Source organism: Xenopus tropicalis, chromosome 4, assembly GCF_000004195.4.
Source record: "Xenopus tropicalis strain Nigerian chromosome 4, UCB_Xtro_10.0, whole genome shotgun sequence".
Taxonomy (NCBI): Eukaryota; Metazoa; Chordata; class Amphibia; order Anura; family Pipidae; genus Xenopus; species Xenopus tropicalis.
The window spans coordinates 42239359-42311447 of NC_030680.2; the positions used below are offsets into that span (position 1 = coordinate 42239359).

The window sequence follows — 72089 nt, forward strand, 5'->3', positions numbered from 1 at the left end:
CTTTGTCAGTCTGCCCTCCAGGACCTTGGCTAATTTGCGTGGAGTAGAACGTTTGTGAAAATGAAGTGCTGTGTTCATCCGTTAAAGTACAGCCTGTGTATGATCTCTTTGGTTTGCAGTTGCAGTACCACTGGTTTAATGATTATACAGGTTGGAAACATAAAATATCAGAACTGGACCAATTATATAAATGGAAAAGATTGCTTTATTTAAATTTTCCTTGATGGACTACTGCTGGTCATTCTAAATGCCAGACGGAGATGGTAATTAGAGTGTACTGATTCCAAATATTTACAGTAACAGTACTCAAAATAATAAACTAGAAGACCTTTGGCTATACCCTGCATTTCATAATATATAACCTGGGTATAAATGAAAACTTTTGCTCTTGCATGTTCCCCAGGTTGTACTGTATCTCCAACTGTGAGTCCTGGCAACTGGAAAAAATGGAAATAAAAATAGACATTTTTACTGCTATAAAAGAGTCATAGCAAATGTTGTGGCATAGTGAGTAGTGCACTATATGCTAATTGTAAGAGTATATACAATGTGTACTATGAGTAATGGAGTACAATGTGGCATAAATCCACATTTTGCCATGCCTAAAATATTGTTGATTACCTTCAAAACCTGCCATTCCTATGCACCTCACTACATCTCTTCTTTTGCATATCCATACATTCCTGGCTGCCTCCTCCATCCTCTTAGTGCAACTGATAGTTACATCTCCCACTACTACTGCTGTTTCTACCCTTAGACCCTTCTGTCTTGCTGCTTTACATTTGGAACACCATCCCTGATTTCCTCTGGAGAGTCTTTCCTCAATTTCTTCATACATAAACTTACTTCTTCCTCCAGTTGGGAACCACATATGGGGTTAACCCTGACATGGTGGTATGGTGACTTGTCAAATTTGTGATCCTAACTTTGTGACTAGAAAACCCCTTCAGTTGAAAATACAGGCACCGACAAATTCCATAAAAGGTAATTAGTGTATATCAGTTAGTATTTACTGCCAGTGCTTTTATGTTTAAACAAAACCTCTCCTGCTACCTGAGGTCTTTTGTAAGTATTCTCTTGCAGTCCCGCACAGCTACAGTCCTACATCTGTGATACTATATTGGTTGCATTTTTACAAGCCACTACTCGATGTAACATATTCGAATTGCTAGTTTTCCTCCGGTGTGGAATGTGACAATCACAGGGTATTTAATGGGGGTTTGGATACCAAAAGGCATCTTGAAAAAAGTCCTAATTTGTGACTCAAACGTCGATTTTTGCACATAAAAGAATATTTTGTTTTTTTCACCTAGACTTGCGAGTGCTGAGTCCTTTGTTCTCTCTCTCTCTCTCTCTATTTATATATATATATATATATATACTGTATACCAGTAAAGAAGATTATCTACAAGCTATTCTCCAAGCTCAGTATGAGTGACCTATACCTGAGTGGCAAGGGAGTATATTAGCTATTTCACTCCTCTGGTTAGCTGGGACTTTGTCAAACTTAGTACTAGACTCTCTAATATGGTATGATGGTATATTGTTAAGTAGCTATTTTGAGGTTTTAACAGTGGCAGGTGTTGTGCCCATCCAATGCATTGCTATAATTTTCTGGGATATTTCTGTGGGATGATTTTGTCTAATAACCCTAAGAGGCAGGTTGCTGGTACAGCCATTTTGGGGAAGGTCAGGCTATTTACCAAAAATTCCACTACTGTGGACAAAAAAATTGATGCGATTGTGAACATGGCCAGTTTATATGAAAGAAGTCGGCCCCAGTGATGCCACAGCTGAGACAGGAGTCATCAGGGGTTCGCGCCATCAAGTATAGTTTCATGGGTGTTACATAGAGATGACGGAAAGTTTTGTACTGAATCAGCCAGTCCTTAATTGAAATAAGGGTGTTGTAGATGTTTTAAGTAGCATTCTTCCATTCATCGAAGGTAAGTTCAGGGATATGTGAAGACCACCATTCCTCTGCTAATCTGAATGGTTTTGGGTCCATTGGCATCAAATTCTGGAAAAGTCTGGTAAATATTTGATGTGAATTTAGTGGAGCGGAGCAAAGGGTCTCTTCTAGGGCCAGGAAGGATAATTAAGGTGAGGGAGAGGTTAACTGGAATGCATGGGTGCAGACACTCTCAGCCGATATCCACCAACAAAAGTGACTGTTGCCGGATATTGGCTGTGCCCAGGTGCCTTCACCCAGGCAGGTTCAATGCTTCTGGGTGCTGATAGACCATTCAGTCCTGGAGTTTTGTTCATGGGGAGAGCCGCAATTGCTGCAGCAATTTCCTGTTCAGTGATAGGGGCATCATGGACATTGGAAGAAAGAGAAGGGATGGGGATAAAGTTCATAAAATGGGTTACTTGTGTGTTGGTATAATGCACCTGAGAGAAGTATAGCTTCTTATATAGTACAGTGCGAATTGCTGCATAATAAAGTGAGTATCTGTTGTTACGGCACCATTGTCTAGTTATTATTTGGGGCACAACTGTGTTGACTGTTTGGGGTCTGAATAAATAGTTTAGGAGTTTACAGTCCTAATCCCCATGCTCGAATATTTTTTGTGTTTGCCATAGTAGAGATTTCCAAATAATTATTCCTAAATAATCTCAACTATGCTAAGGGAGGTGCAAGCATTTTTAAGTCATAGAAGATTTATAGGGTTATCGTATCTGTAAGTTGCTTTCTGCCTCCTGTATATGTTCTTTCATCTCATCTCTAGAACGGGTAATGGCTTGGCAGAGGGCTCCCCTCATAGCTATCTTGGAAGCATCCCACAGTGTGGTTGCTTAAGTGGAATCAACATTTACTTTCCATTATTATATACTGTGTAGTCATTTTTTGGAGGCAACAGTTTTGTTCCTCCGAGAGGGCTTAGTTGCCACAGTCTGGTCAAGCAGGAAGGGTTCCAGAGGAGCATAAACTAGAGAGGTATGTGGACAGAGAGAGACTGAGGAAGGTATTGTACCTGGGTTACCAGAGGGAGGAGTTCTGGAGAGGCCAGGACTAGCTCTATTCTTGATTTGTGGGGAAGGGAGTGGCATGAATACAACCTGCCTTGCAGATGTTTCCACCTTCACACATCAGTCAGTTGTAGGGCTTCAGCCTATTGTGTGAGTTTGGTGGAGGTAGCTGGGCCTGGTTTATTTTTCCACCTTTAGTTTAGTAGAAAATAGCAACTGCCAATGAATTAATGTTATTATACTTTATTTATAAAGCACTTTATTTAGTTATGATTATCATCATTTACATCTGTCCTGCCCCAGTAAAGTTTACAATCTATTAGGGTAATTTAATAAGAGAGGTACCAAACACTACATACACTAAACACAATGGGAACCCGTCATGTTATTCCACTATTCCCTATTATTTGACGTGTCAACCATTACAAATGAGCTGGCCAATGTTATACCCCATGCATGCTAAGGCTCTCAAATGTTTGCAGCCCTGCAGCATTTTGGTTGGTACGGGATAAACAATATTTTTCAATTGGCACAGGCTAGAGGAAATGCTCTTTAACATTAACACTAAAGGACATTTTATACATCAGTATATTTATCTAGGTCATGATAAAGTCTTAAGTAAGTGGAGCAGCCTTTTTTAGCAACATCGAGTGGTAGGGAATTCCCTGGTATTTTAAACCTTTAAGGCATGATGTTATGCCAGACTGAAACAACTATCCCTTAGCAGAGAGTATTAAAATACCAGCACTTTAAACTGTAAAAGGACAACAAAGGTAGATGTAAGGGTATATATTATGTAGTATTTTTATATTATTTACACATCATATGTGTCTGAAGTTAGAAAAACCATAAGATACAATTCCAGCTCTCCCTAGTAGTCAAAAGGGGAAGTCCAATACCAAACAGGAAACAAGAGTAGACTCTGATAAGTAGTTTAGATGGTACTTACAACCCCCCCCCCCCCACTTGGGTATAAGCATATAACATTTCTGTTTAAACCTAGGAGTATTGTTGACTTCTTCTATAGACAGCCTGTTATAATGTATAGAAATGGGGAGAGCGCCCAATAGTGCAAAAAAGTCTTTATTCGTAATAAGTAACTTATATTGCACTTACAGGAAATCCATGTTAGTGTAAAATGAAAGCCGGCGAGATTCGTTATACTGTTGTGACTGGATCACAATTTTACACCTCAGAGTTTTTAGCCAACACTAACTTGAATAAGTTCAGTGGAACCATTGTGATTGATTGTTGGTGACTGTATTAAATGTAACTGTTTAAAATGCCTGGGAATTACCACTGAAATTAACTGAAGAGGCCACTGGGATGAGTGGCAAAATGTTTTCAAGAATACTCAGAAATTCCAGTTGCTTTACTAAAAGCCTCCTTATGGCAGATATTAAGTACTGGTTTCCCTTGGGCCTTACAGTGCACTTTGCATGGAGGATGAGAATGGGTACAAGTGATAAGTGCATGAGCTCTAAGGGATAATTCCAGTGGACACCTTGTGCCATTAAAACATCTACTTGTGAATAAGGCAACACAGTTCATTATATGATTCCCTCATATATTTATAAAAGTCTAGATAAAAAACTAAATGCCATATAGTATCATAAATGTAATTGTTGCAGTAATCCTCTCTCTAAATGTTCCCCCATATTTTAACCCCAACATTATTCTACATTAGTGAGTACACTATAATAACATGGGGGTGTGTGGTTCAATATAGGTCAAGTTGTGATCTGTGAAAGTCAGTTTAAGATCTGTGATTGGGCTAATCTACTTAGCCAGGGGTGGGCTAAGCTGGGCTGTGTTTGCTGTGAAAATGAGTCCATAATGCCCAGTTGTGTTCTTTGTTTAATGGTCAATTCATGGCACGCAAGGCTGTTCTTTCATATTGGAAATTGGTGTGGATTTCTGCTATTAGCTGGGGAAAGGTCCAATCTCCAGGCAACTATGAAGATATGGGAGAAAATTATTTTGGTCATTTTGTTTCCCAGGTCTTGCAATATGCCAGTCTGGGTAAGGAAATGTTTAGAGTGTTTTCTATAATGTAGAACACAGATTTCCAGAAACTGTATAATTTATTGCAGCTCTACTATATATGTAGTAATGTTCCTTTTTTCTACATATTCTCCAACACTCTGCTGGTGGGAGAGTTTCTCTGGGGTTAGGTACCATCTGTGTAGAATCTGTGTATTAGTTTTCTAGGTGGTTTGCACAGCTTAGAATGTTTTATTTTTTACAACTAAGCAGCGAAGGGGCATGTTGAGGGGCCACAGCTCCAGGGAACATTTCCATTTGCAGGAAAAAGTAGTTACAGGTTGTGACAGAGGCAAAAACTGTAATGTGAATGTGTCCATGTTCCTTCCACATTCACAGAATGAGGAATACAAGTAAATATGATCTATGGGGCAGGGACCTTCATCCTTTTAATAAATATGGGTGCCCTTTACTAAATACTTCACTAGAGCCAATGTGCCTCTAGGTGTTCATTGAATTTTAAAAGTGCATCTAGGACAGATGCTGAAGCCATAAGCTTTGCATATGCTAACAAACAGGAGATAAATCAACCTGTAGTTATTTTAAGCAGCACATATGCATATTTGTACAGCTTAGACTCTAGAGTATAGGACAACTAATTAAAGTAGCAATGTAGTATTTTAGAACAAATTGTTTATTAATTAATTTTAGGTGTTTGTAAGCAGTCTCATATATATTAAGCTGTAAGTATAATACAGTATGGGACCTGTTACCCAGAATGCTCGGGACCTGGGGTTTTCTGGATAAGGGATCTTTCTGTAATTTGGATCTCCATAACTTAAGTCTGCTAAAAATCATTTAAATACTGAATAAATCCAATAGGCTTGTTTTGCCTCTAATAAGGATTAATTATATCTTAGTTGGGGTCAAGTACAAGGTACTGTTTTATAATTACAGAGAAAAAGGGAATCATTTTTAAAAATTAGAATTATTTGCTTATAATGGAGTCTATAGGAGATGTCCTTTCCGTAATTCGGAACTTTCTGGATAATGGGTTTCTGGATAAGGGATCCCATACCTGTATTTTGAAAAAACCCTCTGACCTTTCCCCTCAGGTAAATGCTCTTTTAGTGGCAAATTTATCAAACAAGATTGAACTCGCCATTTCACCCATTTTCTATTCATTTCTATGGGATTTTTAGAAGTGTATTTAGCAATGGGTAAAAGTTAGAGTTCACCATTTGATAAATACGCTTCTAACAATGCCATAGGAAAGAATAGTAAGTGGGTGAATTTTTCTGTAGTGAGCTCTAATCTCACATTTTTTTATAAATTTGCTCCTTTTTCCATTTTCTTAATTTAAGATGATTTTTATCACGGCATTGGTAAAATGCTAAGGATTAGTGATCATAATCACCCTTGAAAAGCTCCATAGTTGCAATTTTATTATCTGTTTCTTTTGAACTAATGTTTCAAGCACATTTAGGTAAATAACTGAGCATATTCCCATTTCAGGACAGTTTGAATCAATTAAAATGACAATTTTCCCTTAGGCCTTATAACGATTTACATTCTCATTGATTTTGCACACATGATATATATTAGTCAGTGATATTATCTAATTGCATGCAGTCCTAAGAGCAGTTTTGTCTTTTTCCAGAAATGCATACTTTTACATGTTCAAATGTATAAGCAAACTATACTATAAACTATACTGTATTACGGTTTATTCTCCGATGCTCAAAGAACATTTTATTTCACAATGACACTTATCTATTCACCTGTATACCTGTCATACTGTATATGTATGTTGTTAGCAACAAAAATAGCTATCATTAGTGATGAGCGTATCTGTCCCGTTTCGTATCGCCATAAAATTCGCGAAACGGCAAAAAATTTGCCAAGCACATTTGTCACAAGACTTTTTTGTTGCCCGCGTCTTTTTTGTTGCCCGTGTCTATTTTTTGTCAGCCTCGTCTATAGTTTTTGTCGCCTGAGCTTTTTTGCCGCGACTGCACCGAAATTTTGATGCGACTGTGTCCAATTTGACGCGTGACAAAAAAAAAAATCCATTGACAAATTTTTGCGAAGTTTTGTAAAACAATTCTCCAATGGTGAAATGCGGAAATTCGCTGCAAATCCATGCCTGGCGAAAAAATTCGCTCATCACTAGCTATCATTTATTAAATTGAGAACTGAGTTTATCCTCTCTGATCATAATATAATATCATTGAATGCATTTGTACATATAACTTATTTGAAATTGCTTTGGCCCTTTATGCTGTATTCTCAGTAAAATGTTGTGAATATTACAAAATTGTTGTGCTGGAATTTATTAGCAGGAAACCACTTCAAAATGTAATACATATATGGAATCCAGAATACCTTTTATCCAGCATGCTTGGGAACTTCGATTTTACAAATAAGGGTTTTTCCTTTATTCGGATTACCTCTTTTGTCTACTAAAAAACATTTTAACATTAAGGAGACCGTTTGCTAACGTTAAGAATCTTTATTTTTTTTTTATTTACATTTTTAGAGCTAAAAGTTGCACAATTTTTCGAGATTTTCTGTGCGACAAAACAGCTAAAAAACAAAATCTGACAATTCGCCAGCTAAAACTTGACATCATCGAGAAGTCAATGGCAGATGTCTCTTCCCTTCCCATGAGGATACATCTTTGGTACAAACATAGGCGGAGTGTGACTTTTTTGTTTGGGGAGGCTAAAGATGGGCCATACATAGACTGACTTAAAGATGTGAGACTTAGTGGATTCCCTGCTGGTGTAAAAAATGAACATCCCAACCATCTCTTGTGGTTCCCACTGACTTCCAGGGATTCTGTGCAAAAGTGCAGGTGGGGGTGCTTTTTTTACCCTAAAATGCTTAGGATGTAAAAGTATTTATACATGCACTTCGGTGAGAGGTTCTCCATCCATTTGTGTGTGTGATCAGGTAGCTTAAATGTGTTTTAGTTAGTTTTATAGAGAGAAAGGCAGTGGGTACTAACATCCCAGGCACATTATATGCAGTCTCTGTTTACAAAACCAGCACATTATATGCAGTGAGATGTAGTGGGTACTGAAGCCAGATATTCATTGGCACAGCAACACAACATTATTTTGTTTCCCAGCTATGCAGCCTCGTGAGGGCCCCACTGTAACTAGCTAGAAATGAACAAAACAAAGACAAAAGTAAGAAAAAAGTAAGTACAAAAATTAACAAAAATATATAAAAACACAATTAGCATTTTCGGGGGAATGAATTCATCTAGAACTGGAGAAAGGGTGATATGGATATTATAGATGCCAGGTGACACAAAATTATTTTATTTCAGCTAGTGATTCAGCCTTTAGAACATAAGTATAGTACCTGTAGGAGTGGGATGAAATCTGCAGCAAAAGTTCAGAGTTGGTGAGGTCGTTATGCCACTGGATAAGTGCAAAATCTTTGGCTTTGCATCCAAACCAATGTATTAGTACATTCATTATTACAAGTAATTATTTAGGATTTGTAATTATTTAGGTGTAAATGAGCACAGAGACTAATGTCTTCTCTTGTACTATTGCAACTGCAGTAATAAATAAGCCATATTATTTTGCAACTGTGACCAATATCAGATATCTAATTGTTAAACAAAAAATATATCTCAGTTTCAATATTCTAAATTCAAGAAGACTACTTAAAAAAACCTAAACATGAAAATTCTCATAAGAAGCACTGACGCATATGTTTTAATATCCCTACACCATCAAATAAGGAAGTTTAGAATCACTGGGGGGTGCCAAATGTTAGGCACCTCCATTCTGTTTATCTTCATACTTTCATTCTGTACTTCTGAATCCCAGGGCCAGTGCATGCGCAGTAGGGTGAAAATGCAGACTTTCTAAAGTTTCTCATGTGTAAGCGGCATCAAGACAGAAGACGGAAGAGGATAACTCTGTCCCAGATACCCTGGGCTGGTGCATTTTTCTTCTAACAGGAGCGATGGCCAAGGGTATCAGGAAAGTGATTACAATCACTGGGGGGTGCCTTACATTTGGCACCCCCAGTGATTCTAACCTTTATTTTCCTTTAAATGAAAACAAAGAAAAACTTTATCAGGTTTTGGAACTGAATATGCCACATCTTTTCAGCACAGTACATACACTAATGATAAAGCCTAGGTAAAGTTTGCTTTCTAGTATAATGTATTAGTTTCCCTGGATAGCCTTTGGAGTCAATAAGCATTCTGAAAAACAGTTCTCAGTGATATTTTACCTTAAACTGCATTAAGTAGCACACACTAGTGCCTGAATTGGCCTTTTGTGAATAACTACAGTGAAATGGTATACCTGCAGCTATACAGCTTTGAGAATTCCCTGCTAGAAATAAACTGCTATAAAGCAATAGAATCTTAAACAGAATCCAGGCAGTCACTAGCTATTATAGTCTAATAAAAAATAATACACAAATCAATGATAATGTCATAACTTTGGGTTAGTGTCTCAAGACAAAAGCCTTGAGGGCTAAAGAGCAATTGGAAAATCAAATCCATATTTCCATGATATTTTAAGTTTATTCACTTCAGCCAGAGAGTAAGCATTTGAATGCCTGGTATATTTTATGGGTTATTCACTCAGATAAATGATTTGCTGGCTTCTCTTAAGGAATGAAGATTGAATTTGAGATGGATCTGCCAATCAAGGGGCAAGGTGCACACGAGGTCCTAGCACCAAATAAGAACCTTTGCCATTTCCAATATGCCATTGCTCAAACAGGAAGATATTAGAAATGTGGACCTCAGATACATGTACTGTATAAAGTGTGCAGAATTTTGTTACATGTGCAATTTGCTAGAATGGACAACGAACAAATAAAACATTTGGTAATACAACTCTATATACAGTATTAATGTCAAACACACCACAGACTTCTAACCAATAAAACAACAAGACTGTAAGGAAAAACTCTGGAACAAATAACATCAAAGGAAACTTGTAGTCTTTTAGGTGATTAGCTAAAAAAGAAATCAGTTTATTAGCCTGTAAATGTTATTCTGATTTAAGATATTTTGAGATGTTGAGATGTTTGAGATTTCATGAATGCTGATTTAGAAAACAAATTGAAATATTATTCAGTTGTTTTTTCAAGCTGTAAATTTACTGTAAATTTAAGGCCATTTTCATCAAGTGCATTAGGTAAAGCACAATTTCGAGTGCAATCACCATGGGTGAGAGTTACAAGTGCAGCCAAGGCTGTGATGTCAAGTGAGGTCACTTCTGTCTGCGATGCGCTACAATGTGCATAATACCCTCATTCCCCAGATCTGGTGCTGGATTAACACAAAAAGTCTCCGGCAGCAGAGATTTTTTATCTATTATATAGGCACACAAAAGTGACTTCTTAAAGCTGCTGCCCTAGGCGCAGGCCCTCTGGTATCTATATATATATATATATATATATAAATACGTGCTGCGTGCAACTGATTCTTTTGACACATGTCAAGTGTCGAAGTGTGCTGTGCCTGGTACTGAGGGAGCCCTGGAACTACTTCCTGCAACTGTGTTTGATTCGAAATGGAAGGTAGATAGGACTGAGCGGTGCCAAGCACAACTGTATGGAAGTGCACAGAGTGCATTTTGACACAAATACCTGTAATGAATGTGATTTTAAACGCAACCGACTGCATATGAGTCCTATATGTTTTTCTGAGAGCAGGCACAAATGCAAAAGTTATACACAAAATTTGCTTTAGAAACTATGCTGTTATAAGTACTGTATCACAGTGTATCTGAGCTGTAATTGCCAGATCAAACACCCATATGTAGTGATGGGCAAAATGTTTCGGCAGGCATGGATTCGCGGCGAATTTCCGCGTTTCCGCATTGGCGGATTGTTTTGCGAAACAGCAAATAGCCGTGGGCGACAAAAGAATAGGCGCGCAACAATTTTGTTGTTTCACAAATTTTTCGCCGTTTCGCAAATCTTTTGAAAGATTCGCAAATTTTTCAGCTAAACGAAACGGGACAGATTCGCTCATCACTAGTGCCTTATAAATCTGTGCTTATAACCCAATTTAACTATTAAAACTATACCAATTAAGCATGCTATCTGTGCCAATCAGTGAGCAAATTACATTTTTTAACCAAAGTACTGTGTAAATACAATACAACAAGCTCAAAAATCGTATCCTATTTATGGTAATGTCCGGTTATTTGTTTTATTTTATTACAAGGTGAACTGCAATTATCCATAAGAGTTCCACAAGAGATTTATTAAGATCAATATAAGATACCTAGTGAGCATGCACTGCCATCTTTAGCATCTGTTTTAGCATGGCAGTAAGGGTGTATGTTTATTTCTGTTTTAGGAAGCATGTGAAAATTCCCAGTATTACTTTTCTCAAAGGGATTAGTTAGAGCAGGGGTCCCCAACCTTTCTTATTCGTGGGCCAACATCAAATGTGATAAAAATACACACAAATACAAGAGTATTGTAAAATTAATACCTAACACTAAAAATACATTGCAAGCTTTCGGAGCTCTAAGGCCCCTTCATCAGGCGAATAGCCAATATAGGTATCATTTCTACAATACTTTTGTGGGGATTTTTTCATTAATTTTGACACTGGCTAACACTGTACTACAGTTTTTGTTTTGTGATTAACATCAAATGTAAAAAGACTTGCAGAGCAACACAATCATCATACAAGTTCATGGAGGAGCCAAGGGCTAAGATTGACTATTAGGTACCTCTATGCACACTATCAGCTTAAAAGAGGCTTTATTTGGTAGTAAATCTTGTTTTTATTTAACCAAAACTTGCCACCAAGTCAGGAATTCAAAAATAACTACCTGCTTTGGGGGCACTGAGAGCAATATCCAAGGGGTTGGGGAGCAACATGTTGCTCATGAGTTACTGGTTGGGGATCAAAAAATTGCAAAATATTTTCCATACATTTAGTATTCTTCTACTGAGTGAATAGAAAAAGTGAGGTCTCCACACTCCAAAGTTTAAATTAAAAAATGTGTGTCTTTATTAAAGTTTAATAGGAACAAGCAACAGAGTCCATTGCCTGATCAAACATTCACATATTTTTGCCAGGTGAAATTTCTCCAGCGCAAAACTTTAAATATTCACCAATTTACCAAGAGAACAAGACTGAATGTTTGCCAAAAAAAATTTCTCCGGGTTCAGGTTGGTGAACTACATTTATACCTTTATTATAAAGCCGACACTTTTGTATCTCATTATCTACTTCCATATTAATATGCCATATACACCTGATTCAGCATCTAGACACACTCATCTTCTGACACATGCTGTGTGTTCGGATTGACAGAGGCATGCAATGACGTAATTTGCCACAAAGATTTTTAAAATTTGTAAGTAAAAGGCTCTTTTTCTTCCCAACCTTTGCTGAAGCTGGCTAAAACAGTCCTGCCTAAGCCTTTGTTGCTGTTTACTTCCTATTTTGACCTTGTGCTTGTTTCTATGTTTCCATGTTGCCGGCTCTGACCCATTGCTTGATGTCTTTGTCTGATCCTTGTCTGTACTATGCTATTGAAATCCTTTGGGGTTCCCAATTGATCCTTCACCAAAAACTTCCTGGGCCCCAAAAGGACACTTCACTAAAGCACACCGATATAATCTATGTTTCATATGATTTTTGTACCAGTGTGGGCTCAAAATTATCATCACAATAATTTTTGCACCATTGTGATTGGTCATTTGGTCAACTGGACAGGTTAGGAAATTTTATTTGGATAAAGATAAAATCTGCGCATGTCCATGGGGAACCTACAATGCATTTCCAGGAAGTCAATTTCATACAATTGGTGTCTGCCAACTATTTCATGTTCAGAACATCCTCCAATTTATTATTTTTAGGGCTCTATCCTACAATCCTATGCTTCACTGAAAAATTTGCAATTTTTTTTTTGTCACTATCGGCAGTTTTGTGAAACAATTTGCCAATTGTGAAATGTAAAAAAATTTGCTCATCACTATTGGTAGTAATACACTCGTAAATTTTCGCAGAGAATCTACACAAAGAGAAAACATTATTACTTTCACAACAAGCTACTTATGCATTTTTGGTCTGATGAAATATTCCTGACATATTAAGATGGCAGAGATAGATAAGAAGAAAATTCAGACTTATGTAAATTTTCCAAAGTGTTAACCTTTTTTACCTAAGGGTGAGGACACAAGGAGCTACGCTACTTAGTAGCAGCGATTTGTCATGGCTACTAAACCCCAGAAAATACCCACAGACAATACTGAGAATTGCCTCTGCTAAGACACACATAGGGGCTGATTTACTAAGACACGATTTCGAATCCGAATTGGAAAAATTCCGATTGGAGACGAACATTTTGCGACTTTTTCGTATTTTTTGCGAGTTTTTCGGCGTCTTTACGATTTTTGCGTAAAAACGCGAGTTTTTCGTAGCCATTACGAAAGTTGCGCAAAGTCGCGATTTTTTCATAGCGTTAACACTTGTGCGCAAAGTTGCGCCTTTTTCGTAGCGTTAAAACTTAAAAGGTGCGACGTTTCGCGCAAGTTTTAACGCTACGAAAAAATTGCGACTTTGCGCAACTTTCGTAATGGCTCCGAAAAACTCGCGTTTTTACGCAAAAATCGTAAAAACGCCGAAAAAAATCGTGGTTTTACGCAAAAATCGTAAAGACACCGAAAAAATCGCGTTTTTACGCAAAAAATCGTAAAGACGCCAAAAAAACAATCGCAAAATTACCGATCATTACGAAAAAAACGCAATCGGACGCATTCGGCCCGTTCGTGGGTTAGTAAATGTGCCCCATAGAGACAATTATCAGTAAATGATCATTGTCTATTTCTGTAGCCGTGACAAGTAGCTGCTACTAGCTTTGTGTCTTCACCCTTAGTGGTGTCCATGGGGAGCCTACAATGCATTTCCAGGAAGTCAGTATCTGGAGTTTGCTTGGTGTTTCCCAGTACTTTCTGTTGTTTATACACACACCCTGTATTGCCAAGTTTACTATTCCAATATCAGTATAGAATCTAAAAATGAGGCATTTGGCATGCATACATTCATGTAGGGTTGTGTAGGGTTTGTATGCTCTGTTTGTGCTATGACATTTAATAAGGATCCCAATGAATAGTGATGGGTGAAAAAATTCGCCAGTAATGGATTTGTGGTGATTTTCCATGTTTCACCATTGGCGGATTTTTTTTCACGAAAATTTGCAGCGCGTCCAAAAATTGTCATCCATATCAAAAGAATTGTCGCACATCAAAAAGGATTGTCTCGCTCATCAAAAGAATTGTCGCATGTCAAAAGAATTGTCTCTATCATCAAAAGAATTGTCTCACACATCAAAATAATTTTCTTGCACGTCAAAAGAATTGTCTTGCACCAAAAATAATTGTCTCTCATCAAAAGAATTGTCTCACTCGTGAAAGAAATTGTCGTGCATCAAAAGAACTGGTCTTGCAATAATTTTTTTTTTTTGACGCACAACATTTTCGCAGTTTAGTGAATTATCCGGCGATGCACTATTAATGAGCTACACTGTTCCATTTTGCTTCGCCAACAAATTTGTGAAACATTGGAAAATTTAGCAAAAATTGGCAAAACGCATTTAAGTCAATGAGCGTTTTTCAAATATTTTTCTGCGTAGAAGTCAATTGGAATCTTTTCCCTTTGTTATTTCCACACAAAATACATCAAAGTCAATGGGTGTTTTTTTGCACAATCCTTTTTGTGCCAAGTATTTCTTGCACTGAGAATTTTCAAAGCTATTTCACAAAAATAATTTGCCATTGGCGTAACCATGGCGAATCCATGCCTGGCAATAAAATTCACTCCTCACTAATAAGGGCTGTTTATAAAAATTATCTAATGCATGGTTGCAAAAATTTTAGTTCAGCCCTATCTATCCTTTAATAGAGGTTGTGGTGCAAATATGCAGAAGTATTAACATTTATCACTATTTCAGAACAAAGGCTGGGAAAAATATTTTCATGCTCGCAGAAGATCCTCAGCAGCACTAGGCACATCCTCACACATGCTTCCAGCTTCATTATGCTGAATCGATATACGTTTAGTCAGTATGGTTATTGACAAATTATAAAATAAAAGTCTACCCTTCAGCAACAGCTCTCATTACAGGTAATTTGTCTTGTCAGTGAGCAGTGAATATTATGCCAGCTCTGTCACGGGCTGTCAGCTTCTAAAGATCCCCTCCCATGGTAACAAGTGTAAATAATTTTAGGAGAAAATATTGAAAAATCAATGGCTGCTTCCTGTGGACTGTCACAAACAAATCAAGCAGAATGTCCTGAGATGCAGGGTGAGGAGGCTGTGGGAACAAATGTATTTCTTCCCTGGGTTTTCCTTTCTTAACGTTGCCCTGTTTAATGTTATGACAATTTAAATTTGCACTGGTGAGAGCTCCCTATGTAGGAAGGAAAGGGACACGATAATTATCAATACTACCCTGCATGTTTAACGAGTCATGAATATTTGCTTTAAATCATTATAATTGGCATTATCTCTAGGGACATAGTATTTAATCATGAAGCAAGTTTTGGGCAAAAAAAACTACATTCTTGGTAATATACTGGCTTCCCTTGCAGAAAGAAAGGAAAGGATGTCTAAGTAGATACATATTGTAGATGGTTTATTGACACCTTAGCTCATATATGTCAAACACAAGGCCCGGGGGCCAAATCCGGCCCCCCTGGCTGTTTTATGTGGCCCTTGGTGACTGTGTCTGACCATCCAGCCTGATCAATTTCCTCACATAGTAACTAAGACTAAGGGGTATATTTATCATGCTGTGTAAAAAGTGGAGTGAAGCATTACCAGTAATGTTGCCCAAGGCATCCAATCAGTAATCAGATTTCATTAGTAGCAAAGCATCTATTGGCTGCTATGAGCAACATCACCGGTAATATCTTACTCCACTTTTTACACATTGTGATAAATATACCCCTTAGTATCTTACTAAGTATATTTATAAAAAATTTGGCCCGCGACTTAGCCTGTGTTTTAGATTTCGGCCCCCTTATGTGATTGAGTTTGACACCCCTGCCTTAGCTACTGCACCAAACCTAATTCCTTAACATTTATTTAAAATTCAGGTTCAGAGCAGCATGATGCTAATACAACTGTCATTTTACATTATTTTTCACAGTATTTAGGGTACAAATTATGGGACACTAGGTTGTTACTGAGGGTGAGTGGATGAGAGATGAGAGAATGTAGGAAAACTCCCAAAAAATGTCAGTCTTAACAGTTTGTTTTTTTTAATACAATATCGCTTGCATTAAAGTGATACTGACAGCCACTTAAACATTTTTTTTACACCTGCTGTTGTGTTTTAATTTGTATCAGCTTTAAATTCCTTATAAACTAAATCTAATTATTTCGCTTCATAATTATGGTAGTACGAATTACAGACCCACGGAGCAGCCATGTTGGTTTCCCTCTTCTGGGTTTTAATTTAAATGCCTCCCAAGTGAATAAATATGCCCAATCACAAACCTGCAATGCCCCTTCTGCTTTCATTCGGTGTGTGACATAAGCTGAGCTCCGCTGTCTGTGTGTAATGGGGAGGGGGAGCCCTTAGAAGCAGGCAGGCACGGAAAAGCTTAAGCTGGCCTGCTATTTAATTCTTCGTGGGAAGAGCAGAAAGGGGGCACAGTCCTTTGAAGTAGGCAGGCAATGGAAAGATCAAGCCTGCCTGCTATCTAATTCACCACACTATGCGATGCTATGCAGGGAAGGAGGGAGGGAGGGGGAACTTTTTGAAGCAAACGGCAAGCTGAATCCTCCCAGTTTATGAAGTAGTTCTTTTGACCGATTGAGAAGCTACAGTTGCTCTGCCAGACAGTCGGGTTCAGGATCTTCAGTAGGATTTATGTAGAGAAACAGGACTTTTAGGAAAAAACAGTCAACATGACCTATAGGTAGGTTTGGAAATAGCATCATATTTTTATAAGACATTTTTTGGTGTCAGTATCACTTTAATGTAAAGCAGTATGCAGTGACTTTCAGTTCTCTGGCCTTATCCTTCAAGAGGCTAATTTGCAACTTCACAGCCCATGATGGACTAAAATGGCAGTAATACAACTGTCATTTTGCATTATTTTTACGTTAATTTAGGTACAAATTATGGGTGGGAGACTAAAGGTGGCCATACATGGGCTGATTCTAGCTGCCGATATCGGTCCCTTAGACTGACTAGGCAGCTTATTGGCCCGTGTATGGGCACTAACGATGGGCCTGCCTGACCGATATCTGGCCTGAAATCAGCCAATTATTGGTTGGGCAGGTTTAAAAATGTAGTCGGATTAGGGCAAATTAGCCTGTAGGTGGCAACCTCACCAAGCGAGCGGATCTCAACTTGTATGACCACCTTAAGTTGTTACTGAGGGTTGGAAGAGAAAGCCAAAGTAGGGAAACTCCTAAAAATGTGTGTCTTAACAGTGCTTTTTGGTTTTTTTTTAAATAGAATGCGCTTGTATTAATGTAAAGCAGCATGACCTTTTCATTCCTCTGATCTTATTCTCAAAGAGGATGATTTGCAACTTGGCAACCCGTGATGGACCAAAATGACCAGTAAGACCCATATTCAACGCTTAACCTAATGACAGGATCTCTCTTAGACACTAAGTGCAGTGCATTCAGTCCGTTTTGTACTTACACATGCTATTGTGATCACCCAAACAACTATATTAATATTCCTGATCATATTGGCTCTGCTTTCCAGCCCACAGAAAGATGTGACAAGTCACTTTGGCGACAATGTGCATATAGAGTGGACATGCACCATCAAATAAAATCTGCAAATAGGGCCCCTCCAGATTGATTTGGCAACGTATCGACCTGTTTATGGCACCTTCTGTTCATTCAGCTGGTTTGATAATCCAATTGGCTGAGGACTGCATCTGAACATTGCTGCAGTACTCTCCAAACATTACTATAGGCACCTTTTATGATCACCCCAATTTGGCCCACTGTGTGAGTGGTAAAAAAAAGGGCAACCTAGCCAAATAAAAAGATCTATTACTGTAACTATCAGTGTATGGCCACAAAAACATCCATGTTTCAAGTATTCAAATATTCCTTGTATCCCTGTATGCCACTTCCACATGTAATGCAAATTTTTCACTAACTGGCTGCACAACTTTTAATTATGCTTATTAATGCAGAGTGCCCTTTGCACTACCACCACCTTCAAACCTCTAGGGTTCATACAGCAAGCTGCATCAGTTGACACCGCGACTCAAGAATTGAGCACAGACGTCATTTGAACAGAGCACCGAAACTGCTGACATACAAACACTGAACATTTTCAGTGCAATTGTATCCAACTCATGTTGAAGTGTAACTGTGCGTGTTTTTAAACATTGGCCATCATTGCATCAGGCACATTGATGCTTCACAGCTTTCAGTTATGCTGACAAAAACACCGTACTGCAAGTAAAAAACAGGGCAACTTGCTCCTGACTTTGCAGTTTGCTTACTGTGGCCATAAATTACCCTATATTGTGTCTAGTACAGAGTCACTGCTACATTTATTTTGATATGTAATTAAAGGAAATCTTCTTTTATGGAATGAATCTAGGTAATATCCCTGTATACATGTAAAAAGTCTGTATAAAGAACTATTTAAGATAACATGTTGTTGGGAACATGATGGATGGGGAGAGGTAGTGGGGGATCTCCCCCAAAACATCTTCTATGATCTTAATTTTTCATGAATGTGCTTAATGTGCAGTGCACAGTGCTGCTCAGTGTATATTGCATTTCTGCACATTTGACCCACATATTTTCTTAGAAAATAAGAAAAAAAGCATTTTTAATTCATTAGAACTGGTTTCCCAATTTTAAAAGATGCAATCAAAGATGAAAAGTTGGACTTAAAGGTACATAAACAATATCGAAATTTTTAGAAATAAATATACAGTGAAACCTTGATTTTAAGTTTTCCCACATTTTACACCATTTTTTCCTGAATATTACACCAAAATGTTGTCCTTATGCCAACACATGCACAAATCTATGCACAATAACTTATTGCTTTAGGTTGAGCATCTAATTGTCATAAGTCTTGCACAATGCCTAACCCTTGCCATTAATACAGTAAAGTCTGCATTTCAAAGTAAAACTAATTCCTGTGCTTATATAGTTTGAGTACTTATAGTTGCTTTAATGCATTTCATGTATTTTGCACCTTTTTTTTCTGATCCCCTACAAAACATAAAATGGGGTTCTACTGTAATTTGTTTTTTTACACAGATATACCTAAGTCCACAGATTAAAAGAAAGTCATGATAGTTTTTCTCAAAGGGATTAGTTCTCCATCCCGCTTTAGCTCACCTTACCCTCCCCTTACCTATTTCTGTTGTAAAAAAAAGTGATAGATTCTGGAACTTGCACCATACACTATGGAAAGTAGAGGGACTTCATGACCCAGAATCCATCACTTCACAACGGAACTTTGTTGCAATAAAATTATATTATAATATATATTATAAAATTAATTTCCACTGAACTTTTTCAGAGTCTGGGTTGTGTCATTGCCATCACTTGCCATTAAAATGACAGCTGCCCTTGATTCCTTAAATCACAAGTGTATGTTACGCCTATTGATGTTTGCTTATCTAAGATCCCTGTTTCCTTCAAGCTTGCGCTCACAGCAGGAGGCAAGAGCAGGAAGGGACCCACCAGAACTATACAGAACAATGTGAAGGTACAAGGAATGCAAGTGATAACTCAATGACTGTGCCCATTTTTGCATGGCTGTAACTGGGTTTACGCTCAAAAAAGTGCCCTATAGTGGAAACTGTATTGGAGTCAGTGTATCTTTTCTGTTTTTAACTTGCTGCTCTTCTGTTCAAAGCACTTTCTAGTGAAAATTCAAAAAAATATCACTAAAGTACTTGTTGTGTTGGTTGTGTGGCATAAGGAGGCCTGACCAACTGCTAGACTTTTGAATACAAAAAACCTCCAATACTTTTTTTCTCCCTTATGAATGATGTACTTTTCCTGGCCACTTCATATCAGCATTACAACTGGGGAGGCTCCTCCCATCCCTGCCCATAGATCAGGCCATCCCTCCCAAATTCTATAAAGGCACCCCAAGATCCCACCTACGTATTTTTTCTTTCTGCTCTTGCTCAGACTTGACCAGAGGGACTGCTCTTAGTTTAGGTCTTGGATTCTCTAGGCAGTTGTAAACTCTCCTAGGTGATTTTCAGCTTTCTCCCTCTCTTATGAAGTTAGGGATTCGGTAGGTGTGGGTTTGAGGTCAGTCTATGGTAGATTGTAGTGCTGTCCCATGTCTGTGGGTGGCCATATTTTTGGTGGGTGCACTGGTATGCACCTTGTTTCGGTGCACATGCATGTGGCGCCCATTTTTGTTTTAAGCACACTTTTATGCACCTCTAAAATATGCGTTCATCATTTTGGTTGTGGGTGCTCATTGGGACGCAGATGGAAATATGTTCCTGCAAGTTAAGGTGTGCAGGCAGCGTTTGTGTTGCCTGTTCTGCATCCCGTCAGTGATTCTTTCTTCCTCTCCTCTGGTAGACATATTTTGGGGGAGGTGGCAGTGGGTTTCATGCCTCTCCTTTCATTGGCATTTTTAGTGCCTTTTTTGTTCTTTGTCTTAGGTTGTCCTTTGGTTATACTAAGTATGGATTCCTCAGCCTCAGGTGACTCTGCCCTCCAAGCTAGGTAGGTCCCTCCTCCTTTCTTTTTTCTTTTTCCCTTTATACCTCTCTTCCTTTCTTATGCTAGATCTTGCTTTCTCAATTTAACTTATCAGAAGATGGATCTTCTAAGAAGGGCAAAAAGAGATCCTGGGAGCATTCTGGAATGCATAGGTTTCTTTAGCCCCCGCTGGCAGGAAAAAAGCATTGCAAGTGGAGAGATTTTTGCTGTTCTCCTTCTGGTTCTGTGGCCTTATTCCCTGGTGATTCTGTAGAGATCCAAGCTTTGCAGTCCCAACATTGCAGGGATGCCTGGGGTGCAGCTAAGGACTCCTGAGGATAAGTGTCTGTTCCTGGAGTTACTCTTTGATATTTTTCTAGATACATATGATGAGGCAGAGGATCCAAGGATACCTTTGAACTCCCTTTGGTTACTCTGCTTATCAAAGCAGTGAGGTAGATTCTAGGGTGCTACAACCCTCAAGGTTCTCCATACTTCTTCAAGAACCATCAACTGTTTCCTCTCCTATAAAAGCTGAGTGGCAGAAGGCTGCTTAAAAAAAGTCTTTTTTGTCTCCTGGGGACAAGGTTTTCCAAGTTATATCCTTTCGAGGAGTCAGAGGTCAAGGATTGGAACACTGCCCCCTCTGTACCCCATCCTTCTTGCAAAGAAGACTACCCTGCCGATTGACAATAGCTTGACTTTAAAGGAATACTTTAGTGTAAATATGGAACTGGGTAAAGTAGATAGACTGTGCAAAATATAAAATGTTTTCATTTTCAAAAAAGTAATCTACTAAGGCTGGAGTGGGCAGATCTCTAACATAACCAGAACACTTCATCCTCCTTTACAGCTCCCTAAGCTGTTAGCAGTCAGAAACCAATCAGTGACTATAGGGGAGGGGGATATGGAACATAACTGTTCAGTTAGTTTGCTTTTGAATCTGACCTGCATGCTTACAAACTAACTGAACTGTTATGCCCCATGTGCCCCCCCCTAAAGTCACTGATTAACTAAGAAGTTACAGAGCTGAAAGCAGGAAGTAATGTTCTGGCTATTATGTTAGACATCTGCTCAATCCAGCCTTTATAGATTACATTTTTCCCTAACTATATTACAAATAATTTTATTTTGCACAGTCTGTCTATTTTACCCATTACCCATTTCATTTTTACACTTCCTTTAAGGGATCCCATGGACTGGCATGTGGACGCTGGCTTTAAGAAGGGATTCTTGGTGGCAAAAGTATCATGCAACCCAACTGTGGCTGTAGCGTCAGTAGCCAAAGCCATGTCCTTTTTGGATCCAAGGTGCAGAGGATCTAACTAACTGGCTGCTCGGTCCATGGCTCTCTTCATGGTTGCACATCGAGCTCTGTGGCTCAGGTCCTGGTCAGCTGATGTCTCATCTAAAATAAGTATCTGTACTCTGCCTTTCCAGGGTTTACACGTGATGACGTGATCGCTAAAGCCTCAGGGGGAAAAAACCTTTTTCTATACCAAGAGAAGAAGAAGCAGAGATCCACATATTTCAAGTCATCCACCTGTCGTGGCTCCAGAAGGTCTAATTCCTCACAGCACACTGCTAGGTCATCAGAGGAAGCTTACAAGCCATTCTCATGGAGAAAGGAACAAGCTTCCTTTCAAAGAGGAGACAATTCCAAATCTGCCCAGTAAAGAAGCATTTCTGACTATCCTTCCTAAATAGGGAAGGTGGAGGCCAGGCAGTCATGTTTTCTTGAAGTATCGCTTTCCTCCATCGTAAACCATTGGTTCTTAGACATACTAAGGAGAAGATATCATCTGAAGTTTACTTTTTTTTACTTTTTTACTTTTTTCCATTGGGAGATCATCTCTTAACCTTTATAGCCCAGCAAAGGGTAAGAAAGAGAGGCTTTGGGTCATTACATGCAGTGGCTGATAAAGGAGGTGGCGTCCCCAGTCCCAGTTGCAGAACAAAAGAAGGGCATTTATTTGGTGCTTTTTTTTAGTAAAGAAAGTAAATATGGAGTCCTTTTGATCAACCTTAGGGATGCCTATCTGAATATTCCAGTAGCAGCCTTCCATTGCAGGTAACACTTCCAGTTCAGGTGTCTGCCCTTAGGTCTGTTTACCGCGAGTTTTTTTCAAAAGTTCTGCTCACCCTGATTGCAGCCCTCAGGCTGGAGGGAATGTCTGTTTGGCACTACCTAGACAACTACCTCTTGTCATCCTGGAAAAGGGAGACTCTGTTAAAACATCGTAATCAAGTCATCGACTTCCTGGTATCCCGTGGTTGGCTAGTGATTTGGGAGAAAAGTCAGTTGTTTCCATCCCAGTCCCTGGTCTATCTGGGGGCCTGGTTCCAGTGTCAGACTGGCCCACCAGGATACTAGGAAAACGCCCAGAATAACTTTTCTTGAGAGGAGGTTTCACTTCCTCAGCCTAGAGTTGCAGTATAGAACTCTCCATGCCTCAGCCCCTTCTGCGCTGTCGGGAAGATCTTGGTCTACAGATCCTACAGTGCAAAGGTTTTTCAAGGCTGTACTCAAAGTTTGTCCTCCGGTAAGCAAAATGGCTCCTGCCTGGAGTCTTCTGCTATTTCTGAGGTCCTTGTCTTTGCCACCTTTTGAGCCCAGGAGTCTGTCTCCTATGGCACCTTACTTTCTCTGTTGGCTATAGCCTCAGCTTGAAGGGTAGGAGAATTCCAAGCTCTCTCCTCTGATCCAGGACACATCTCATTCGTGCATGACAAAGTAAAATTAGAGGTCTCTAAATTCTATTTGAGGAAAATGTGATCCTCCCCATTTTCTCTGGTGACTTGAAAGGTTCTAAAAAGCTGAAGAATAATTAACCCAATATGTTGTTTGAAGTGATATTTGAAAGATTCAGGTCCATTTAGAAATTATAACAAGTTGTTTGTGGTTTCAGCAGGCAGTAGGAAAGGTCAGGCTGTGACCACTTCAACAATCAGCAGGTGATTGTCCCTGTGCATCTCCAAGGCATATTAAGTTCAGGGCATGCTAGCTCTGGAGGGCTTGAGAGCTCACTCTCATGGGCAACAGTGGCAGAGGTTCCAAATTGCAGATCTGTGAGGTGGCTTTATGGTCGTCAACTCAGACCTTCATTAAGCATAATCAGTTGGACCAGTCTTCATCCAGTAATCATGCCTTCACTGCTGGAGCCCACCTTGCTCTATCTTCTCAGTAAATTATTGTTTTTAGCATCTCTGTTGTTTAAGGTCTGTTTTTTCCCACCCTGTTGGAGTTGCATGGCTTGGTAGATCCGGCTGTAATGCTGATATGGAGTGGCCAGGATAGGGGAGAATTTTTTTTTTTAATAATTACTGTAATTCTTTTCCTGGCCACTTTCAATCAGCATTCCCCACCCCAGCTGGAGAGAACTTTGTATTAGATGTGGTAGGTGGGCTCTGAGGTTGCCTTTAAAAATTTTGGGAGGGAGGTACGGTCTGATCTAAGGAGCGGCAATGGAAGGAGCCTCCCCAGTTGTAATGCTGATATTGAGAGTGGCCAGGAAAAGAGAATAGCGGTACGTATAAAAAAAATTCTCCCCTTTCTCTTGTATCAACAACACTTCTAAATTCCATTTTCTTGCATATATGGACTCGCTAACAGTAAAGTAAATGAATAAACAATAGTTTATGGATAGATAAAGACTTTGTTGTTCAATGACTTCTGCAAAAAAAAAAAAACTACTTTATTGAAAGAAAATAGACATTAGCCTTAACAATGTAATTTATATTTATATAACTCTACATTTTGTTTCAAAATTACATGTGAGCCTTATAGTTACTAGATCAAGCAAAACAAAACAAATACAAAAATAACACTACTGAAAGATCAGATGTCTTGCACATCAATTGGGATTATGATTTAGGACTAGGATTTGCATGTTTTTTGCATTGTACACAGCAATCTATTTTTTGTAGTCAAGGGGGCACATTTACTAATCCACGAATCCGAATCACGAATGGGAAAAAATCGTATTGGAAACGAAAATTTCGGAAGATCGCAAATATCACGAAAATGCTTACGAAAAAATCGTATTAGTCACGATAATATCGTATTGGCGATCCGAAAGTCACAAAATTTTCGTACCGAACAATTGTAAATAGCGGTAAAACATTTCCAATTTTTTTGTGCAAACGTCCGAAAAAGTCGTGCGCCGTACGAAAAAGTTGTGCGCCGTACGAAAAAGTCGTGCGGACACCCGAAAAAATTGGCGAAAATACGCTCGGAGTGTTCGTGCTTTTGTAAATGTGCCCCAAAGTGTATTTGTCACATTATACTGTGACACAAAATTTCCCATGCTTCCATTTAAAATGTATTAATTTGAAGTTGGTTAAGACCTTTTATTCTATAAAAATGTTAGCAGTTTTAGTATAAATACACCTTTATTAACAGATTATACAAGAAAAACAACAGTCACGTACACAAGAGTTAACAGTTTACCACAGCTCTCTTGGGTTATGGATGGATTTGTGCATGTGTATTTGCAAACATGGTTAATATATTCAATTTGTACTGTCCCTGCAGTCAGATGTATTTGTTGTAGGTACAACTAATATTTGCCAAGTGAAAATACATTTTAAATTACTTGCTGTGTTTACATCAGCAAACTAAAGTACTGCTTTCAACTCCTCTAACTGCTCTTCTTCCTGAGAGTCACCTGGGAAATTTGGCATTGTTCTGTTCATACTAAACAATACAGTGACAGATACAAGGTATCTGAGGAAGTTTAATTTTACTCAGGTGAATTATTATTATTATTAGTAGTAGTATTATTAGTAGTAGTATTTAATAATAATAATAATAATAATAATAATAATAAAATGTATGGGTGTACATACAGTGTACATATATTACATACCAATATTGACTAATACTGGAATTAAAGAGGGCTCTGCTTAATAGCGTTTGCAGTCTAAATCGCAGGCGCGATGGCAGACTCGCAAGTCTTTTTCGGCGATTTCCTGAAATTGCCCCGCCAGTTATCAGTTACTGATAACTGTCTCTACAATTCTCAGTATTGTCTATGGCAGGTATTTTCTGGTGTTTAGTAGCCGTGACAAGTAGCTGCTACTAAGTCCCCCAATATTGGGCCCACCAGAAAATCTGGGGTAAAAAGCCCTCCACAGATAACAAAAGCAAGCCCTGATAGATAATCTTGAACTTTAAGCCTCGATAAAGCTGTTTTACCCCTCCAAAGACTTCATATAACAAGCCAAAATTAATTTGATAAGAATTCCTAATGTTACAATAGACTTTCATAAGATAACTTTTTACCATGAAACTAATTCTGGCACAGTGTTGTAAACTGCAAACATGTCATGGTGACTATGGTGGAAATTCATAAGTGTAATTCTAATCTGAAATATTAACCTGTTTTCCCTATTTCAGTCTTTTCTGTACTTTTTTTTAGGAATCTGGGATTGTTTAAACTGGAGAAGAAAAGCTTATGGCAATATATGAAAACTATGCAAAAGTATAGGGACCATATAAAAAACACTCTAATGCTTTATTTACCAGATATTACCTTTATTTACGTAAGTGCTTCCAGCAGACACAAGGGCATCCATTCTGATTAATGGAATACTGTCAATAATAGAGCTTCTCCAGCAGAATCCTACATTGAAATCCCCCAAAGTGCAAACAGATATTTTTATATTTAATTCACATAGAGCTAGCCATATTCTTAATTTTCCAGGGTGCCACAGCCATGTGACTTGTGCTCTGGTAAACTTCAGTCACGCTTTACTGCTGCGCTGCAAGTTGGAGTGCTATCACCCCCTCCCTTTCCCCCAATAGTAAGGTAGCAAGATAAGAGCTACCTGACACCTGTATTGCTAAAAGTGGTAGATATCAGAATAGCAATACAAAAAAAATACAAATCAAGCTCATGACTCCTTCAGTTACGCTGAACAGGAGAAGTATTAGCTTGTTTGAATAGCTGCTTAACAACAGTTCTAACGTGTAGCTCTGGCTCCTTCTGAAAGCTCAGAATCACAATGCACTGAGATGTCTGAATGGCTGAATACACATCAATATTACAACTAAAAAAATACATTTGTTGGTTCAAGAATATCATTTTAAATGGTAGAGTGAATTATTTGCTATGTAAACAGTGTAATTTAGAAATAAAAAGTACACCATAAAAATCATGCCAAAATCCCTTTTATTATTCTGAAAAGGTATTTTTACAGTTAGAGCTGTCCTTTAATAAACTGTACTGGCTGATACATTAGATAGCTTCAAGAAGAGGTTGGATGGCATTTTAGCAGGTGAGAAAATACAGTGTTATTGAAACTAAATTGTAGCACGAAGTTAATGTAGGGACTGGACCAGACTGGAGTCAGAAAAGAATTCCTTTAACCCTGAGGCAAATTTAAAAGGGTTCCTATGCAGTTTTTCATTTGGGTTATCTACATATAGCCTTGTTACCCACATTCCTTTAGTGTGTTCTCCTTCCTTCTTTTGTGTTTTTATTATATTTTCACCCTTTCTTCTGTTCTCTTTCATCTATCGCCTTCTCTATTCACTTCATTCCTTACTTGTGTTTACCACTTTTCTTTCCCCCTTCACTTTTCTTCCCCCATTTCTCTTCTCCTACTTCACTAGTTGTAAGCTCTACGGGGCAGGGACCTCCTTCCTACTGTGTCTCATACCACATGGCACTTATATATATATATATATATTTATTGTATTTATTTATTATATCACTTGTCCTCCCTGTGTGTAATGTTGTATTCTGTAAGATTGTACAGCGCTGCGTACCCTTGTGGCGCTTTATAAATAAAGTTATACATACATACTATTTATACTTCATCTTTCCTTTTCACTTTACCAATCTTTTTCATCTTTCTTCTGCACTACTTTTCTATTACTTGTGCATACTTTTTCCCCTTCTTGAGCTCTTATTATTCTTTCACCTAAGATCTCCATTTTTTACCTTCTTATGCCCCACATTACGCTTACCTTCTCTAATATTCTTCTAGTCTCCTTCTCTTCTTATCTGTATTCCCTTCTGTTGTCCTCTTCACTTTTCTTTACATTACCATTTTTGTTCTTTCCTGGTTTTCTCGATTCCAATTTTTACTTCTGTTTTCATATTGCCTCACTATCTAAACCACTTCCTTTACTTTTCCTGTTTTTCACCTTACTCAACAATCACTGTCAAGATTAGCCATCATCCTGCTAGGGCACCCCACTGACTTCCTTAAGACTCAGGGCCTTAATTAAGGAGGTGCTGGCATGCACGCCCATAACCCTGGCTGGTCAGCCCAACTCTGGGAATTATAGTCCAATGGCTAACCTCCAAAAATCTGACAAGCTTTTTATTTTGTAAAAAAAAACTATTCAGTAGCAAGCCAAAGCAATAGATTGCATAAAATGTGGGGAACAATTGATTCCCTGAACCTGGGAGCTTAACACTTTCCAAATCTGCCCTTAAATATTTATTTAAAGATGAACTTCAATGAGTTGTATTCTGCAAGGTTTTATGCAAATTATATAAAACACAGAGTAAAAAACATTTACAACAAGGGACATTTACATTTACAACAAGATAAAAAATATCTTTATTCAAAATGTCATTAAAATAGTCAGCATCTCCACATGCCCTTCGTGTTTCATGCCCTAAGGACACTTTAGGCAAGATTTGTTAGATACATGTTAAGTTCAACCCTTCTGTTATCTTTACTATTCAGTATAGTTTATTTTCTAAAATCCCATTTTTAGCCTCCAAAGCCTTCCTGTCTATCCCAAGTAAGTCCCACATGTAACAATAAAGTAGAGCAATTTGGTTACACATTGCTTCACATTTATCCACCCTCATAATTGTTCTGAAAGATAGAAATGTAATTGGCTAATAACCCAGTTGCTGCATGTGGAGTTTATCAAACAATCTGGAAAATGATAGACATGCATTCTTCATGCTGTCTGACTGAAGATATACAATACAATTTATACAATTCTCTCTTAGCAGGGTGGATTGCAAAGATTGTTGTATGAGCAGAGGAGAAAGATTTATATCACTGTAGCCAAAACCAGAGGAGTGGAAAATGTAAGAAAGCAGGCAGTTTTCAAGGTTGCTTCACATCTCACCCTGTGCCAATATAGTAGTTTTCACCAATATGGAAACCACTTTGGTAAAGGTCTTTGCTTATACAGCAAAACTAATTGGTAGTCATTAAATGGGTGTAGAACCTTAAAAGGAACAACAATTTTCCAATCCCAGGCAGCAGCTCTTAGGTGAATGTCAATAAATGACACCTGCAGATAAACATATGCCAAGAATAAGCGCCTACGCTGGCATCAGACTTTCCCTGTGACACATGGAGCACATGGAGCCATTGTGGAAGCCTGGGTGCAGGCACACAGGTTGGATTTTGGTGATAAAACCACACAAGTGTGTATTTCATGTCAATATCCGTTGATTTTTTTACTAGATGCAGGATATTGGGTTCTGCTTGTAAAACTGGTGGAAAAACTGGTGGAAAACACTTTCTCCAGATTCACAAACAGAAATCCGACTCAATCGACACTTAACAGTAACAGTAACAAACAGTAACTGTTGTGAATTAAATATTTATTACCAATTTATTTCTAAATGTAAGCTCACTTATGAGTGGACAGTGGTCCCATAATTCACTGATGTCATTGCTTTTATGTTTTATTGTGCTTTTCTTGTTTTGGGTTAAGTTTATCCTGATAAAAGTATATTTCATGCACATGTGACTGTGTCCACCACATTCAATTTTCACATTTTGGACAGGCCCACCCTCCTACCTTTTAAGCAAGTTATCTGAGATCCAACAGCCTGACACTCCTTGCAGTTGTGGTGCAGTAGGTACTGAGCCCCATATAAATTATCCTATATTGGGAACACTGTACAGACCAATGCCAAGTTCTTCATAGCTGCATGACTAAATCCTAGGTCCCTCCTTTTTCTTGTTTTAGTGTCATCATCAGTAAACCATAAAGGGGGTTATTTAATAAAAGGTCCTAAGTTTGCCCAGGTGCAGTAACACATAACAACCAATCAGCAGTCAGCATTAACTGGTCACCTGTTTAAAAGCAAATATCTGATTGGTTGCTATGGGTTACTGCTTCTGGGACAACTTGGTGCCTTTTTTTACATATGGGGGCAAGCCTTTGCCTACTCAATTACTTATTCTTTATTCCTTTATCAATCACTACCTCCCTTCCCTCTGTCCTTATGCCCTTCCCTCCTGCATTCAACCTATTTCTTATATCCTACCTCTGTTCCTGTTGTTGTCATTGTTCCATAATCCTGTCCTTATCTCTGGAACTCTTCTATTCCTATAGTTTACCTGTTCCTTCACTGTTCTGTTCCCTTTTTTCTATCCCTTAGGAGTATATTTATCATGCTGTGTAAAAAGTGGGGTGAAGCATTACCAGTGATGTTGCCCAGGACAACCAATCAGCATTTCGATTTCAACAGTCAGAAAATCAAAGCAAAGCATCTGATTGGCTGCTATGTGCAACCTCACCGGTGATGTTTTACTCCACTTTTTACACAGGATGATAAATATACCCCTTAGTCTTTTCACCTGTTTCTGTTCCTATACCATACCACTAATTCAACCATCTTGGCCCTGCTCTGGTTTTGTCCCTGTTACTGGCTCTATCTCTGTCCTTGTATTCCTCTCCCCAGTCCTTTCTCTGTCCCTAGAAAATTCCTGAAGGAAATATAAATGTAAATTGGGCAATATCCTAGCTTTTTATCCCCTACACCCCCATGTCTATGCCTGTCACCCTCAAACCTATTCTTGTCCTTAACTCCCTTAGCAGATGTCTCTGCACCATCCCCCCCACCCCTTGCAGCTCCCAGCTCTTCCCCATCCCCAACCTCAAAAATCTCCAATACCCTTTCCCCCTCACTATGCTTTTCTTTAGCCACGTCTCCCCAAGGCCATTTTCATACAGCATGTGCATAATAAAGTGTGAATGTTTATAAAATGGTGACTAGAGCACTTCCTGTGTGATTTTTTAATATTTGAAAACATTATTAAATACTCTAAGTACTTTTTTACAAAATTAAGTTGAGACAAATTAAATATAGAAAAAATGTTTCAATTAAAGACATAACAGAATTATTTGCACAAAGAAAAATACACTTCATAAGGAAAAATCAAATATAATAACAATTAACAAAGGTACCAGTTTCTCGGAAGATTCATACAGTTGGTCCTTGGTAGGTTTTTTCCAGCTCTCAGTTGACACAGAGTACTTCAAGCAGGCTATATATCTACTTCCTGTTGTAGTGGCCTCCAACACACTGCTAAAATAGCAGTCACGGGGCCTGCCTTTGATTATTTATTGATTCATCATACTAATCAGATACTTGTAGGCTAGGCTAATCTTGTTAATTGTGAAATGCTAATACTGTACATACAGCTGCTTGCCAAGTTATTGCATTTGGAACAATAATGTTTGTCTTTTTTAAATAGGGGTTGAATATGTAGTTTAATGGAACTACTATGCTCACAGTATGTTCTCCCAAATAAGCTTACATGTTGGAAGATGACATTTGAAGGAATAGTCTTTAATTCCATCCTTGATATAGATATTGCTGTGGGTGGTGGCGTTGGAAGGTTGGAAGAGACTCTAAATCCTCAGTATGGAGAATGTGTAATTCTTGATTGGTCAAGTAAATACCTTATTTACTCTTCATAATTATACATTTAATTTGGAACAGGAATGTGATTATATTTCTGAAAGTACAGTATTTAAAAAAAAATTATTGTTTTAATGATTTTTAAATTGGCCTTGGAGTTGGAGTTAGTTATATTTCTTAAAAAAAAATTGTCAATTTTTTTTTCTCATATTCTTACAGTATCTTATGAGATATACCTTACAGAAAGATTATCTGCATACATTATACCTGCTCCACGGAAGAAAAATTTATTTAAATAAGCGTGAGAGATTGAATAAGCAATACTACTATAGTAGTAATTCACTTGCTTGTCATTATCTTTATGTTACAATATGAATTAACTTAAATATTGTTAAAAGTCCAGCTGTCACCTGTTGACAGGTAGTCTACATTTAAATCAGGCTGCCACAGGCAGGAAAACACTACATGTGCCATAAGCCTACAATAAACAAAAACTCAGAATCCGTGCATGATGAATCACCTTTAAACTGAAAGGCTCCTTAAAACATCGCTACCCGCACATGAACTACATTGCTGTTTGGAGATGGCAGATTTAACTAGGAGTAAAAGAGAGAAAAGGGTAAGGCAAAGTAAACATAAGCATTTGAAATTGAAAACAATACAGACATATGAAATCTAAATTTATGATAAGATATCTGATGATATTTTCTAAATGTGTTTATCAATTACTGATTCAAAATACCATGGCATTTTAAGGGTATTTGCACATGGGGTGATTTGTAGCCTTTGGTGGTTGGGGGCAAATTACTGTAAGTGGTTTATTTTTTTATTTTTTTATTTATTTATTCATTCCACTCTGATTAAAAGAATGTACTGGTAAACTGGGGTAGTTCATATAAGTAGAGTGGAAAAAAAGAATTAAGAGTATTGGCAAATGAGGAGACTCATTGAGGTGACAAATCTCCCAAAAATCCCATCCCCTTGCCTAACCTTCGGATCGCAGCAAATAACTCACAGTAATCTGGCTTACTTGTGGCTTACTTTTTTGGTGCACATATATATTTTCATCTAGTATGCATGTATGGCAACTGGCACAAATAAGGTGTATGAAAGGCTCATTGCTATGCTTATCCAAAATAAAATCATCTTAAAACATAAAGGCAGCATGCAGAAGGGAGCTAGTTTTGTCTCTAAAAGAAGGCTGGGATGCTGTAAAAATAAAGGGATGCTCAATGCAAATCACTTTAGAAACATGTTCTAAATGGTTCTTACCATATTATGTACCATCCAGGGTTAATAATAGGTAAATAGGTAATAATAGACTAAAATCCACAAATACAACATTAAATGTATTACAAAAAACCTTAATGAGAGGTGCACTGAAGCAAACACAAGCAATATCACTCAGCTGGATATTATCTTCATTTCTCATAAGCTGGTCTGTGTCTTTGAAAGGTCTAGATTCTGAGCTGAAGGTGGCTGACTGGATACAAGTTTGTCAAAAGCTCAAAATCAAATAACGGCTCAATCCTTTGACCTGAAAAAGAAAATATGGCTTGACTATACAGTAGAAGTAAAGCTATATTAGAATGAATTTATATAATAAAAAAAGCAATCAATTTCTATCAGAACATATTTCACTGCTGGTTGTTTTTACAGCATTAAATTGCAGTATACAGGATTGGACCGGGGGATGTAGGGCCCACTGGGGCAGGTCCCTGAAGAAGAACGCATTTAGTGTACAAAATGTTGGTTTAATAAAGATTTTTTGTTCTTTTTTAAGTCCCTGTGTGTGCGGTACTCTGTTCTTCATTTACATACACTTCTGGCCAGTACCTGAGGCAGTTGATTGTTTGTAGGGAGTGCTCCTTTTTTGTTTCTTTTATATATATATACAATAGAAAAAGATGCCGCACTCACAGGTCTTAAATGAAAAAATAAAGCAACATTTATTGTGTCAGACTAACGTTTCGGCTGTCCATGCAGCCTTTCTCAAAGTGAACACACATATAAGCAAACCCACATTTAAACCAAAAATGGCACCAAAGTGTAACTAGTGACGTCACACTATGTAAATACATATCCACCACCCACCAGCCATGTCACAAATAAACAAATAAAATTAAATACCAAAAATGTATATACATCTAAACTAATTGTATGCACACTAATGTAAAATAAAGTAGAGAGAAGAGGATGTATGTATGTATGTATGTATAGTATGTATGTTCTCCTCTTCTCTCTACTTTATTTTACATTAGTGTGCATACAATTAGTTTATATCAAATCTGAGGTCATTATAAATTCAGATGTGAATCAATGTTTTTTTTACCACAATGCAGTATGACTTTTACTCACAATGCACCCCCCCCCCCCCCACAGAATTCCAGTGTAATTGTGGGTTTTTATTCCATTAGATTGCATCAAGAGAACAAATGTTCAATGTACAAATATGGACACAAATTAGCATCTACTATGGTACATCATGCTCAAGTTGTGGTATTTTTGTTCAAGTGGTGTGACTACCAGCAAGCAGCATCCATAATTGTAGTAGCACCTGATTGATATGTGTACCCTAAAATAGCACCACTTCCTGGCTGATTCCACAGCTGCATTACATCAATATGTGCACCTGCACAAAATTCAGCAGAACAGGTTAAATGTGTGGATTGGTGTTTTCCATAAGTTGCAAAAGAGCATGCATGGATGCACATAACTTGCTGAATAACATCCTTACACTCTCAATTTTGCAACTATGTATATATTATACTGTAGTGAACAGATGAAAATCTGTTTTAATAATTTTACCTGAGGTGTGTCATCTGCAAACACCATTCTACAGAATTTACATCACTGATAAAAAGTTAATTTAAAAGCAACATGTGGTGTTTTACTTATCCCTGGTTTTATTGGTTATTGGTTTTATCTAGAACAAATCTATGCTCAGTCTACTGCAGGAGTCCCCAACATTTTTTGCCTGTGAGCAACATTGAAATGTAAAAAGAGTTGGGGGGCAAAAAGCTTTATGGGGTTGCCATTGTTAAAAAATATGCACCTGCTTTGAGGTTACTGGGAGCAAAGTTACTTGTTAGCCATTGGTTGGGTATCACTGGTCTACAGTGGTCCATGTTTGTAAAGAAGCTGTGCAGGTGTATACATTAGATGTAATGCTGACCGAGATAATGTGATGATCCAGCAGGAAGCAAACTGTGTTTATCCATTACAGTGAGAGGCAAAATGGAATGTGATTAGCTACAAGATACAATAATACACCACTTGCTTGTATGTAATATGCTTTAGGATGTGCTTTAGAGAGGGTGCACTAAAGATGATAACTTACATGGGTGATTAAAAGTAGTACATAACATTACATAAGTCAAAATACAAAGTTCTCTATCATGGAAGAAATTACATTCAGCAATACACCACTTGCCTAAATTGCCAATGCATGAAATCCAAAATGAAAGCAGTTCTGGACTCAAGGGCTGCAGGTCTTTCTAGTTACTTGGTGCATTTTAAATTGGTTTTTTTTGCCTTATTTACCATTTCCTGACTTTCCTGCATGATTATGGATGTTAAACTTACTGGCCTATAATTGCCAGGCTGAGGTCATAATCCTTTTTAAAATATAGGACATCAGATTTCCTCCAATTCATAGGTACCATAACACATGAAAGCTTAGCTCTCTCGGTACATTAAAATATACCAAATGTAAAGGCATATAAGTTTGCATCACTTTGGTCTTATATCATTACTTGTCCCCGTCGTCTTGACAATCAGGGGCGTTATTCCTTTCCCTAATTCTTTCTTATGAGAAACCATAATAGAGTATTGTCTTGAGGCAATGAGGATTATTTATATAGGCTAAAAAAATGAAGCTAATTAAACTTGCCCTTCCAGCTGCTGAGCTAGCACCATTCCAAAGCAACATGCAAAGTACTTTTATAAAACTGGCACTAAATTAAACAAGTGTGGTTGCTAAAAAAGCAATTAATCAACAATTTACTTAAAAGAGTCTACTGCAAGTTGAAAGATGAAAGCAACAAACAGATAAGTCTCACCTGCACTCTGCCCCATTACCCACAACAGAAAATCCTAACCACAACTGACTACATGGTTGATGGTAAAGGGATCTACTATCACAATACCTCTGTTGCTTGGAAGTGCTGCCACACTCAAAATGCATGCAAATTGTGCCTTTCAGCCATTCTGGGTGGATGTCAGCCAAATGTCCTCACTATTTCTGCATTCACAGTCTGTTTGTTCCAGGACTTTTGTTAACAAGCCAGTCATTTTTAACATAGTGCTCTGTACTACTCTAGCAGGGAAAACTGATGCAAGAAATTCCTTGCATCACCTGGCCTGTTTAATTCAGTAGCCACTTCCTAAATAATTAATTGACCAAACAGGGGAAGCTGACTGCTTCAGTGGAAGCATTAGTACCAGCCTTTAAGTTGACCCACAGAGATTTAAGTCCAATTTCTCTCGGTAATAGAAGGAATGGTCAAAGTAGGGGCCTTAGACCCTGTGTCCATTAAACATCTGACTTCCTATTTTCTTATGTTGGCTAAAGGTGCCATGTGCATCCACCTGGACCTCGTGTTTCGGGATTATCCTCAAACTGTTGTGACTCAAGCAGGCAATTAACTCTGCTAAGCTCTGGGTCTCTATTTTCAGTTTGTTATATACAGAAAACATTTTCAAAAGATCAGCAGCAGGCCACCTCTCCATAGTGGTCCTCAAGGCACATGACAATATCATTAGTGGATGTTAGTTAATCCTCAGGCAACAGCATCACTGCCATCTGAGCCTTCCATTGCAGAGAACTTTGTGCCAGATATGCTTGATAGCCTTGTGCCACATCTTGGTGGAACAATTTTCGACAGAACTTCAGCAAATTCACCCAAAAAGCCTTATTTATTCTCCACTGGCTTTTCAGGGCTCCTGAAGCCTTTTATCCAGCAGCATTAGCACAGGGATTATGTAGAGAGGCTGGAGGTACTTGTTTCCCTTTGTTGTTTCTATGAACCATCATAACTATAATGTGGCCAGCAAATTTGCTTTTCACTGCATTCATAGATCAGGTTTTTATAGTTTAAATGGCACCTCTACATCCTCTACTATACATCCTGTTTCTCTGACCTAGATTACATAGGGAAGGTCTGCCTATCAGCAAACAATAACTAAATGGTACTACAGAACAGGCATTAAGTAATATATAAAGGTAACATTAATATGAACATGACATATGCTAAACAATAAATATAATTGCTTGTGTGCAATAAGATTACAAATGCCCTTTTACAGACATATAACCATGTTACTAATAATTTTCTACATTATTTAGAAAAAGCCTTTACTGGCTTACTTCAGAAGGTTGAAGAGGAGAGCTAGTGGTGACAAAATCTACAACATTAACAATTATAGGGTAAATATACTTGCCTAGCCTCTATTAATCTATAAATCTACACGATAGTGAATCTCTTCAACAGTTATGCCACATTCTGTTTCCTAAGTCTTCTTGTAATAAGAAAGAATGGTACTTATTATCTGTCCAGTTATCTATACAAAGCTTTGTATAACTAAGAATGTAGCCAGTCTGCCTATACTTTGGCTGGCCTAGCCAAACCTATATTTTAGTATACTCTGGCTTGATATATGAACTGGAAGCATTATACAGCAAAATAAATAGCAGAGAGCAAAAATAAATACCAGAAATCTTTCAGGAGATTAAAACCAACTGAAAAAACTTCTAAATGTTGTACAAATGTGTGTTATAAGAAAGTTACCTCAGGAAAAGTCATTTAAGTGCTAGAAATTACTGATGAGTAAATCTGGCCTGTTTCGCTTCACCACAAAATTTGCAAAACGGCAAGAAAATTTGCGAAATGGCGAAAAATTTGCAAAACAGGGGGCCAAACGATAGAATTATAACGACGGGCATAGGCAAAGTTGGTTTGGGGACTGCATCAACAAGCCGATATGGTCCCTGATCCGACTAGATTTTTAAACCTGCCCGATTTCAGGCCAGATATTGGTCGGGCAGGCCCGTTGGTATGCAGCTTTTGAGAAAGTGGCGTGACGCCACGAAACGCGTCAAGCGTATTACCCTGATTGTTATGGCACTCGCATATGCTTTTAAATGACTACAATAAATAGTGGTTTTATTCAGCAATGTCGATACTGCTCCGTAAACTTCATTATTTTCTAGGCCCGTTGGTAGTGCCCATACACGGGTCGATTAGCTGCTGAATCGGTCTAAGTGTATAATCGGCCCGTGTATGGGGACCTTTAAAGAGCTAAAACATCTTTGAGACCAGAATAGTGGATTTGAGCAGTTACTAGACCAAATTTGTACTAAGAGTTAGATTCAGTAACTTTGTTTTTTCTCACATTCTAAAAGTAATCTAACTTCTACTGAAAGTATACAATGTATCTGCCATGTACAAACAGGACTGTATCAAAACCCATTTAAAAAATCTAAATCAACTACAACATCATCCTTAAAAGCAATAAAAATTTTTTTTACATAATCTGTCCTTCATAAATCCATGCGTAATACTACTTAGGGCTCTGGCACACGGGGAGATTAGTCGCCCGCGGCAAAACTCCCTGTTCACGGGCGACTAATCTCCCCGAGTTGCCTTCCCCCTGCCATCCCACCGGCGAACATGTAAGTCGCCGGTGGGATGGCAGACGCGGTGGGGCGATTTCGGGAAGAGTCTTGCCTGCCCTATGCTGCCTGTGTGTGCCATACTCTGCCTGCTCCATGCTGCCTGTGTGCCATACTCTGCCTGTCTATGTGTGCCAAACTCTGCCTGCACTACATTGCCTCTGTGTGCCATACACTGCCTGCCCTATGCTTCCTGTTAGAGGCAAGCCTGGTGGGGTTTAATATGAGCGCTAATTACTCAGACAGATATATTTCTCTTCTGACTGAAGAGTATTGGACCCACTTTTCTGTGCACCTGGACTCTATGTGTATATAAGTAAATTGCAATCTATAATATGGAATACCTATTATCTAATTTGGGAATAGTTGTTTAGGGAACCCTGAAGGTGTTTAATTATGTGCTGGGGGTTGCTGTGCTCTCCATAGGGGTGGAAGTATAGGCATTTAAGTGTATGTCTTAATATGTCTTAATATGACTTAATTTACTTTTTTCGCATATGACTGATAGGTGCAGTTAGCACCAACCATTAGGTTTTTCATATGCTACCACCATTAATGTGGATATGGTCTTAAAAGTTCTAGTGCTAACATGGGTATGGCTTAAAAAGAGGGGGTGGTCAACACTGACTCTCATTATTGCCCCTCAACCACGTAGGCCAGAAATTCTCTGGCCCTCAGCACCACAGAAGTTGGATAGCACTGCCCCAGAACATATGCATAGCAAGCTGTCAAACAGGTGCCCACAATATAACTTACTTGCACTTAACTGCCAGGTTGAGATTGTAATCCTTTTTTAAATATTAGAATGATATTGGCTTTGCTCCAATAAACAAATGCATCTTTCTAATATCCTTTACCTCAAATATTATCACTGATATAACTTCAAAAACATATCCTTGGAAATAGCTTTACTGCAGGTAGTTAGTATGTTGTAGTTTCTCAAGGCATAAATAAACAAATGCAGGGCTTATTAATGAAGCTGAAAGCATATTAGGCTTACCATGTACAACTGCAACCTTTCTGACAATCAGTTCTGGGAGCGGGAAACTGAAAAGCAACAGAGAGCTAGCTAATTGCTAAATTTCTCTACTTTATGATGTTTGCCTTTTGCACTTTTATTTAACATTACCAACCCTGTAGTAAATGGCCCCAATTATTTTCAGCATACATTTTTGACTTCAATAAAGAAAAATATTCTAGATGACAGAGTTCATTTTGCAATTTTCTTAACTGCTATAAAATTTTAGACCCTACTGTTCTTCATGACCTTTTTTATGGTGCATTTTTATACTGCAATAAATATATAGCAACCCTAAGCTGTTTTAATTTCCATCTACTGCATTCCCTTCTACATTCTATCATATAGTAGTTTTTGTTTGAAATATACAATTCATGCTTTTATATATATATATATATATATATATATATATATATATATATATATAATATTTATTTATTTTTATTTATTTTTTTTTTTTTTTGAAGGGCTTCAGTATGAGCAAATTTCTAAAGGTGTGTAAAATAAATATTTGACACATAAAAATGTTAAAGTTGGTGTAACATAAGTGGCATTATTGTCACCCTGACTTGTGAAATAACACTATGCACCACAATCACAGAGCTTATTGGGGAATTTAAAAAATTGTATATTTTTTCACCAGGTTAACATCCAAAATGATGCAATTATTTTACAGCACTTCAGACCTGTGTAACGCATTGAAGTCAAAGTGACAAAATAAAGCAGCAAAGAATTTCAGGCATGAAAAGTGGTGTAAAAAGCAGCAGCTTTCGACTCTTATTTCAAGTTAGTGTTTCTTTTTGCATTAATATTTTACTCACAGCTACATATTTCCCCACGCAGCTTTATAAGTGACAATGTTTAGGGTACTTATAAGGTTTATAAGTGACAATGTTTAGGTTATTAAAGTCATTTATTTATATACATATGACTTATGGCTATAAACATATGACATTTGGCTTATCCATTATGGCTTTATTCTCCTGAAGCAAAATTTAATGCATCTCCCGGCCTTTGGTGTATTTAACCACCATGGCTGCTCAAGTTCTAACGTGAAAGGTGCTGGACTATCTTTCCTCCATGCACACACACAAACACTTCTGATGAACATAAAACAGCAGTTATTAGTAATATACTATTAAATATCAGCCTATGGCTATGAGCTAAAAGGGACAACACAATATTTAAGAAAAGATTTGTGCTATGTCAAGGGCTACACGCTGTAATATTTTGCATAGTTAACCTTTTATCGAAGGACCAGCCCTGGTTAAAATGTAATTTGTGCTTTTTTAAAATGGCATTATTTATTAAAATGGTTGACATATCTTACAACTATGAACTATGAATGCACTATGAATGCACTATGCATTTACAGCAATCTCAGTTTACAGCAATCTTAGTTCTCTGTCTTCCCTATGGGTGATTTATTTTACTATTCTTCAGATTAAGGATATCAGTTTACTTGCAAGTAATGAAATATTTGTACTGAGAAATTATTTCTAGTTCAGTTGACTAATATCATGTGCTACAGCAACCATAACATGGCTAAAAAAAAAGAATGATATATCCCTTTAAACAGTGTCCCAAATATATGATAATAACAGAGGAACTTTACAGTAGTGTGCAGCAACAATTTTTCATTATATGTAGATTGTGTTTCATATTTTGATTAGCTCCAGAAAGCTACAAATAATTTAGAAGTCACTGAGACAAAGCACAGATTTCTGTGCTAAATAAAAATGTTAAAAATGCATATCAGTCTTAAGCTATTTGCCAGAAAGAAAGTAGTTCACCAAACAAACATATCAAATAAGGCAGCTGCCTTGGAATGATCAGTAATTCACATCATGCTAAGAAGATTTCTGCCTAATGCCATTTTTAAATAATGTTTATAAACAGTGCTAGCCCAACTGCTTTATAATTCACTGCAATCTCCCTCAGGCACTAGGAACACAGTCTGCTGCAAGACTATGTTTCAATTATGATTGCTTAGCATTCAGCAGCTCTCCAAACTAGCTCCTTTCAAAGTATATTATGTTAACCCTTGTAGACCAAAGTGAATAGAGCCATCTTGTCTCCTACACCACAGATGCTTGAAGTAATGTTATTTTCTACTAACCTTAAAAACAATTGATATATTAAGTTTTCCATACTTGCCTATTGTTGAATATTATTTGATATTTTGACACAAGTTATTGGAAATGATCACTTTGTAAAACTGAAGCAGAATATTCACCTTCAGGGAAGCTATCTCAATTGCTTCACATCATTTCATCCTATAAATCACTGGGATCGCCTAAATCATGTTCTCTACTTTCTTTTATTTCTCAAAAAAATATGTAGTCTTTTCTGCTTGCTGTATATGATATAGAAGTGATAGCATCTTTTTATTGGCAGGTTCAGTTTAACCAGTGCCCCTTCCCTGCTAGATATATAGATATAAATATGAAATAGATATAAAATAAATGTCGTACAAATGAAAGTCCAATTGTGCAGTTTTGTGCAGGGGTGTTTATGTGTTCAATCGATGTGTGTTCATTTAGCTCATTTTGTTTGTAGGAGTTCGGTAACTGATGATTAGCTCCTTTAGACATTCACAGACAGCCGGATTGTCTCTCAGGAAGCAAAGCAGTGTGACCAGATGGAGATCTATCGAGTGGGACTAGAGACACAGAAATCAGCTAAAGTTACACTTCTGAAATCTTTCAATCGTTGCCGATTAACTGCTCTAAATCGCACGCAAGAGCCGACATGAACTGCACTACTTCCATCCAAGGTAATGCAAGGTGGACTATGTTTAAGCAGAGTTTGTTTGCCCCATTAATATATATGTCAGTACACTGCGAACATTAAAGTTCAAACCAATAATTACTACAATTATGTGGTTACTATGTTACAAATGAGGATTTACAGACGCAACAGTTCCACATAAGTATTACATTTTGTGTTATTATCGCTCGCTTCTGGTGGCTACAAGCATTTAAGACGTTAGTTTACCGTGCACAATTCATACATAGGGGAGAGTGCAAACAAGTTTTGATCTGTCGCCCATTGACCAAACAGTTAATGAAAGTCAAACTGCAACATAAAAAGAAGTGAAAGTCGCATATGTATGTACCGCGATAGGGGTGGCTTGGAATATATAACATTATACATATAAAGCCACTGTATATAAATAACGTCTGGTTTTCTGTCCCCCTAAAATAAAAAGCGCCGATCACAACAAGGGATATAGATACAGTACAAAAGGAGCTGTTAAATATAGTACATTTCCCTGTGCCCTTCTCTGTACAGGAGAGCAGAGAACAATGTTCAGATGTTCCCAGTGAATGCTGTGACCCAACGCTGATCCCTAGCGCAGACACAGCACAGCCAGAGCCTTTCCACTTGACAGAACAAGGAAAATGAGAGGACTCGGAGCCGCCTACAATGAAAACAAAAGTTGCCCAACAAACTCCCACGGATACTTTATGTTATGACGAGTGCTGTGCGCTGTGACAGGTCAGGGCTGTAGCCCCAGTACCGGATAAAGTCCAGTAGCAGATACCGTACTTACCTTCATGTTGCGCTGCCTCCTTAAACGCAGATTCGAATTTATTGAGCTGGGCTCTCTCCTCCAGCCTGGATCCCAGTAATTATTAAACGTCTGCTTAAGCACTATGGAAGCTGAACAAGTCATTATTGGCACATCATAGTGCATCAATGGGCCATGACGTCACTAAACGTCCCCCCCCCCATAAACACACTCACACAAAGCCCCCCCCAACCCCGCTCTCACTGATAGGCACCACCCTCAAGCCAATAAGCAACTAGAAGTCAGCAAGGAGGGATCCAATGAGATACTAGGGAGGAGATTGTAGTTAAAGGGACGCGGGAAGTCAATTTTATTATCGTCGTTGGATTAACTGTTAGTGCTAATGAATCTCTGGAGATTGTGCAGATCAACCTGATTTCGGCTATTGCTGTGTACTTTACACTGTGGCGTGTCCACGTATGTGGATAAACGGGAATATAATATTTGGAATATGCAGCTTCAGAATTTATAAGGGCAAAAGCGTATTGCGCTATAGAGTCCTTGCCATTTAGTACGAAAGAAACATTGTAATACAGGTATACATTTAGAATAACACAGAAAACGATACATTTCTGGTTGCACAGCCGACAGCGGGCTGTGGAATGTTTTTTTAGTTTGAGAGAAGCAGGTTGTGGTTAGTTTCATGAATGCAGCGTTATGATTAATAATATTAATATCTTCAAGAAGTACAATGAAATCGTTGCAAATAGAAAATGACTAAAGTCATTCAGTTTAACCTGAAAATGCAGGGGACAGGTGTGTAGCCAAGTGGATAGTATTCCTGCCCCACTGTTGGAACATGTGCGTTAGATCTATCCTCATATTACAGGGTCCGATTAAACCGTATAAGCCTGATACTCTTGTGATGCCCATGCAAGATATAAGTGCAGCCCATATTTATAACAAATGTCAGGTATTTGCCATTTATTTGTCAGTATAGAGCTAATTACTGATAATTTATTAAGATCTGAATTCACCCCAGTTGACTGCTAGCCTTGTATATCCTTAAAAGCCTTGTATATCACCCTGGAACTGGCACAGTCATATGAATCACTTCTGAAATACTAATGCATCTCTCACATCTTGTAGCTTGCACGTTGTCTCTGAAGCCACACCGTTTCTTTTTTTTTTTTTTATCACAAACCACAATAAATCGCTGAAGCTTTCACCTCATTCGAGGCTCAAAGTCGCTTGCGTCTGATTTTCTTTGTGTTTGTGTATCTCTTGAGTAAATGATCCTCTGTCTACGAGTGTGTGCCTGCTTGAGCTGATACAAAAAGTAGAAAAAAACACTAACAAAATTCTATATGCATATACTGTGCTCTTGCGTGGCAAATTGGTTAAAACAACACGACCCACGATGCCTATCGCATTTCTTCTGTTTATCCTCTTTATGTAAGTGCTGCTTTACTTGTGTCTGCTGTTCTCTCTCTCCTTTGACAGCTGTATCGCTTCTTGATGCTGGAGCTTTATTGTAATCGCTGTTTGGTGGTGACTTCTTCTGGGACTACAGTTATGTGTCCAAGTCACCGCACCCTCCCCCGCCACAGTAGCATTGGAAACCCACCCTGCACTGGTATTGGCCATTGCAGTTCATTAGTCTGTACACTTTCCAATAACAGGGGGTTAAGCTGGGAAACATCGACACTTGTCTTTGGAAATCGGTTTGATGTCAAATGAATATTTCAATTTGCACCTGTTTAATTTGTGGTGGAATGTCAGACTCGATAATTAAAATGTAACTATAACAAATACATATTAGATGCTTAGTAACTAAATACACCCTGTAGTGACAGCACAGAAATATACAGACAAGTCCTTCTCTCTTTGCTCTTGATAATGTGTTGTACTTAGGAACCTATGCTTTTACTCACCTTGACATTCTGCATTGGAAAAGTTACTATAGATTTACAATACTCTGACCGCAACAATTAGCTATTTAGTAAAGCATTACCAGTAAAAAAGAGTAGCGCTCTCAATAGTTAACGTGTATCCCCGGGCCCATGATATCTATAGGTTTATGTGTAATGTTTCAATACGATGTTTTTTATAAGTGTTTTTTTTTTCCAGGTCCATCAATCTGTTTTTGACATATCACGTGTGTGTGTGTTTGTCTGTGTGTGTGTGTATCTGTGTGTGAGTAAAACATATTCAGCTAAATCAGAAGGGATTACATCCTTTGATCTTCGAGGATTTTCTTTACTTCATATGGTTTTAATCTGCCTTCTCTCCAAACCTTGTTATGAGTTTTAGATAGAAGGCTAAAATGTCCACTATATTATTTCTCTAGATCCTGGGCTTAATCCTCCATTAGCCCTGTATCCCTTCTCATAGGTAAATATTCTAGGGGTCAAAATATTTCTGCTGAACGTTTATACTCTCAACGATTGGCGGTTCATATTAATGTATTTGCTTGCTCTATACATGTAAAACAAAAGAGGTAACAAAAGAAATGTTGACGAATTTTCATATAATTGGTAAACTAGGTGGCTAAAAGTTTTCCTGGAACTGCATTACTATAGCAACAGGTTTAGCCTTCTATTTTATTCTGATCTACTTTAGTTAAGGAGCAAATTTGATCCCTAAAACGCTTTTTATCCCTTTTTTTCTGCATAAAGAAAATAGTGCTCAGTTTAGTTTATGTACTATGGAGACCGCTCTCCCAATAGATTCCTGCACATAACTGGTATCAAGTGATTAAGGAGATTCGGTTAGTGATATACAATGTTCCGGGGTAAGGGGACTAAAGGATTTAAAACTGGCCTTGACTAGAAAGCTGGAGCACAAAGTTTTTAGGCTTTCTGTTTTACTGGGCTTGCATTGTATTCGATGGCCGTCTAGGGGCAGGCTTTCCCTGACAGAGAAGGAGAGAGAGAGAATACAGATAATTGGGCAGTCCCATCATCATCCCTCCGTCCCACTCACTGACAACACCCGTAAAGGAGGAGCATCAGGCGTCAGAAACCTCAGTTTTCAACTTAGCATCTTGTCAGGGTGATTTTTTTTTTCTTTCTGCTATGCTAAAGTCTCCACCAACCCACCCACCCACCCAACCTTTCCCCTCCCTCCCAGAGCAGAGTCAGAGCAAAAGAAAAAAAATCTTGCAAGGGAGCAAGGCAAGCAAGAGGAACAGAGAAAAAGAGAGCAGCAGCAGGAGGCAGCAAGAACTGGGACTGCTTTTCTGTACTGCAACTGGTGGGGTTCATCTCTATGCATTTGTGTCCGGAAACCCTGACAAGAGCTGGGTCCCAGTTTTCCTTGTACTGTGTGCGTCTCAACCGATAAGAGTTTATATGCATGTGTCTTGCCATGTCCTATCCTCAGGGCTACTTATACCAACCATCTGCTTCTTTGGCTCTGTACTCCTGCCCTGCTTACAGCACCACTGTCATCTCTGGACCCAGGACTGATGAGCTTGGGAGGTCCCCTTCTGGCTCTGCCTTCTCACCTTACGCTGGATCTACAGCTTTCACTGCCAGCTCTGCTGGCTTCAACTCTCCCCTCCAGTACAGCGGGGACCCAGCTGCTGCCTTTACTTCCTATGTGGTAAGAGCTATGCTTATTATCACTCCCATTACACCGAGCAGCACACACAGTCAAAGCGACTCACTTTAACCCGGCAGCTCCACTTTAGCAAACCCGCAAGTGTTCTACGCCCTAGAATAGTAACCTTGGGCTACTAAACAAAACAGCATTAAAAGCATTTATTTCTCAGTCTGTAAATAAGCTAGCCTCGAAACCCTAATGTAGGCAACTGAGCTCTGATAGTCACATATTGCCTGATATATACAGAACAAATCTGCAGTAAGCAGTACTCTACTCTGTATCTCAGTGTAACCGCAAACAGTGAGTGGGCGGACTGAGCCCAGATGGATGTTGACAAAACTCCCATAGCATCAAGGCTTTAGGTGATCGTTCTTTTAATTAGATTGGGGTGACTCAAGCACTAACTCGATATACAGTATAGAATAGGAAGCACGGTATGCTATTGCTAAGTGTGTTTCATTCCAGTTATCTGGGGCAATTTATAATGAGGTCGGCGATATTTTTAACTCCTTAGATACCTGGCAGTAACGCTATAGCTATCGAAACTTGAGTATAACATTTGCATCTGAGAAAGAGTTAAAGGATAATCTGAAATGCTGAGCATGTTTTCAATTATAGAAGATTTCTCCAACAGAAGGGGGAAAATCGAAATATGATCTTAAGAGCATTCAGTTCTTGAAACTGTTTTACTTCAGATCTGTAAATCAGACTAAGACAGACGAGCATTTCTTTGCTGCTTGCTCTATTACTAACAGAAGCCCAGGGACGCTACAGTATATAAGGCTCACAGTTAAATAGTTATACACGTATTATATATATATATATTTTTATGTATTTATCGATCTTTTTACTGTAATCAGCCAGAGTAGAGCTTATTAAAATTAGCTAGCGCACACTCACACACAATTATATTTGTGATTTAACGGAGGGGTGTGTGTATCAATACGGTTTAATTGCATTTATTAGCGTAAAACTTTTTAATCATCTATAAATCCTGTAGCGACAGCGGATTTAATTAGGTCTTTATGAACTTTGTAATATATTGCTTCGTGGCACCCTGTCCCTTATGAAAAGCCATTCTTAGGTGTGGTTAGTTTTGCAAATTAAAGGGCAAAGGCAGATTTCGCCTGCCGCTTTGGCTCTTGAACTCAAGATTGTAAAACACATACACTGTAAGTCGATTGCCGAACTGGGATACACTCACATTTTCTTTTTAAATTGTGACTTCAACTTTGCAGAATAATAGAAATCGTGAGGTCTATTAGACCTATTAGATCATCTATCTATCTATCTATCTATCTATCTATCTATCTATCATCATCTATCATCTATCTATCATTTATCTATCTATCATCTAACTATCATCATATATAGTGAATAATGTATACTGTATATGATAATTGGCTTATGCTGAGTGTGCACATGCGCAATAATTGCTGTATCTAGGTGTGAGACAATCTGTCCATTTATTTATTGACTGTAATTATGAACTTCAACACCTGATTATCATCCAAGACTCTAATTCATCCTTTTCATAATTTATTGAAGAGCATTTAACTAGACTGAACTCCTATAGACTGTGAACAAACTATTTTAATTGGTAGGATTAATAGTTACGTATATATATGATATTTGTTGGTATGCATCGTAAAAGAACGTTAGATATGTAATCTTTCTTGCTCTTTGCTGAAAATGTGGCACATCTCCTGATTACAGGGCTCTCCGTATGATCACAGCGCTGGCATGGCTGGATCATTAGGATATCACCCATATGCTGCTCCTTTGGGAACGTATCCTTATGGCGACCCAGCGTACAGGAAAAATGCCACCAGAGATGCAACTGCCACTTTGAAGGCCTGGCTCAACGAACACAGGAAGAATCCTTACCCCACAAAGGGCGAGAAGATTATGTTGGCTATTATTACTAAGATGACCCTAACTCAAGTGTCCACCTGGTTTGCTAACGCAAGGAGGAGGCTAAAAAAAGAAAATAAAATGACATGGACTCCGAGAAACAGGAGTGAGGATGAGGAGGATGACGAAAATATTGATCTGGAAAAAAATGAAGAAGACGATCCAAGAAAACTTGAAGAGAAGGGGGACCAAGATGGAGATGCAGGTTGGTTGCTGTTAGGTTGATGGGAATGTTTTAGAGATGCATGTTAGGGGTTTGGAGCACATTATACCTTTACCTGGGGGTGGAGATTAACTGTGTAAAGTGCTAAAGATACATTATTGCGGTACCTTTGGTGGTTGTAGGCAAAGAATCAATTAATAGTTATAAAGTTATTTTGTGTTATTAAAAAATAACTAATGTGTATTGTAATCTTAGCACACTCTAATGTATAAATGCCTGTAATTACGATAAGCTCTAGCTGAGGAATTGTTGTAACTTGTAGGAACAACACACTAATATGTCTAACGTCTTCCTTTCGTTCTATCTACAGGGGATCAAAAGAGGAGCCCTAGTGCGGTGGATTTTGACAGGTTAGAAGGTGAAGTACGTCAGGGTAAGGAGTTGGACCAGACAAGGAGCGATTCTGAACAGAACGAAGTAGAGGAAAGAAATGATCTTCTGTCCAAAAACTCTGCTCCCCCCACCTCACCCCTGTGCCCTCCAGATCAGTCCCCGCAGGCCCAAGAAGATCAGAACTTGCATCGTCACACTGTTCACAACCACCACCACCAGTCAATCCAGCAACTACATCACCACAGTCACCAGTCTCATCCATTAGACCTGGTGCATAGGAACGCTCTTGTCCAACATGGCCCAGTCACCAACAATGCCACCTCAGTTATCCACTCCCCACCAGCTTCCACCTCAAAGCCTAAACTCTGGTCACTGGCAGAGATAGCAACTTCTTCGGACAAAGTCAAAGAAAGCAGCGATGCTGCTGCAGTTGCAGGGACCACTCCAGCCCAGTCTATGGTTGTTAGTGCCTCTTCTCCATCCAGATCACCTTCGGCACAATGCCATTTCCCCAGCAACACCGTTCTGTCTCGTCCCCTTTATTACAGCAATCCCTTTTACCCTGGTTATACGAACTATGGCACTTTCAGTCACCTTCACAGCCACCATGGACCTAGCACAACTAGCCCAACGGTTAACAGCACCCATCATTTCAGTGGAATAAACCAGACTGTATTAAACAGAGCCGAGGCTTTGGCCAAAGAGTGCAAACTTAGAAGCCAGTCACAAGCTGACCTAAACAAAGACACGCCTTATGAAATGAAGAAAGGTATGTCTAGCATTTAATTTTGGCTTCCTCTACAGGCCTTGGACTTCCATTTTTTAATTTATTGAACATACAATGCCTTGTTAGTGTATTCCTTCACCATCAAGAAAATAATTATTAACGGTTGAAATCCAAAGTATTTTTGGTACTTTGATTTAACAGATGTCTTAATCCAACTGCAAGAAAATACCTGATTTGTATTAATCGGATTCTGTATATTTACGTAGCGAATTTGTATTTAAATGGATCATCAATATCAGTAAATTATGAAAACAACACAGTTGTATGGTGGTTAATGCTCTTTTGGTAATTTATTTTTAAATACACACGCACACATTCTTAAAATACACATTTACATCACAGTTTTACACCTTTCTTGACTTTTATTCCTCATAACCTATAATGACGGGAAAAAAAAGTTTATAATTAGTCATAAAACTAAGGTCACTTTTGTTATATGTGAATAATTAAAGATTTTACGAGAAAACTAAAATAAATGCAGTTTTCTGTTGTGTATTTACAGGTCTCCCAGCTTTATATTTGAAGCAAAAAAATGTAATAAATAGTTACCTTTGGTGGAATGTGTTTAGTTAAGAAAGTAGAAGTTTAGTAGAGCGCAGCAAACTGAAGTCTATGAACTTTAGGCGTAAGGATAGGAAAATGTATAAATGCACAAGTTTAAACATATATACACAAACACAAGCACACACAACTTGGAAAAACTGAACATGTTTCTCCAAAATGTGAAAAAGATTTTCATATTTGTTCTTAACTTTAGACCCACATTTGACTTTTACTTTATTTTCTTTGAGAGCACAGTTTGTACCTTGACTTTATCAACGCCTACAGTTCCTAAATGCGGGAAACTGCTATATAACGTAAGTGTGAGTTGGTTCATTTATTGTCTTTTCCATTTTTAGAAGTCAAAATCATTTATCAAGCCAAATACGTTGCACACTTAATCCGTCCTAAATAAGAAGACAAAAAGCTTCCCTAATGAATTGGATTTGATTGACTCTCAGTCAGTTATACTAAAAACTTTCATTTTCATTTCAAGAATTAAAAGCAATTAATGCAGAAGCGTCTCTCATTTTATTTATTCCAATCAGGACGCTGTATTCTTGTTTTTTCAAAGCAGCAAGAATACTTGATGCCCATAGAAAAAGATAGTTGTCCTTTAGACACAGCAGGAATTGCCCTGCTCTCTCTCACAGATAGGTGTCACAATTGCTCCTGATTTCAGCAGAACTGTGACACACAGAGACCCTTAAAAAAACTCCCACAGAGAAAACGTATAATTGGGAATTAGAAACAGTATTTTTCTTTCAATGAATTAGGCAACAATATTTATTTGGAAAGTGTTCTCGATAATGTCAAATCACTCCTGATTTTGCGTTTTACAGTTTAACTAAGTAAAATATTTTTATTAAGAAAGATAAAAACATGCTGTCGATCTAATGAAGACACGTTTAAGATTAATCTACAATGGATTCCATGAGGAAATTAAACATGGCTGGTGCTGTAATTCGCAAAACGTACCTTCTACAAAGGAATTTAATGATATTCATGATTTCTTTAATTACAGCTATTTTAGTTATTTAAAATGCACGTTAACTACACCAACTGGCTTTGCATACGAAGTAGCACTGAGTTTGCATGTATTCATATTTCCTACTATCAGTTTACATTTTGCAATAATATTTTAATCAATAAAGGTTGCAAACGATAAGAAGTAGGCGATGGACAGTTTGAAGCCAAATTAAGGTAATGTAAATTACTGCTGAAGTGTGGAGTTCTAGCTTTCTTTTCGTTATCTGGGCAAATAACGGCTTCCTATAAAATAGTTTGCGCAAAAAAATCAGTGAAGCAAAAAACACTAGGATGGGGGTCTGAAAAATCAATGGTAAATTTACTCAAATAGAAATAAGTTATATTTGTACTGACTGTAAGTAGTACAGAGAAAAAATACCTGTTGCATAATCACAACACTGTTTAGCTGTAAAACAAATTATCTACATAATTGTGTCATAGCTGTCATGGTGCTAAAATTGCTCCCCAAATGTACATTCATTTTTTTTGTCAAAATGTTGTGTATATTTGCAACAACTTTTTAAATATTGAAGCTTACTGAAGCTTATTAAACTAACCCAACTGCTATCAGTTAGAATAGAATAAAAGGATTTTTCTTATTAAATCTGAGTTTATGGTATTTAAAATAAAATCCTGCTAAGACACCTTGACATTTTGCTAGATTTCATTAAATGGCAGGTATAAAACTAAATCCCCACACAGATAAACGTAAATCCCAGACAGAATAAAAAAGTTTAATAGTATATTAATGTTTAATTTGTTTATAAAGAATATGTAACAGTGATTAAAAATTAATACAAATATTATCGAACTGATAAGCCAAAAATAAATGAATTAAATTAGATAGATAAATTAGATAGATGACAAGTTATATTAACCATTAACATGTTGTAATCCTTCAAATCAATTCAAGCCATCCTTCAAATCAATTGATGCAAAATGTTGCATGTGAATTAACTGTAATGTGTAATATATTTTTTTCCCATTATATGTGATATGGATATTCCAACAGATATTTTAACTCACTACAAAATCTCTTTACTTTGTAACAAAATAAATGGTTGACAGTGCAGCATATACAGTAATATACAAATATTTTCTCAATATTATCACCTACTTAAAAGTGACAGCCACCGAATGGTTAATTTGACAGATTACAAGCAAACCTTTGCATGGCATAGTAAAATGGGTGATTTTAGTGCAGCCTACCCATTTGCAGTTGGTTTATTACAATCCATTTTTTTTAAACCACATCAAATTCTTTGGGTGATTTTGTCTTTAATGAAATGGTTGTCAGTCCTTTGCATGCAAATTGGTGGTTTTTATGATAATTATTGTAATAGGGATAAAGTTACAATTTTCTTTCAGAAAAAAAGTTGCCACTTTAGTAGGCCACCTAAAAAAAAATCATAAACTGCCCTTTTCTCTATGATGCTTTGGTCAATAAGAGCCCATTTCAGGGAACTTTTCTGGACAACATGTATAGAAAGTAGTTGCAAACCTCAGGCAGTTTCTTTTAAAATGGGATAATAAATAAATTTATAAAGGATGTTTACAGATATATATATATCTAATTAACAGAAACTTTCTCTCCATATCAAGGTGATCTTAGCTATTTTTTCCAAACATCGCACACAAAACACTGTCTACTTTTTTACATAAATATTTTTAAAGGACAGTCTGATGCTGAGACATATTTACAGTAATATTTACAGTAATTCTGATACAGATTAGTAAAAAAAAAGCAGGAGACAATGATTTTTCCATTGAATAAAATGTTTCTGAGCATTTATACAATAAAAAAAAATGGTTATCAGTACTGAGGACAGATTACTTACTGATTGCTACCATATTCTGATTACACATAATATTAATAAATAATATGCAACCGTGTTCATTTTAATGGTAATATCAAACTCTATCAGATATAAACATCACATAATCATCCCTGCTTTTTTATATGTAAAACTTAGTAAGCTGAAATTTATTCTTAATTGAAATACCATTTTTACTGTCCACTGGGAAGATTCAGATGTCCCCTACATCATTAAGGCAAATTACACATGCAGAAGATGAAAGAACATAGAATCAAGTATAGATTGTAACATACTGTTCAGCAATCATAGATAAGACAAGCCAAAGACAAAATAATCTGCGTCCCATTGAAAAGATAGATAGATACATAGATCCTTATAATTACTTCACATTAACAAGTTATATGCACAATCCTGTTCTTTATTTTGGTGACTATGGTCCCACTATTTCCTAATATTAAAAAAACATCAGGAATACCATTTCAATTCAACTTATTCATGAAATCAGTTTCTAACCATTTTTCACCAAAGAAAAAAGAAATTGCATTGAAAAATATTGCTGAAAATGGACAGAAAAAGGGGAAATTCACTTCAGCTGTGGTTTAAGCAGGCATAAATGTTTAATGTAAAGTAATATTTAATAGGCCATGCAAATAGTTTTATTTATTAACTCATTTAAGAAAGGAAAACTATCATGCACAGATAAATGATTTGCTTCATGAGATCAACCGTGCATTCTGAAAGGGTTATTTAATCTTTACTTTCATTTTTCTGTTGACAAGGCCCTGCTTTGTTAATTATTGTTATTGCTCAGTTACAGAAGTCAGATTTATTGTGGTATAAATAAGCCACTTAAATCAAGTATTAGACCAGCCTGTTTTGTCCTTAGTCTTTATTTCTCTCTCCCACTTCTTAATTCCCACCCACCACCCCTTTCTTTCTCTTTTCTATATGACCTGCTCAGATTATTAGAAAGGACATCTGGGCTGGCAGTGGAACAAGTGTTTCTAAAAAGAGAACCGTCTGTTTTTCCAAGTGAGCAATATGTTAATTCTATAGAGCCCCCTTTCTGCTTTTTCTAAAAGCCAAGAGAAAAAAAGCACTGCCACAAAAACATCAATAGAGGAGTAAGATTCTTCTCTGAAAAACAAGTGGCAGTTTTTAATTTAGGCATTGTGTTGGCCCAGATATGATCTTCTGGCATATTTTAGCCTCTGTCTGAGTCGAAGGAGAGAAAAGGCCTTAATCTTGCTTGCCTTGGGACCAGACGATGTGGAGAGGAGTCTGTATCTGTATTCAGAAAAATCTCCTTGGGAATAAAAGGTTCTCTTATTGAATCATCATAACCTAAGACTGAGGCTCTTAATTAATTATGTAAACTAAAAATTCTAACCAGCTGTGCCTTTCTCCTTGTTTGCAGGCCTAACACAGACACACATTGTAGCCTGAATGCAGGATAGCACAAAATGCGGATAGATATTTTGTGTATATTTGTTGAAAATAAAATAATTGTGAGTGAACTAATATTGGCCTATTCTGCCCTGCAGTAAAGAGGTTTTTTTTTCTTCACTGGTAAGTGCTGGATTTTTTCCTTTATATTTGACACATATTTGTATGTGTGTATATACATCCTAGACATGTGTGTACATGTAGTTTAACCCACAAAGTCACCTAATTAAAAAATACTGGTCTTTTACCAGCTCAAATGTAACAGAGGCAGATATTTGTTTATTGTTAGAAAAATCTTTTGCCTTTTTCTGCAGAATGACATCATGTATGCCCACAATGCATTGCCTTTGCCTCAGTGGTAATAATGCTTATAAAAGGCATTATTACCACTGTATGTGACAGTAAATTACTGCTTGCTAAAAATTGTCTACGACTCCTTAGTGGTTGAGCAGAGCCAATTTTTTTTATCTTGTTGAATTAAATGATTACATTATTTCAGTAATAAAGGTGCTAATTTCTGTTTAATTAGGCAATGTTGTATTCTTAACGGGTAAGGAGGGTGAGGCACATAGTCATTCCCCTATCCCTCTACCTACTCACTACCTTACTTGCATGTCAATCAATTATAAAACATAGGAAGTGCCAGGGGCATGGGCTGATCATGTAGGAGAGAGCTACCCCCATTCCCCATGCCTTAGGCTAGTACCTTCAGTTGCCTTTATAGAAAATATGGCCCTGTTTGTAGTAGGGAAATTAGATTGTAAGCTCTCATGGGGCAGTCTCCTTAGAGAGCCAAATAATGTGTTAGTGCTAAAAAAATAAAGGCCAGTTATAATAATACACACAAAAACAAACCAGTACAAAAGGCAGAGGGGCAATAATACGAGATCTTTAAATCTATACAAATTCAAAAACTAAAATAAATATATAAATAAAAGAACACTTTGGGAGAGAAGATGTGACAGAATGAAATGTTTTCTTTATGTACAGGCTTCAGTATGCTGCTTTGTTTAAAAAAAAAAAATGTATGCACACTTATAAGTTGGGGAGAGCAGAGTAATACAGTGCTACAAGTTCTCTGCTCGATTTCCCTAATGTGCAAGGGGTTTTACTTCATCAAATGTCTTCTCCCTAGGAACAAACACAAGTATCAAAAATAAATATCACATTCCATCATCCCCCCAACTTGGGATGCATCCTCTGGGGATTTCCTGCTTATCCCGCAGATGTGAATCTTTGCTTCATTATAAGATATTATAAGACATGTTCTGTTCACAACCTCAGCTCTCCAGCATATCCCACTAATAAGATGCGTGTTGTTGGCTGGAAAACTTGACTTTCTGTTTTCCCTTCTCGTGTCTGAGCTCATGAATTTCTTTTATCAGATTGTTTTATCAGAAACCATGCGTGAAGAAGGCACCTGCAATCTATTTAGTTTGCCACTAAAAGTATCACTTCAGTCTTTTCCGCTCCCCATTCTTATTTGAGCTTTAGGATATTTACATTGTTATAGCTAAAGCAGACAAAAATGCTTTCAATGTCTAAAGCAGACAAAAGGTTTGTGAATCAGGCTGCTAAAAAGCAATCAGTTTTGCCACTATTAAAAACAGTTATAATAATAATAATCCTGATCTTCTCATGTTTACGTCATGTGTATTAATGAAGCAATTTAGGCAAAAATTAATTCCCAGTAAATGCTCTGTCCTGCAATTAGAATAATATATGTCAGGTCTTACAGACAAGCTGCTTTTTAGAACAGCAAGAAGAGATGTTTTTGTCGTTTTATATTTTTTTAAAACCACGACTAAACTCATTTTAACGAATGTCAGTCATTTATCAAAAGATCCAGATTGAAAAAGCACGAACGAAAAAAAGTTGCGAAGAAGAACCGCGAAAACCATGCCTTTTGTCCCATGCAACTTTTTCGTAGTCGTACAAAAGCCAGTGTCAAAAATCCTAAAAACCTCAAAGCAAAGAAAGATCTTCAAGTTGTAAAAGGGCCATCTGCCACTGACTCAACATGATCTCAACAGGTTTTAGTTGGCATTTTTTCATTCGTATTTGCATAGTAGTGCATAATAAATCATGAGAAATCATACTCTTTTTTCTCTGCGACAAAATTGGGGTTTAGTCGTCAAATAGTAATTTGTCGTAGTTTTGTTGTGTAAAAAATTGGGGGAAAAAGTGTGTATTTCTCTTTGACAAATTCTGTTTTTGGAGTAAAAAAATCGAACCAAAAAAATCGAGCAATCGTAAATGCCCCCTTTTATGTTTTATAATTTCTGATTAATCTAAAAGGAAAACCACCTTTACCTAAAAGTGCACTCAAGAGTTCTCTAAGAACAGGACATTTTTTTCCATTTGTATTATGCCACTGGACATGGCTGTAGTTAGTTTTGGCTGAGAGCAGTATCATAGTAAATGTAACCTAGGAATAAAGGTTAATTTCTTTAAAATGTTATTATTAATTGGCTGAAATATGCCAAAACACAAGTGAATGGAAAAGCACTTCATTTTTACCTGTCATAAATAGACATAGAGTTTTTGTTCTATGACAATGCCTTTCTATTCTATCTTCAACACAATACATTTTAGCCTTGGCTTGAAACTTATATATATATATAGGCTGGTGTCTAATTGGTTTATACAATTTTTTTATGTAGCTAATAAATAGCAAGGACATTTATTATATTATATATATTCTGTTTTTGTGGTTATGGTAAGGTGTCTTTGGATTGTAAAATAAATGGAAGATAAACAGAATAAATACTAGGGCATGTACAGATACACTGTCTGAACTAGTTTGTGGTTTGCCCCAAATACTATTTGGAATATATTACTGATGCCAAGCTAGGAAGAAGAATTAGAACCTGAGAACGTAGAACAAGCTATTGTGTTTCTTCCAGCAAATGTTGGCACAATCTGTACTTTCCAATGAAATATCACTAATCTGTCTTCTCCACTCCAATGCTAATTTCTCTTAGCACAAAATATATTTCTGTGTTTCAAATTTTTTCACTTAGGACAGTTGCAAGGTGATTACACATGCATTGGCAAAAGAATCCCCACCTCCATCAGAGTGGCTGCCAATTAAGTCTTACAAGGGGAAAATGCCAAATTCCATATTGGCTCACGAAGGGCTGAGCGGTAGAATATACTAGGTATGAAGCACCGATATATAAGGGAATATTTTATTTCTCACCATTCGGAGCATAGAGAAATTTTTCCTTTTTTTGTCCTTTGTGTAGTGTTTTTTTTATCAGTTTTCAAAATAAACAGTTTTTATATGAAGTTATAATAAATGTTATTTTTATTAATTATCTAGATGTGTTACTATTTTGCACTGAAAAGAGGATACTGGATACTTTCTGCTTTTCTTGTGTTTTATACAACCACCCTGAACTTTTTTTCTGTCATTATTCCTCATTAGTCTGATAATTTACCTGGTGTGCTGCTATAGTACAGCTTAATTTTGCATTTTCATTTTTTGAGAGGTTCATTCCCCTTTAATCAGATGAATCAGAGTTGTATAGTATGAGTGTTCCTTATATATTGCCTATCTGCAATCACACTTTTGTACATCCTGTAATGCGGTTTAGTTTTTATTTTTGCATGCCTGAAAAACTTACTGTGGGTCTAAAAATTATGGGTTGTAATATTGTACTTTAATTTAAATGGGCACCTCTTCCTTGTCAGAAAGTAATTTTGAGGAGGTGGGAAGACTCTTTTAGTATTTTTTGCCATATTTTTAATACTAAATAAAAAGACAATCATAAGGTCCCCCTTATAGTTTTCCGAAAGGAAGTATTAAGAGTAAGGCAGCACAAATAGTCAGTCTACATTTAAGCATTAATGCTTGAAAAATCTTCTAATTGTGCCTGCACCCATAGGCATTAAATCCGCAGGCACACACATCCGATATCCGTCTAAGTCTTGCAGTTTTGGCAGATATCAGTTGCGTCTGCCTGCACCGAAGGAGATTTAATGCTTCCAAGTGCAGGCACAATTAGAAGATTTTTCAAGCGTATGAGCAGATCATCAGCCTGCTCTAATACGCAGGCTGATGATACACCTTGTAGGACCTTATCATTAGTGACTATGTGCTCTTATTGCCCATGTACAAATAGAGTACTAATGCCACTCCTTCCCATCTTTAGAGCAGATTGTAAGAGCAAATAGTAGTTACATAACACGGGCCTTGGCAAATCACCACCTTTGCAGGCCTTGTATAATGTGGCAGATGACTATCTGCTGTAAGATATGGCTTTAAAAGACACATCTTTTTATTTATCTTCTTTATAAAATATTTGTGACAAAGCAACTGTTAGCATTGTTATTTGCACTCTACAACTGTCATTTAATATTATGCAGATACAGTTTCTTTAATACAGAAGCATATTATGGTTGATGCCCTCTATTATTTACCTATTTATACTAAGGTTACAGATAATTGAAAACATTCCAGAAATATCTAAGATAGTAAGCCCACATGGCTTTGGCTGACCTTCTGGATGGGCATCCAAAAATATCTAGAAGATACCAGTCCTAAAGTCTGGAAACCTTCAGTCTAGGGAGTCTATTGGGTAAATGCTTAGGGGCAGATTTATTATGCCGTGTACAAAACGGTGACCAAATTCGGCACACATTTGCCAGAACTTACATAAAATAATGTTGTAAAATTTGGCGTTTGGACAGCAGTAAAAAAATGAAGCAAGAAGGGGTGGGAACTTTATTATCACGGGGGGGTAAGTTGGTTGATGAGAACGGGGAAAAAGCTGAAATTTTGAACTCTTATTTTTCATCTGTCTATACATCTGAGGAGCCAGATAATGAAGGCTTCCCTTGTAATATGCCCAGTTCTAGTAATTTAGCTACTGACGCATGGGTCACTCAGGAGGAAATTCAAAAGAGACTTGAACATGTAAAGGTAAACAAAGGTCCAGGGCCGGATGGGATTCATCCCAGGGTATTAAATGAGCTGAGCGCTGTGATTGCCAAACCTCTTCACTTAATTTTTCAGGATTCATTGAGGTCTGGCATGGTGCCGAGAGACTGGCGGATTGCTAATGTGGTGCCATTATTTAAAAAGGGATCCCGTTCTCAGCCTGAAAACTATAGGCCTGTTAGTCTGACATCAGTAGTAGGAAAACTTTTGGAAGGGGTAATAAGGGATAGGGTACTTGAATACATTGCAGTTCACAATACTATTAGTTTGTGCCAGCATGGTTTTATGCGTAACAGATCTTGCCAGACTAATTTAGTCGCCTTTTATGAGGAGGTGAGTAGGAACCTTGATGCTGGAATGGCAGTTGATGTCATCTACTTGGACTTTGTTAAAGCGTTTGATACAGTACCTCACAGAAGGTTAATGATCAAATTAAGGAATATTGGCCTAGAACATAATATTTGTAATTGGATAGAGAACTGGCTGAAGGATAGAGTACAAAGAGTGGTTGTAAATGGAACATTTTCTAATTGGACCAGTGTGGTTAGTGGAGTACCGCAGGGGTCAGTCCTTGGTCCTTTGCTTTTTAACTTGTTTATTAATGACCTGGAGGTGGGCATAGAGAGTACTGTTTCTATTTTTGCTGATGACACAAAATTGTGCAAAACTATAATTTCCATGCAGGATGCTGCCGCTTTGCAGAGCGATTTGACAAAATTGGAAAACTGGGCAGTAAACTGGAAAATGAGGTTCAATGTTGATAAGTGCAAAGTTATACACTTTGGTAGAAATAATATAAACGCAAACTATCTACTGAATGGTAGTGTGTTGGGGGTATCCTTAATGGAGAAGGATCTAGGGGTTTTTGTTGATAACAAGTTGTCTAATGCCAGGCAGTGTCATTCTGTGGCTACTAAAGCAAATAAAGTGCTGTCTTGTATAAAAAAGGGCATTGACTCAAGGGATGAGAACATAATTTTGCCCCTTTATAGGTCCCTGGTAAGGCCTCATCTTGAGTATGCGGTGCAGTTTTGGGCTCCAGTCCTTAAGAAGGATATTAATGAGCTGGAGAAAGTGCAGAGACGTGCAACTAAACTGGTTAAGGGGATGGAAGATTTAAACTATGAGGTGAGACTGTCGAGGTTGAGGTTGTTTTCTCTGGAAAAGAGGCGCTTGCGAGGGGACATGATTACTCTGTACAAGTACATTAGAGGGGATTATAGGCAGTTGGGGGATGTTCTTTTTTCCCATAAAAACAATCAACGCACCAGAGGTCACCCCTTTAGATTGGAGGAACGGAGCTTCCATTTGAAGCAGCGTAGGTGGTTTTTCACGGTGAGGGCAGTGAGGTTGTGGAATGCCCTTCCTAGTGATGTGGTAATGGCAGATTCTGTTAATGCCTTTAAGAGGGGCCTGGATGAGTTCTTGATCAATCAGAATATCCAAGGCTATTGTGATACAAAAATCTACAGTTAGTACTAGTGGTTGTATTTATAGTTTATGTATGTGAGTGTATAGATTGGTAGGTGTGCTGGGTTTACTTGGATGGGTTGAACTTGATGGACACTGGTCTTTTTTCAACCCTATGTAACTATGTAACTATGTAACTATGAACTTAAGTCTTATATTTATCATGCTGTGTAAAAAGTGGAGTGAAACATTACTGGTGATGCTGCACAGGGCAACCAATCAGCAATTAGATTTCAACAGTTAGAAAATGAAAGCAAAGCATCTGATTGGCTGCTATAAGCAACATCACTGGTGACATTTTACTCTACTTTTTACACAGCATGATGAATATACCCCTTAGAGTTTTAAAGAGAATGTACAGTACAGCTTTGGCAAAGCACAGCAGAACAACCTGGCCTCCCTCTAAGAATCTAAGCTCTCCAAAAGTAACAGCTGAAAACTAGACTAGAGGCCTTGGCACATTGTAAATATGATACTAAATGCCACAGTCCCAGCAATCGTCAGTTATGACTTTTTTAAAAGTGTATCTGTCCCACTTAATCTACTTGCTTTGATGAAGATGGATAGCTGATTATCCATGTTCTCTGGATGGTCTAAATGTCAAAAATAGAGGAAAATTAGACCAATGTTCCAGGAACAAATAGAACAGCAAATACCCATTAACCACAAATTACATCCTAATTGCCATGCATGGTAGCCGCACTCTCATCCCAGCCAGAGCTGTCCTAGCTGTTAATAAATGTAAGGGGTCACTTTATCAACGTTCTTATTTTTTAATTTCCCCAAATTGAACTTTTTAGCACAAAAAAATCTTCCATTTAGATAATTACTCTAAAACATGATCTTTTTTTATTTCTATTTTTGTTTTTTTTAAAGTATAAAAACTGTGAAATACAAAACTTCTATAAACTTACGAGGTCATGTAGAAATCAATAGGAACTGTCCTTTGCAAAATTATTTAAATTGAGGTTTTAGAGTTTTTGGGACTCTTTTTATTTGTAATTGACTGTCGATTGTAAACAACAAGAATTTAGAGGGTTTTGCATTCTTATTTGTATTCATTCCACAATTTTTTAAATGAATCATAGTTTTAAATAAATGAGAAGACATTTGTGCCTTTTTACAATGAGAAAAAAACATGAAAATTACAGAAATACGAATTTTCACAAATAGGCCTCTAATTCTGAGGATTCCATACTGCATGATCAAATTGCAATGATATGCTTGAATGGCCCTTACGACAAATAAGCCAGTTACAAAGGTACAGTTAAGGCAGGGATCCCCAACCTTTCTTACTTGTGAGCCACAATCAAAAGTAAAAAGACTTGGAAAGCAACACAAGCATCTTAAAAGTTAATGGAGGTGCCAAATAAGGCCTAGGAATGGCTATTAGGTACCTCTATGCACACTATCAGCTTACAGGAGGGTTTATTTTGTAGTAAATCTTGTTTTTATCCAACCAAAACTTGCCACTAAGTCAGGAATTCAAAAATAACTACCTGGTTTGGGGGGCACTGAGAGCAACATCCAAGGGGTTGCCACCAAGCCACTGGTTGGGGATCACTGAGTTAAGGAATACTGCTTTCTGTCACTTTTGGATGATGTATGTTACATAGTTACATACGGTTGAAAAAAGTCCATCAAGTTCAACCCAAGTGAACCCAGCACACACAAACCTATAATGATCTATACACTCACATACATAAACCATATATATATATTTGTGCGCGTGTGTGAAGCAAAGACCAGACTTTCATTTTGGACAAAGCCTACCCTTGTCCGGGATCTCTTACCCCCCCCCCCCCACTGTTAGCAACTTGTTTCCCTCCCCCACCAATGTCATTGCGCATGTGCATGCACGGGTGGGGAAGGGGGTGAGGTGGCTACCGGGTTGCTTAGGGTTCCCGGAAACCTCAGCCCGCCTCTGGTGATGATGCATTTTTACTATTGTGAAAATATTGTATTTTTTTAAAGCATCAGAGGGGTACAAAGAGAGTGCATAATTATACTTATCAATATATTTATCAATGCAAATGACATGACCCTGATCTCGTCTTTTTTAAAGTGAGGAAAAAAACGATTTACTTATTGCTTTCTTATTTACTTATATACTATTCTTTTATTAATGCAACATCCAAAATGGCATATAAACTACAGTCATTATTTGTATGTGATTAACTAAGTGTAAGTATTGGAAATACCTGCATTGTTGTCAAACTAGGTGAAAAACATCTTATTTTTCACTCATTTTACTATAATTTTTTTTATTTGCCCCATACAATAGACCAGTGATCCCCAACCAGTGGCTTGTGAGCAACATGTTGCTCACCAACCACTTGGATGTTGCTCCCAGTGGCCTCAAAGCAGGTGCTTATTTTTTAACTCCTGGCTTAGAGACAAGTTTTGGTTGCATAAAAACCCAGTGTAATGCCAAACAGAGCCTTCTGTAGGCTGCCAGTTACATTAAATAGCCCATAATTGCTTTTATTGGCACCGCCAGTGTTGCTCACCAACACTTTCTTGATTTGAATGTGGCTCACAAGTATAAAAGGTTGGAGATCCCTGCAATAGACAGTCCATGAAAACAGAGGTTTATTCTTATTTATGACTTGTTTTTGTCACCATTGATTTTTGTTTATAACATTTACTTTATAAAGTAAATACATTGCTTTTCTGCCATTATTGGTTACTAGTTGATTGCACTTTTGTAAACAGACACCTTGGCCTCTGAAGGAGGTTATAAGCATATTGCCCACTGCCTTAACAAAAATGGTTACCATGCCTTGCACATTCCTAATCTGAGCTACCTATTGGTACAGTGAACCTGGAGTGGGTTTGCAACCTGAACCTAAGTCCATAAGCAAAAAGGAAGATTACCAAATAAATGGCGCGTGACAATTTTTTAAATCACACTTTATTTTATCTTGGGACCTTTATCTTTCTGTAATTTGGATCTCAATACTCTAATACGGGGAATGTAATAAAAGTCCTAAGTGGAAATTTTTTTTTTTGCAGAAATAAGAATAAAAAATTTCACATTTTGTAATGTAATATTCTTCATTAGACTGTTATTGTTATTATTCCACAATTCATGTTGAATCTTCCTATAATTTTGCTTTATTGACTCTGTTGGCTGCTGGCAAACCACCCCCCTCACTTCTATTACACTGTAATTATATCACTTCATAGTCAGTGAAACAAATTGGTTAGCAGGAGGAAGTATTACTTGTAGTGCACGTGTGTTTGTGTAACTTTATATTTGTTGAATATGCGGCCTACATGAGTTTATTTTTGAGTAATGTGTGATTGGTTATTTTTGTCCTACACTAAATTTGACTCCTGTTTTAGTAAATAGTGTGCAGGATGAGTATCTAGGCTTCTTGATCAGCATGGTAAAGTACGAACCACCAGAACCCATATTTCCTGCCCCTTGGGGTCCCCTGATTAAAAAAAATAAAGCATTGCTCTCTCGACCTGCAGGGCTAAAGTTCTATGAACTTCCTGCATCATTCCTGCCACTTCCCCCCACTCCCCACCCATCATTGAAACTCTGGCTAAAAGTAGAAATCACTGCTGTCATTGATTAAAAAACCTATGCAAGTTTTACAGTCTGTAAATCAAATTTAATGTACTTCACATAGTCCACAGAGGGCAGTAATTTGTTAAATGCTGGTGACATCCATATTTTAAAAGATGACACTTTTACATAGAGAATTTACATAAAAAGTGGAGCTTTTTATCTCACAGTATAACATGCAGGTAATATTTTGCCCTAAATTTTACACTTTTCTTGATAAAAGATCATTTTCATCTTTAATAACATGTCCCGAAAAATATTAACTGCAGGCAAGCAACATAAGATTACTTCCTGCTGAGTCAAAGGAACAAGAGGGCTTCTCTTTGTAACAACAAGCAACCCCACTTCCATAGGGTTCTGATGAATCTATGCTTTTCTAAAAAATTCATTACTGCATAACAATGTATCTTGAATGAACATTCTTAACTTATTTAATTATAGCTGCTTTTATATTCTGCTTTTTTTCCTAGGAGATGACCAGGAATCTGGATTTTTCATAACTACAAGGGATAGCTGGAATCCCTTCTTGGGTCATGTTCCATTGGCTCCTTATTGCTGCACGAGAACACTAAATTATTTTACATCACATTTATGAGTCTGCTGGTTGAGAAGTGCAGTTTTTTTATTTGGCATTTTAAAAGGGTACTCCACCAAAAAACTACTTTTTTTGTGAAGTGAAAGAATGTATGAAATACAAATGGCTTAAGAAGTATGGGATAGAATATATTTGTATTCATTTATGCACGCTCAATCAGCATATCATCATATCAGAGCGTTATGATAAATACATTTCAGGTAGATTATGGGTTGAGATGGGAGATTCTACATGAAAGTGATACTGACACGAAAGAAAATACAATTTTTAAAAATATGAATCTACATAAAAAGTTGCCTATAGGTCATGTTGATCATTTTTTGCTGATATGGCTGCTTTTGTAAGCAATTGTTACTTGAAATCCCAAAACCTGACTGTTTTGCCAACCTGACTGTCCCTTCTCAGCCTGTCAGTTATAGCTTCGAATGCTAACGGACTCCTGCTGAACAAATATGGCAGCCCCCTCATAAAGGAAAATGGGGGATCAGATAGGGAATGTAAAAGCTTGGAAAAATACTTTTATGGCAAAATTATAAATAGCATGCAAAGACAGTGTTATGACAGATGTAAAAAGGGTTTCATTTCTGGTGTCAGTATCTCTTTAAAATAATCAGGCGGATCAAGTTTGTAAGTGCATGTAAATTATAATTTAACTGAGTAACTTTGAGGGTGTGAATACATTTTGTAATGCATATGTATATACATGACAATGTATTTCTAGCCACAAAACAAAAAAAAAATTCTGTACCACTGTTGAAGTTTTGCTGACAGTATTGCATTCTATGTCTGTCAGCCTCACATGTTCATAGGAACCACTCTGAAACCATCAGCTCCCTGTCATACTGCAGGGTGATTAAAATAAGATTTTAATCTTAGTCATCTAAACAAACTATCCTTTTTGTCCACAATCTTTATTTTGTCTTTATTCTTGTTTTTTTTTTTTTTTTTTTTTTTTCAAGAGACTTGGCTTTTTTAGCTTAAAGCAAACTATAATCTCTCCCTACTCATATCCTGATGAATGCAGATGCAAATGTGCACTTATATAATTGGATCAGGTCCCACGATAAAAGAGATAAACGGCTCTCAGTTTGCCAAGTTATTTCAGAGGCATGCATCTATGTGTGTGGAGAAAGTTAATGAAGGAGAGACACACTGTACTTAAAATACCTCCAGTCTAGACTGCTAGAGATGGAGCTGAGACATCCCCTGTGTTTGTGAGGAATGCTTAATGGTGTTTATTAAATGCAATGTACTATTAAGTGAGGATGGCTTTTTTAACCCTTTCCTACAGCAGGTGATAACAATAGTGCATATAGATTAGCAGCAAATTAAAATTAAAAGACACAAAAGGGCAGATTTATTTAAATGTAAGTTTAGAGCTTAATACATAAAAGGTCTATTCATTCCTATGGGATTTTTAGAAGTATATTTATCAAATGGTGAGTTCCCATAGGAATGAATAGAACGTGGGTGAATTTTTATGTATTAAGCTTTAAACTCACATTTTGATAAATATGCCCTGTAAACTGCTATTAATTACTCATTTAGGGGCACATTTACTAAGATGCGTTTTTTTCTAGGCTTGAAATATATATATATGGTATAAATTCAAAGTAACCACAATTAAGTTCTGTAATTCTAAAATGTCTCGACAATGCGTTTATCGTTCGTACGAAAATATTGCGATTGCATTCCGAAATTCACAAAATTTTTGGCCCGAAAAGTTTGTAAACACCACAAAAACAGTTCTGGCTTTGGAAGCCTTCCATAGGACTCAATACCACTCAACAGGTCAAACCTGGCGAAAATATAGCCCCGATGAAAGTGTAGATTCCAAAATGTTTGTATTGTTTGCGCAAACTATGATTTTTTTTGGAAATTTACTGAAAACCACGGAAAATTTGTTCTATAATTCAGAAAAAATATGAATATATCTCAAAATTGTTTAGTAAATGGGCCCCTTAGTCTGTACATCTGGCAATTTCTGTTTGCTGCCACATCACATAAGCTGTGTTTCGGATGATCCTGATATATATTATAATAATTCTGCTGTAAGAGTGTAGTCATATTTATATTGAATGTTAAGGAAGGCTTTTGTGTTGTCTTCAATTTTTTAAAATACCATTCATTCATGAAAGAAGCAGAGAAGGAAAAAAAAACACTATAGTTCAAATATCCCTCTTGATCCATATATGCCTAGTAACATATTTAGGGTAATGTCATGTGGGGAGATTAGTCGCACGTGGTTAAATCTCGCCTACTGTTGGTGACTAATCTCCCAGAAGAGCCTTCTAACTGGAAATAAAACAAATAGCTATGGGCAAGGCATATGCGTCACTTTGTTTTTTAAACTCGCCTGAAGTTTCCTGCATATTATTGCACTCTCTGCACTAGCTATGCAAACCCCTGTCCAGCTGCTCAGACAGGCCTGGTCAGGCTTCTACAGTATTTGCTTACGACATGCATGTAACCTTAAAGGGCAAGTCAAATGTCTTTTTCTCAGGCCTTGGAGGCTAATTGGGCTGATTAAGATGTCAGAAGATACTAAGCAGTTATGACTGCATGGGGACATCAGAATTCATGGAGTTGACTAGCTGCTACAAATGATAAAGCTATTATTTGTAAGCTATAAGAGCATTTTCAGTTATAATGCCCTCATGTTGTATGTACACTACTTAGTTGTATGTACAACTAAGTAGTGGAACTATATTTCCTACCTTCAGAAACCAGTGACACCAGCAAGGAAGCTTCCTAGTCCTCTTTTCCTATAGGCTGAATGGCAGGTAGAAGCTGAACCTATGCTTTTTAGGCTACAAAATGTAAACAAAACACAGGAAAAAAAATGCTCATATACCACCTCAAGGCCTCTTATTTTATGCCTCTCATTTTATAATTGACTATTGTGTACAAAATTAGTGCTACACTTGCTCCTGTGTACTTCCTTGCAGGTCTCACTAGGTTTTCTTAGCAAAACGTATTGTACAGCCCTGCAGAATATGTTGGCGCTTTATAAATAAATGTTAATAATAAAGGTTAAGTGAACATGATCCCACCACCTAGCTGCCCATATTGCAATTTTTTCCTGGGGGCATAATAATTAAAAATGCTTCTATATCAGTGTGCTGCTAAAAGCAATACCCTGTGCCACACCTCTCACAACTCTGGTCATGCCCATTCCCACACCTTGTGTCTCAACTCTTTCTCCTTGTAGATTGTAAACTCTTTTGGGCAGGGCTCTCTTCACCTTTTGTATCGGTTATTGATTGCTTTGTATGTATGTATGTATAACTTTATTTATAAAGCGCCACAAGGGTACGCAGCGCTGTACAATCTCACAGAATACAAAATTACACACAGGGAGGACAAGTGATATAATAAATAAATACAATAAATATATATATATAAGTGCCATGTGGAATGAGACACAGTAGGAAGGAGGTCCCTGCCCCGTAGAGCTTACAATCTAAGCTTTATATGTTACTCTGTATGTCCAGTGTATGAAACCCACTTATTGTACAGTGCTGCAGAATATGTTGGCGCTTTATAAATAAATGTTGATAATAACAATAATAGTAATAGCTTTTGATCAAAAATTGTTATTGAACACAGGTCCACTACCACTCAGTTGATATGGGTTTAATGTTTTTAATTGCACCTTAATTTTTAGTACACGCTATGCAGTATAGGACTATAAAACAAGGGGCCTTGATATGATCTTACATATTTGGTACTGTGTGGTACAAACACCTAATTTTTTGTCAAATTTATTTAGAGGGGTTCACACAGGCTGAATGCGAGTGCTGGCAATTTGTTTTCTTAAACTGTATGTTACGTAACTCATAAAAACACATTGCATTTGGTAGACACATACAATTGTTTTCTAGCTGAAAGTCTTTTGTGTCAAAATGAGTAGTCCAAAGTATAATGTTAGTAACAGTTGTTAGCATTTTATTGCCTATTAGCAAAATGATTTAGAGCCAACTAAAAAAAGGCGGTAATGAGAGATATAGATATTGGTTAAGATATAGATATTGGTTAAGATAAGATAGACAGTGTGCTTATGAACACTGCCATCAGCTAAGCTGACCCTATGCTTTTAATAACCTAATAACTGGATCAGCCAAAGAATCAATTGCCCCTGGATTAAATACAGCCATTATTGCAACTTTCTCTGGCAATCTGCTCCTCTTGACAGTGGCATCTTTTAGATTTATGTAACCACTCCCCAGCTGTCTGAGTGGGTTGCAATGAAGATATTTCAAGATACAACAGTGTAACAATGGGTAATATTACTACCCGCCTTCTCTAACATACAAGAAGAGAATGAGATTAAGTTGGGAACCTCTATACATAAGGTCATTGTGATCACTCCAACCTGAAAGTGATTTTATTGTAGCTGCTTTTGGGGAATTGGAATACAGTTATCCGAATTACTCATTTTACCTTCTTTTACTCATTAATAGCTGGTTTCAAAAGTTCTTTCACTCTTTCTATTATTGTCCAAAACAAGATAAAACTTTGGTGTGCATTAATGTGACAAGACTTTAATCTCTTGAACCATCTCTGTGAGCCTTTTTTTGCAGCTAAAATCGAGGCTTAAAACGATGTGCACTTTATTGTTGGCACTTGCTGAGCTTCAGAGACAGAAAGGGCTGATTTATTAGCTTGTCAAGGGAAGCATTGTTGAAGAAGGCAATCAAAAAGCATTTACCTAGCTAAACTAAAATTACTGCCTTTTCAGTGGCTAATTTGTATAACTCCCATGAAGGAACTTGGAAAGTGTTTGATGAGGCATAAAATGATGATTAATGAATTTATTGCCTTGCTTCTCATAAAACACAAAGTGGTATCTCACTCTCCCTTTGTATTTCTCTCTCTCTCTTTCTTTATCTGTCTTACTGTTTCTCTCTTACTCTCTTTTTATAATTTATTTTCAAATGTATTTCCACTCTTTCTCATACAATTCAACACTTTCTTCTGCATCATGCCTCCTACTGATTCTGCCAGTGTACAGTAAAATGCTTAAAATTGCACTTCTTTTTAACCTCCTAATTTATAACCGTAATGAATCATATTTATGCTTCATATATCATAATCAAGAAGCATGTTACTGCGCTTATTTGGGTTCCCACAAATCTTTACATTATATATGATGAGGTAGAGTTACAGATATCTTTGTTCTATAACCAAAATCATTCCAGGAAAATCCTGACAGGCTTAAAAGTATATATACTACTATATACAGACTAGTATAATCCCAAAGAATCTATATATCACATAAAGTGAATAAACAGATTAGAGACTAGAGAGGGATGATTAGACACTATTCTAGTAAGCTTTATTTTTATGAACTGTCTTTATTGATTTTATGAGTAGCATTGATATTTATTATTGTTCTTACTTATTCTGAAACTAAAGTCTGCCTTGCAGGAAGGCAATATAGATTATTCTAAAAAAAATTCTGCTTGAATAACTTAATTTGTTTTTAGTTTTGTTTTTTAAACAAAATTGTTGACAAAATTGTTGAATGATCGCTTGGGATATGCAATGGCCATGGGCAACATTTTTATAGATTTATTTACAATATATCCTGATCAGCCTGAATTGGGACATAAAACACTTGTGAAATAATGGCAGTTAAAAAGCACGACTTTCAAGGAGTTAGTATGCACTCCCAGTTAGTGATAAGCAAATTGTTTCGCCAGGCATGAATTTACTGCGAAATTCTGCATTTTGCCATTAGCGTTTTTTTTTTTTAAAACTGCTGTGAAAATTAGCTGCAACAAAAAATTCACTGAGCGAAAAAAAAAGTCCCGGTCGTGTAAAAAGTTGTGGTTGCATAAAAAAAGCTGTGGTAGCCTCTAAAAAGTCATTGACACATAAAAAAAAGTTGCTGTGAAAAAGTTGTGCACATCAAAAAAGTTGTGCAGCAGGCGCGTTTCTTGAATTTTTAAGCAGTAATTTTTCAGCAAAGCATACTCCAGTTTTTCAGGTACTCAAAGAACATACAGGAGCATTAATTGTATATATTGTATATATTTTATATATTGATATAATTAATATATAATTAATCATTAATATATTTACACACATATTAATATGCTAATTATTAATTATATATTGATATATTAATTATTTTTCTTGAAACATGCTTTATGATTAGGTGACAGTCTTGGTGGTACAGTGGTTAGCAGCACTGGAGTTCTAGGTTCAATTTCTGCCCGGGTTCTAAGGGTCATTTACAACCAAAAGTTAAAACAAATGCATAGGGTACTTGCATAGGGTATAAAGTCACTTGCAACATTAACATAAATGGTGCTTGGCGTTAACATGACATTTGCATGTAATTTTTTGGGTTCAAGGTTGCTTCTCCTATTGCAGGAACCCTGGAATTACTGTTACTTTCAGGCTTCCCTTGTGTGAATTGGTGGATTTGCACATAATTCAGAGTACGAGGCGGTTGGACACAATGACCCTTGGCACAAGTTTAACAAAGAGCAAGTAGCATGTTTGGATGCAATCACCTTAAAGCAACAGCATCAATATTCACAACAATTGGGTCTAATTTAGGGATACTGCATTTGCAGATACGTTAGTTAATGACCCCTACTCTCTTCAGTTAGTTTCTTGTTCTCTCTGCGCTTATGTAGGTTTCATCAGGGTAGTTTGATCTCTTCTGACACTCCAAAAATGTATAAGCAGATTAATTGGTACCTACACATGAGTACCAACGACAAAGTTTGAGAAGTGGGGGAAGTCCTCAAAAACAATTTTAAAAAAATAGACGTAAAGCTAAGGGCAAGGACTTTCAAGGTAATAAATTTGAACAAGACACCAGGGCCAGATGGAATATACCCCCAGGTACTGAGAGACCTTAATTCAGTTTTAGCCAGGCCTCTTTTTCTCATTTTCTCAGTTTTGTTTTCATCTGATAAGGTACCTATGGATTGGATTAAAAAATAATGTAAACTGGATTAATAAAAAATTTAAATTTGGCTTCTGTGGTGGGAAAGTTATTTGGAGGCTTGTTAATGGATCACATTCAAAATTATGTACTAGAGAATGGCATTATGAACAGTAATCAGCATTGCTTTATAAAGGACAGGTCATGTCGGACAAATTTGATTGCTATTTATAATGAGGTTATAAAAAAATTGGACGGTGGAATTACAGTAGACGTGAGCTATTGGATTTTGCCAAGGCATTTGATACAGAGCCCTGCCAATGACTATGGTCTGTTGTTCTTAATTAAGATATTCTACAAGTCCCACAGGATTCTGTATGAGGTCCACTTTAATTTAACTTGTAGATTGTAAGC

At 37.3% G+C, this 72089-nt stretch overlaps 1 protein-coding gene and 1 long non-coding RNA gene across 2 annotated transcripts; one reads left to right on the forward strand and one right to left on the reverse strand.

Annotated features, from left to right (window-relative positions):
* Positions 1-30641: 30641 nt before the first annotated feature.
* Positions 30642-42705, reverse strand: LOC101731264. Its single transcript, XR_208505.4, has 2 exons — positions 42532-42705; positions 30642-32821 (listed from the first exon to the last, which is right to left on the reverse strand). It is a non-coding gene; the product is annotated as an uncharacterized LOC101731264 (long non-coding RNA).
* Positions 42706-45675: 2970 nt separating this feature from the next.
* irx5 (iroquois homeobox 5) lies at positions 45676-49607 on the forward strand. Its single transcript, NM_001171927.1, is given in 3 exon segments — positions 45676-46095; positions 47812-48214; positions 48543-49607. Coding segments are annotated over 3 exon segments (1461 nt in total). The 5' UTR covers positions 45676-45846; the 3' UTR covers positions 49352-49607.
* The last annotated feature ends 22482 nt before the right edge of the window (positions 49608-72089 follow it).